Source organism: Chlamydotis macqueenii, chromosome 3, assembly GCF_036417535.1.
Source record: "Chlamydotis macqueenii isolate bChlMac1 chromosome 3, bChlMac1.mat, whole genome shotgun sequence".
Lineage (NCBI taxonomy): Eukaryota > Metazoa > Chordata > Aves > Otidiformes > Otididae > Chlamydotis > Chlamydotis macqueenii.
Genome location: NC_141558.1, coordinates 104415915 through 104488003, shown reverse-complemented (window position 1 = coordinate 104488003; position 72089 = coordinate 104415915). Strand labels below are relative to the sequence as shown.

The 72089-nt window shown below is 41.3% G+C and overlaps 2 protein-coding genes across 2 annotated transcripts; both read right to left on the bottom strand.

Moving 5' to 3' along the window:
- Positions 1-23223: 23223 nt before the first annotated feature.
- SOD2 (superoxide dismutase 2) lies at positions 23224-32906 on the bottom strand. The gene is made up of 5 exons (XM_086745020.1): positions 32749-32906; positions 31407-31609; positions 27031-27147; positions 25103-25282; positions 23224-23736 (listed from the first exon to the last, which is right to left on the bottom strand). The coding sequence occupies exons 1-5, from the start codon at positions 32775-32777 to the stop codon at positions 23591-23593; spliced, it is 675 nt and encodes a 224-aa protein (XP_086601146.1). The 5' UTR covers positions 32778-32906; the 3' UTR covers positions 23224-23590.
- A 3022-nt stretch (positions 32907-35928) lies between these two features.
- WTAP (WT1 associated protein) lies at positions 35929-63654 on the bottom strand. Its single transcript, XM_086743729.1, has 8 exons — positions 63262-63654; positions 59329-59366; positions 59186-59241; positions 51731-51789; positions 49891-50018; positions 43983-44161; positions 39023-39177; positions 35929-37151 (listed from the first exon to the last, which is right to left on the bottom strand). The coding sequence occupies exons 2-8, from the start codon at positions 59356-59358 to the stop codon at positions 36568-36570; spliced, it is 1191 nt and encodes a 396-aa protein (XP_086599855.1). The 5' UTR covers positions 59359-59366; positions 63262-63654; the 3' UTR covers positions 35929-36567.
- Between the last annotated feature and the right edge of the window lie 8435 nt (positions 63655-72089).

Genomic DNA, 72089 nt, shown 5'->3' with positions numbered 1-72089 from the left:
CAGTCCACCTGTCTTTTCCTCCTTTTCCACCTTTTTTGTGAACATCTTCACCGGTTTTGCACCCTCTTCCTCTTCCTCTTTCCTTCCCCTTGTGGTTTTCCATCCTCCAGAAGCCCAGGAGAGGTGCTCTTTCCTAACAGAACAGGAAAGTAGCTATAGACAAGACATTTTCAGAGGGCTAATTGCTCTTTACAGTTCTTAGGGGGGTCCAATATCGAACATGTTCTCCCTTTACATCTCTGATGATGGTGCTTACGCCTCTTTGAGCAGGCAAATCCCTGTGCTCATGATTTGAACATGGTTCTTCCACCAAAGCTGGTGTCCGGCAGATGCAACAAGCCATCCAAACAGCAGCCATGTGTTTTGCACCAGGAGGTGCTGGTCCATTATGATCCCGGTACGAACAGCACTCACACTCTGTAAAGTATCATTTAAAATGCTGTTTATTACAGTTGATGCTGTAAGAATAGTACAGATAGCCTTATGTCCCTTGTAGATGCTGGGAGCTGCAAGCAGTGTATCATTGAGCAAGACTGGGACCCATGCAGTGTGCCATATGCAGATTCCATCCACAGCAGAGATTCTCCCCTTTCAGTAATTTGAGCTATTATAGAATTTTCTTACAATGAAACAGCTCTGCAGTGGTCTGTAAAATGGTCTTCCGGTCAGGATCACACCATCACGTCAAGCAGAGTGCCATATGGGAGGCGTAAGGGAGAAGAAAAACAAGAACCACCAGTCTGGCTAAAAGGAGTGCTTAGTATGGTAGAGACTTAAAACCAATACGCCAAATGGCAACAAGAGTTGCATAGATAGGATTCAAACTATTTATATAGCTGCCAAAAACTTTTGTATCCCCAGAAGGCGTGTTAAAGATGGGGGAAGTTTGATATTGGCTGGAAATATTGTGATAATAGAAGGAAATGCAAGTTCTGTAAAAGAAAATTATCGTGTGCTACACAAATTTAATAAAAAGCTATTTGAAAGACAAATACAATAGTGTATCATGGGTAGAGTAGAAGCCACTTTGAAAGAAGTGATAGTTAAGAAAACCTAGCACTTGCTTTCACTTCCTAAGACACTGATTCAAAAAAAAAAAAAAAAAAAGTATACAAGCTGGAAAACCAGTATGTTTTTCTATTTAAGAGGTAGCTAAACATGGAAGTTCCCAAAATATGTTACTGGAGCACTGGGAAGCGCCATGGGAGGAAGTGGAGCAACATAGTCATTTCACAGTTTGAAGCCCAAAAGTCTGTCTACATGAGGAATGTTTCTCCAGATACCCAAAAATCTATCCCACAACCCATGCTGGTGGGCAATGTGAAGATTTCTGCTTCATGTAAACCCTAGATGCTCAAAATACTGCATTTAAAGGAAAAAAAAAACAAAGAAAAATGTCACCAGAATGCGGGTAGCAGATGGCTATCTGGACACCAGAACTGGAAAGCGAACCAAAGTCTCTTTGGGCTAGAAAAGCAGCTGTGCTGGTTTTGGAGTGGAGCACATGAAACACCATTAAGCATCTGTTGCAGAAAGGATGCAACGCTAAGAGTAAGAAAGATAATTTTTTTTAAGTTAAAAATCGTTAGGAAGGAAAAAAAAAATCCAATCAATTTTACTAAATCAACCAGCTTTCCTCAGAAGCAAGAACTTTGTCTTTAGGACCCCACTGAGCCATGGCGTAGCAGAAGGGCCAAGTGCAGCTGAGAGGATGCTTTGCCGTAAGGAGTGCCCAGTGCACACCTTGCTCAGCAGCTGCCTCCCATGCTGCCGCACCTCGCTGTCTGGACAGGCTCTTCGGTGAGACAGGACCCCAGCTCACCCACACCCTGCACCGAGGTGTGGGGCCCAACAGCTCTCTGATGGGAGCAGGAAGCCTTGAGAAGGGTTGAAAGGGCAAAGGCAAGAAGGAACAAGGCTGTGGCAGAGCTGAGGCAGGGTTATGGCACACCATCTTTCTTGGCCGTGGGGATAAAGTCCCACCACCCATCCACAAACTAGGCTTCACTTTGGACTCAGGCTTTTCTCTAAGTCTCCCCACCCAGGCCATCTGCGTCTTGCACCTGCAGCGTGCTGACCTGTCCATTTGGACAACTACCTGCAAAAGCAGTTTCTCACATCTTAATTAACGCATCACCTGGACAAAAGCTGTCCTGACCCATCATTTCACACAATGGTCCTTCTCTCAGCGTGTCATTGTGTGGTCTCAACTCTCCCTTGGCATGTCCACTGCAGCATTCCCTCATCTTGGCTGCTTTGGTTGTAGAAGGGCAGAGGCGGGAACATGCTCCTGAGGGCACATGCAGACACACAAGGTACATTAAGGTGTGCCTGCATTGTAGCCAGCTGCAAACAACCTCTGTCTATCTAAATTTGCTTTCAGTCGCTGTGTGTCCAGCACGTGCTCCCCTGGGGAATCAGCACAGCTAAGGGCAGAACATGCAGGAACATATATAAGGGAAGAAACATCAAGAACCAGTGCAAAATTCAGCTATTTTTCACAAAACTGAGGTTGTAAATGCTAAAGTCCAACAGCCCAGTCTTAGCTGGGGTAGCAGGGTCTTGGTGGGACATTATGACTCTGAAGGACAACTGTACAACTGAGCAAGTTTCTCCTGGCACCCAGCTACTGGACCTTAACTTAAAATGTCTGGCACAATGCTAGGCCGTGCTACCCTGCACAGCTAGGCTTGTTCTTGTGGGGAAAGGTTAGGGACCAAAACGACGGCAGAACTTCCGCACTGCCAGCTTTGATCACTGCTCATAGCTGTGTTCTTTACACATGGCTAATTACATGAATTGAACAAAGCAGAGAATGGCACAGGGCAAACTTTCTCCGGGCCGTGGAGGGCAAGATGGTGCCCAGGTGGACGGCTGGGTGGGAAATGAGTTTAACCCTTCATTCCTGCAGGCACTGCACTGACATTTGCTCAGGGAATATTGCCATGGAGATGTAAAAGCCCTTCTGTAGTTCTGACGTTCAGTTGGGACCTGAGACCAAGAAAGAGCAACGGTACCCTTCGTCAGCTGCAAAGGAGAGAGCTGCTCTGGCTTTAGGGGGGCCATTTCCTCCTCCTCAGAGGGAGGGGGCAGAGAGGCCCTCACGATACCCACATGGGCCTTTCGGTGGGGAGCGGGGAGGAGGACAAGCCACTGCTGGACAACGAGCAAAGTGAAGAATGCTTTGAAGGGTATCTTTCTAATGTTTTTTACATTACTTTGCTGGCTGGACATCAGTGCAGAGCATCTGTTTCCAGCTACAGAACTGCTCATGGAAAACACTCTGGCGGCTGCAGAGGCTCCCTTCCCCCTCCCTGAGGCCTCCCCCCAAAACCGCACCAGCACTGGATTGCAGGCTCCGTCGCTCGCGGCGTTTTGCCTGTAATCACTGGCAATAGATTTGTATATGGAGTCCAATTATGTCCTCAAATTTAGGATTATAACAGAATGATTTATACTGCAAACAAAAGAGCTAACGGGTCACAAGACTTGTCTTCCTGAGCTGTAGTTTGTTTCCCTGATGCTTTTTTCCTTCTTTCACTTTTGGGGAGTTGGGGTTTGGATTTTTGTTGGGTTTTTTCTGCCAGAGAAGCTCCTTCCTCATCGCTTGACTGTGAAAGGCAAGAGGTAAGGAGCAGGCCAGTAGGAAACAGTGACTTGCCACGCCTTGTGCATTTAATCGTTTTTAATTTATGAGCTGTAGGCAGACAGTGCCTGCAGCATATGGAAGTTTCCTTTAGGAAATAACACAAAAGTTTTGCCCTCCAGTGTCTGAAAATTTTGCATCCTGAATAAAAATTGTGAGAGAATCCAGCCCAGCATCGGCACTGGCATACAACTGAAGAACCTTTGGCTCCGTTGTTCCTCAGAGCTTTTGTTGCATGAAGGCAGCTAAGGGAAAGTACAAGAGCTCCAATGAAATCAGAAAAGCCAATGATGACAGATGCTTGCTCTGAAGGTGCACACTTCCTCTCACCCGGTACAATACCATCTCCCTTTCCACTTATCTTCACTGAACTGGTGAGGAACCTCAAAGGAAAAAGAACAAAGTAAGAAGAAACAGGATCTTGGAAGAGAAGAAGAGCTGCTGCTATGACTAAAGGATGCCAGATGGGAAAATCACTGCACAGAAATGCAGTGTGAGTCACTACAACGGGAATTATGGCTTTTTTGGTATACCTGGACCTCAGAAGGCAGACAAAGCTGCAGACATTGTGTGTCAGAAGACTGGCATATACTATTACTATTACTAAATATTTATTCTCAGGTCATTTGGAACATCTGGTTCTAAAAAATCTCTGCAAGAAGACTGAGTCTGACTGACTCTAGATCTCTCTGCTGACAATGGTGAAAAGGCAGATAAAACCTTTAATTCTGTTTATGACATGAGGAATCCACCATCAATATCTTTCCACCCCAAATATGCCTGGCACAGGATGCTGCAGGTATTAAAGTCTACGTGGGTTCAAGAGACAACTTTTCAAGTTCATGAACCAGAAATACATCAAGGGCTATTACATACACAGGCATTCCCTTCTGGGTCAGACACAAGTTGCTGGAGGGTGGGGAAGCATCCTTTCACGTTTGCCCCAGTCCTATACCATCCTCTGGCTTCCAGTGTTAGCAATGGTAGGGCACAGCTTGCTGGGTGAGGTGAACCTCTGTCCTGACCCATTCGGTTGGTCTTACGTTCCTGCAGATGCATTTTATAGCAAGTCTGGTGAATTATTGGTAGATCATTCTCCCACACCTCCTCTAAGATCTTCCTTCCACAAAAGAGCATCTCAGGTCTTACCCACACAGTGGTTTGCACTCATGTAGCTATTAAGTGTTTTAATGAGTCTGAGCCAATGAGAGCTTGTTCACAGGCACTCAGTACTGTGATACCATATTTTGGTTTTGCTTAAGCCATTTTTTTTTTGTTTTCAGTAGAATAAAATAAATTAGAATAAGCCACTCAACCCCATTAGCCTACATCTACACTGTCCTATCTAGCCACACCAACTGAAATACAGAATGTTAATTAATCCTTGGTATTTTGCCTGCAGAACAGGCCTCTCTTGCAGCTCTTTGGGGACGCTTTGCTCAGCACCATGAAAGTGCTACTGCTGTAGACAGCAATTACTTTTTGAGAGAAGACAGAGAAGTGATGCAATGCTAGGGTCTAGCATGTCACTCTGCATGCGGCCAAGGTGACAGCAAGCCCCTCTCTGGTCATTGTGGGGTGAAATACCACAGTGTTGACACTCAGCACTCCTGCCTCAGATCTGAGCCTTCGAGGAGGTGGAGAGCCATCTTTTCCCTGGAAAGGCTGCTTGGAGTAATAGGACGCCTTTGAGGCACCCAGGCCCAGTATGGGATGAGCGGTTTGTTCCACCTCACTAAAAGCAAACTTAAACTTGGATTTGGGGCTGTTTTGGAATACAAGTTATACCCAGCACATACTTCGCACCTTGCAGTGACAGAATGTGCTCAAAGTTTTTTTTTCCATTTGTCTGTCCCTGTTTCCAACAAAATGACTCAACCTTGCACACCATTCAGAGTTTGAACATTGCGGGGATTATTTTACATCCACATACTTGCAGAGATGAGAAAGTCTTTTGGCCATAAGGCCATACTCAATGTTTAAAACAAAATCATATGGAAAATATATTGCAAAGAACCATATTGCAAATCTTGAACCTTCAAAAAGACAGTATTTAAGGCAGCTGGCTTCTATTAAAGGAGAGTGCAGAAGAAGTTGGTAAAGACTCATTGCATCCAAACTGAAGACAATCCCTTTCATAATCCCAGTTTGATGGTAACCCTAACACTACAAGCAATATATACCCCAAGGTCAAGGCAACCGGCTTTCCCAGGTCAATCGTCTGTTCACTCCACCCTTGTGCTCAAGAAAGAAATGCATTGAAAGGCTCCTGGGCTGATCCCAAAGAGCAGGGCTGTGCCAGTCCACACCATTAAAAAAGTGGAGCAGCAGCACGGTTTTTATTGGCATCGCTTTATGTAACTCGCTTCTCGGTATTTGCCACTCCAGAGAAAGAGCACAGACATTGCGGGCAGGCTACTGGGGAGCCATCACGTGAGCTCACACCAAATGCACCAACAAGGGGTGGTGCTTCCGCTCATCCGTGGCGTACCTCCATCCATGCCCTTGTTACCTGCAGGTGGGACGACTGCCTTGCCCTCCCCTGAGGTCCCAGCTCTGGTGCAACAGGGTCAGAAGCCAGTGGAGGTTGAGCCGCGTCCCTGCCCCAGGCACAGGGAGAGAGGAGCAAAGCCTGGGGGTCCCCTTCCCATGGGCTGGGTTTCTGGGAGCAGCATGGTCCCTGTCCAATGGCTCCCGCCAGCACCGCTGTTTTCTCTCTGGGCTGCTCTTGGCTTCCTCCTGTGCAGCTGTGCTCTCCACATCAGAAGAGGCTTTTCAGAGAAAAGTGAAATTAGTAAAAATTAAGATAATTGAACACATTTTCTTTTACCAGAGAGACTGTTTGTGGTTAGTAAATAGACATGAAATGTTATAAAATATTTTCTAACAGTACCCTATAGAGATGACTTGTCTGTAAAACATGAATAAAACTGGCAGGAAACCACCACATTGACTTAATAAAACATAACATTAACTGACACCAAAAAGCAACCTAGTTAAGAAGCAGAAAACTTTACAAGCTCAGTTATTTGAAAAATACAGAGGTAGCCCAGCTATTAAATTGAAAGGGATCATTAGGGTAACTGGCACTATTTGGTTCACTGCTATTAAGAGTGATGCCATGAATGCATCGGGTTGGAATTTCTTTCATGCTAATATTGTCTGACTATTCCGGCTCAAAAAATAGTGAAAGACTAACTGCCATTTTAAAACCATACAATATTTTGCAACATTCATTTAGAAATATTTCTAGCTGAGCCAATCAATGCTTCAGAGTTTATGGAGCATTTATCTTCCCAGTCCATAGTGGTACATACATTCTTGACGTACTCCATGGCTCAAACCAGATAACCAGAGGTACTGCCTGGGTCTAGCCGAGGCCCTGGAAGCAGGCAGTGTTAATACTATCTGTCTTTTAAGAGATTTAGGAAGAACATCTGTGCACAGAAAAGATGAAAACAACAGTAGGATGCTAACCTAGAAGAGAGTTATTTGTTCACACCTGTATTTTTGTACCAATGTAGTCCATAGGACCCCTGTGAACGAGCCAGGACCCCAGCACGGTTGGTGCTACACAGGTGTGAGACAAACGTGGAGCCTGGGAAGGGTCTCCTCGGCATGCTGCGCTGAGCACCTGCATCAGATGCACGAAAAAGAAAGGAAAAACCGCTGAAGAGGTTCCTAGCAATTTTTTAACTACTGTAGCCTTCTGGGCAATAGTTTTTAAAAGGCAGCCCTAAAGCACTTCTCAACACAAACAGCAAAAATACTCATGTTCACCCTAGTCCTGACTTAACCCCTTGTGCCATGGGGCCGAGAAGAGTATCACAGTCTCTGCCATAATGCCTGTCACAAGTAGCCTTCTGGAAAATAACGTTCAAACAACTGGTGGGAATCAATGTGAAATCACAGAGAGAGGTGAACATCACTGCTCGTGCTGCAAGCAAGCCTTTCTGATGCTGCAGCTGTTATACTTGCAATACCACAGTCCCAACTCTTGAGTCTTTGGGTTGGGAATCTAGAGTACCAGATCATCTTGATATGACCATCAGCAAAAGACTCAGTACAACCTTACCTGAGACGGTGCATGATCATAGAACCATAGAATCTTTAAGGTTGGAAAAGACCTCCAAGATCATCAAGTCCAACCATCAACCTAACACCACCATGTCTACTAAACCATGTCCTGAAGTGCCATGTCTACACGTTCTTTGAACACCTCCAGGGATGTTGACTCGACCACTTCCCTGAGCAGCCTGTTCCAGTGCTTGACCAAAGCCTGGCTGAAAAGGCCTATCCCATAACTGGATGGATCCTGATCCTATTCCTCTCTCTCTGAAGCATTTCCATTTTGTCACATCTCCTCTAACAGCACCGTTGGTCATCTGTTCACTTTTAGATATACAACTCCCCTGGGAGGGTCTCCCATCTCTTTCTAAAGACAAGCACAGCACACATCAGGGTGTCAGGGATGCTTCCAGCCTCTTCACCAGGCAGGCACCACATTTGAAAGACACCTCATGTGCAACACGATTCAGCCATTCCCCTCAAAGCCTGAAGTGGTGCGCCATTGTTCTAAAAAGAGAAGACTCTGAACGCCAACATGCAAAGATTTAATATGCTTTTTCCCTTAGGCCAAACTAAAGAAAAATTGGCTGCACTTTCCTGGAGTTAACAGCAAACAGGTCACATTTATCACCCTGTCATTTATGTTTAAGAACCAGCAATTTAACTGCTCCTAAATGGGTTGGTTTGGCCCTTCTGAAACTGCAGATGGGCTGCGGTTCATATGCAATCTTATCTGCTAGAAGTGACTAATATTGGCATAACACAGCACTGCACTCTTGGCATTCTGGAAAGCTGGTGAGATCCTAGCCCCATATTCTCCCGTTTAAATGCTGCTGGTAATTTCAGCAGTGTTTGCGTTATTACTATGATTTAGGTGTATAGGTCCCAGATAAGTTACCCACAAAGGAAAAATAATTGACAAATCCTCCACTAGCCTTCTGAGTTGTTTTTTCCTCTCCCGGCATAAAAATTTCTTTAGAAAAAAAAAAAGATGATTATTCTCTCCACACAGCTATAAATTCCTCAGCCAGCTCCTCTGTTACCATGCAGTCTGCTGGGCATATTCCAGAATTATTTCTGAAGTTTTCTCAGACTTCCATATAAGTCCAAAAATTCCACAGCCCTGCTCCGTGCCAACGTGACAGCAGACCCTAACCGCTTGGTATAAATTCTTGAAACACCCAGTTCCGCTGATGTTGAGCAGCCAGTTCCACCGATCGGTAAATTGAGGACACAAAATCCGCATAGGATTTTGGGCGAGCGCTGCCACAGTAGTCACGCCCGTCTCTCCAGCAGCTGCAGTGCTTTGCAGCAAACCAGCCTGCCCCAGAAATTGTGGGGCTAGGAAGCGTTCAGCCATCCTCACGCAGTCTAGCATCCATCGCCTCCAGAGAAAGCCATATATAAGCAGTTATAAAAGAGAGGAGTGGGGGGAAACCCCAATATCTGTGCAAAAACACATGAATGGTACAAAAGAAAACAATCCTCCTTCATTGGAGGCAAATAAATTACCCCCAGGCTCCAAGTCAAGCACGGCTCAAAGCACGTTGTGAAAATAGATGCAGCATCCTCAGCGCAGTGGTGTTGGCAGTGAGGGGTCCCCACCAGGACCTGGTGTCCCAGGGGTGGCGTGGCTCCCACGCCTGCCGTGGGCTTGAGGTGCAAGGCAAGCGGCTGCTCGTGGCCTGTGCATCCCTGTTCTCTGCTAAAAGAGCGAATTAGCCAACAATAACAGTGTTTATTTTGTTGCCATCTCAGTAGACGCTCTAACAGAGCTAATAGAAAAAAGAAGCCTCACCAGAGAAGGGAAAGGTCAGAAGGCTAATAAAATAAATGCAGCTATTGTGCGTTCACTTGGCAATCCACAAGGGAGTGAGATTTTCTTCTCTTTTCTGGTTTTTTTTTTTTTTTTCAGTAGTAAAAGAGTCTACTGACAAAACGAAATTTCAGGTTTTGCACAAGGTTTGTTACTGACAGCCACACCATTGCAGAGTCAGGAATTTTAGAGATTTAGGTTCACACTTGCTAGATTCCCCTCTCATGTTATTTCTTTGGGCTTTGAGTTTTTCTTCTGATCAGTTCTGGCTATCAAAGAGAAGCAGTGTCATCCGTTGGCCAAAAAGGTAATTTTACGCCAAGAGCCCTTATTGTTCTTGAAGGGGACAGCTGGCCAGCTGCTGCCTCTTTTTTAGTGTTGCCCGGCGAGGTAACTTATGGTGGTTTTGTCCTCAAGCTTGTGAGTGTTCCTCTGCTTATACTCAAACACCTGCTGAAGAGTTTGGCTGGACTGGGGCTTTGAGTTGACAAAACACAGTTTGATAAATGATTTACTTCCAAGCGTGGTCCTCTCCAGTGCTGCATCGACACCGTGGTGCTGCTGGGTTCAGGGACCTCCAATCCTCTCTGTCCAAGAGTTCACAGGCACTTGTACACATACACACATGTCCCATGTCTCTGAGAGTCACCAGGTACACACAGGGCTGGAATTTGATCCTCTTAACAGCAGCAAAATCACCAGAGTGCTGGAAAAGATGTTCCCATCTTTATTTAAATGCAGCTGACACCCCTTTCTGGGAAGGATGGACTCGTGCTCCCCTGCCTTCCAGCAAGGGTTCAGCAACAGCAGCCTGGGGCTATGAACATGTGGGCACCTTGGGAGGATTTAACTGGTATCCCAGTGCCAGCCCTGCACGCTGGCTGGACACATGACCAAGGCACGGTACTAGAAACAGCTGATCACCAGCATAGCAGAAACTGGGGGAGAAAGTAGCCTGAAAGGCTGCAGAGTAATTTGCATGGCCACACTTAAGAGGACTGGTTTGTTCCCAGGAACCATATATTATCTAGTATATATGTTCCATAGGTGACAATACATCCTGCCTCAACTTCTCTTAGCTTCATTTCTCTAAAAAAACAACAGCCTGAGCTTCCCCACAAAGTTAATGGGATGCTGTGGTAAGTAAACAGAGGATTAAGCATCACTCGCAAGCACTTTTACTCTCTGCACGCAGTACGGATGAAGCCAGAAGAAGGAGAGCTGTAAGTACCAGGCTGAGAACTGTGCATACAATGAAGCAGGTTCCTAGATCAGCTACAAGAACAATCTCATCGTTGGTTGTTGTCCATATTCATGCAACTGCTGACAGACCATATAGGAGATGCTTTTTGGCAGCTCACTTAAATAAAGCAAAGCATGTGAACACAAAATTGGCTTGTGAACACCTTAATTAAGTTGTTACCCTACAGAAAAATCCATTGCTTGCCAAGTATAACCCATCTTCTTGGCAACCTGACAACATCAGTACTACAGCTCCTTAGTTTTCCCATAAGAGTTTCCTATCCAAACTCCTTATTCTACTGGGAAAAAAAATAAATTATATTACATTAGCGTGATTCAGATGGGGATCAGTTATTGCTGTCTCTAAAACAGAGATCACCTTTTTTTTTTTTTTTTTTTTGGAGGCTCTCTTCTATCATATGGGACTGGTTGGCCTTGGAAAACCCAGTTGTTCCAGACACTTGAGTGCAGAGGCTCAGACCAGCCACAGACATTCTACTGATCTACAGGGTTCCACACGTGTGTAAGAGGGAGGCAAGGATTGGATCCTTGCTTTCAACTTCTGGAGGGAGGGAGAACTCAACTTCTCATCAGGGAGAAAGACAGGAAGAGTAAAGCAAATGATACAGGAATTAAGAAAGGAAAGAAAAATATATTAAATTTACTGGAACACAAAGAAACACTGTGATCACCCATTTCATATAAATTCCTGCATAAGTCAGGCCAAAACATGATTGATTGAACAAATACATAGCTAGTTCCTCTACAGCTGCAATTATAGGCAGCTCCAGGAAAAAAAAAAAAAAAAACCACATTTACTTGTGTGCCAATATAGCAGTATTTTACCAGCATCACCCATTCACCTTTTGGGAATACCCATTTCCAGATGCTGGATGTGAGTTCTTGTGCAAAGATACCTCAAGATATGGCCAATACATTCACTAGGGGACCTCAGAAGAATACAGGATGTCCCAGACCTCTTTACTGGAGAACACATACTGCTATTCAAACTTCTTTAAGTCAACGTCCCTCAGAGGAAGAACTGTCTCAGATTTTTCTACAAGCTCTCATTACCACAGTGATATTTATGGCTGTGCCTTAGGAGGAGCAAGCAGACAGCCTAGTCCATCCCATGCACAGCCAATGGTCCCTGGGCCCTAATTATACAAGAGTGTTATTTTAATACAAATTTCGTCTCAGGCCAAGAGTGCAGGCAATGACCTTCTAGACACCATCACAACCCCAGCAGTAATTGCCTAGACAGAATTTATGCCACATTAAATTTCTTAACCTTAATCTGTTAAACGGTACTGAAAGAAGAGCACACAGCCCATTTCCTCATAGCTGTTCTGATCCAGCGTTATCGATCAGACTTTCACAGGCCGTCATCATGCTGGATGGGGCCCCCAAGGGCTGTTTCAGTTCCCAGTGAAAAAATACAAAACACTTCTTGAGATATTCAAGCTTTCTCCAAATACGTGCAAATCTAATGTGTTTTCACAAAGCAGCAGAAGCAGCGACATTTTTCATTGCTCGTGCGCCTTCTGAAGTATATCAATATCCTATCTTTTAAGGAAATTGCAATTGAAATTTCCCAGAGGATTTGTGAAGAAAGAAAGTTTTACATGCTGGGGACACAGGACAAGACCAGCAGTCAGGACCTCATGGACATCTGCAACTTTAGAGAAGTGTTGAGACTTGCCTGATACAGAGATCACTGAAATGCAGCCAACTTCTTACTCCACAACACTCCTGGCTATTAATACCACATGTGAACAATTTAACATAAACTGTAGATAAAGGTACTTGTTCAGAATTTAGACCTCTACATACTGACATTCCAAATTCACCTGTTTCCTGAACTCATTTTTTATCAAAAGTTTCTCTAGCTTCAGGAAATTTTCAGCTGAATCCGGGCCAGTTTAAGTTTTTACTTGCAATGTCTTGTTTGGATTAGTTTCAAACCAAATTAAGTTTACTAATCATTCATTGTAAAGGGGATCCACATAAAGCCTGAAACTCAAAACCAAGTTCAGAGAATAAAGGTGGCATGCTAAATTTGAAGAAAAAAAAAATCACCTGGCTCTAATCAAAAAAGAATATTTTGCAAAGGAAAGATAACATACAAATCAATCATTTTAAATGCAGAATATATATTTTCAGGGCAATTTTCTCATTGTTTTCTATATAATACCATTTTCCCAAAAGTACCACATGATTAATTGCCAGCTGTATCAAGCACTAGTTCCATTCTTTACTATCTTGCGATACTTCATCCTACTAGAAAGAACACAAGAAACTTTTACAATCAATTTTATTTGCATTTTTGGCCACCTTGAATGATGGACGAAGCTCAGTATTGTGAAATGAAATGCCTGAATGTTCTAATAAGCAAGAGCATCCCTTTGGTTAATGGAAAAGTTGAATTTGATTTTTATTTTGTCCCACTAAAAAGCGCAATCCCAGCTAAAGGCATACGACAAAGAGCAGGAAACAGTCCACAGAAAGGTTCTAGGAAAGCAGTAGGTCTCCCTAAGTTCCTACCAGACCAACCTAAGGCTGGACTCTGACAAAAACGAAATGAAAGCAGGTCACTTCAGAGTGACAGCTCTTGCTTTTTCCATGTATTTGAGTTGATAGTGTACCATGAACAATAGCGGGGAGTTCCTGGGGAAAAAGATTAAAAAGAATTTTTGTTCAAAAATTGATCCAATTTGCGTGGACTAGATGACCTTTAAAGGTCCCTTCCAACCCAAACTATTCTATGACTGTATAATTCTATCTGCACAGTTTCAGAGAGCACAAGAAGCCACGAGTTACCCTTGTCTGTACCCTTCTCTCTTTTGCCACATGCCACATAAAATGGATTATTTTGTTCCTGTGGAAATAAATACTATCTTCCACTGAAGTGCTCTTCCCTGCCTATGTAGATCCTGTCTTGACAGACAGCTGTCTGCCGGAGTCATCCAGCTGCCTGCTCCACCTGAGTCACAGCGATCTGGGCTGTGCAACTGCTGTCAATCAGGAAAGGGGGATGTTTGGATTGGGACTGTCTATAGTGGAAATAAATGCCACAAGCAGCTACAAGCTCTTCTGGGAGCATTTTCTTTGGTGAGAAGGAGCAACTACCTCTAGAAGAGCAGAGGGTCTGCACATTCGTTAATGTTGCTTGGTTCAATGTTAGCTCAAGCTCAGCGTGAAGGTCATTGCGGCAATAGGATATTGTTTGGTCTAGGTGGGGCCTGTCTTTTATTTGATATATTTTTCATAAAGATTTACGTTAGCAAGGCTGGGGCACGCTTGATATTCCTTGACTGCAAGCTGAGAACTTGACAGATGAAGTCAATGGAGATGACGGGTTGTTTTGGGTGGATGGTGGTGATACTAACTCCTGTGGGCAGATTTAATCTTCATCAAAAAAAAATACTGTAACAGATAACCAAATAACTGGCTTTCTACAAGCACAGGTTTTTTCATTTTCTTGTTTTCCAGTTATATCCTTTTTTCTATTCCTTTGTTTTTTCAGAAAATTTTTAGAAGTTTCTCACCATTGTCAAGAACATCATGCAAGTTAGTACAAAAGATAAAACAGAGACTCTCTCCTCTCTCTGCCTCTTCCACTGCATTTGTTTTTCTGGTCAAGGTGAAGGATAAAACTTGATCATTTCTCCAAGAGAACTTGAGGTTGTGTTGCTTTAAAAACGAACATGATTAACCCAGTTTTCAGCCTCTAGTACTTTTTTTGCTTTTCCCTGAAAAAATAACATAAAAAAAAAACCGGTGCTGTGACCTTCCAATAATTCTCTCCTTTTGATCTGCAGTCTTACAGGTGGTTTCTTCTTCTTTTTCACGTTGCTGATTCCTACTTGGTGCTATATTTAATTTTGGGCTCATTAACATAACCCAAATGTCACTGCCAACTGCCACCAAGACAGTCATTCTGACTTAAGATGAACAAATTAATTATTAATTCCTTTGGGAAAAAAAAAAAAACGCTCCACAGCCTAAATATCTGTAGAAGATGAAGTCTAAATTTGATCACAACAAAAATAAGTAAATCAGAGTTCTTGTTTAGCTGCCGTTACATGTTCTCTGACTCAGTCAACAAATTTATTTTATTCCTATTTCCCTTTCAAGCCAGCAGAAAATAGTTTAACAGAGCTGGAAAATGCTTTGGGCAAGACTGGGGGAAGCAAATAACTTATTTACTGAATAGAGGGTGTTGACTGATTCAAAATGTCTTGCCAATTCATCCGAAGCCACCAAAAGCTTGGAGCCAGAAAGAGGATGTGGGGCTCAATTAGTGGAACAAGACCGTGATGAGGGCAGATGGCTCCCCTCAAGCAGCCAGAATGCCACCCACAGCATTTTTTTTTAAATCCAGAGTCTCCCTTCTAGGTGAGCATCTCAGGCACTGGGCTGGAGAAGGTCACCTCTGCCTGACCGCCCCAGGTAATGAGCATTTCAGTAATTTTGGCTGCAGGAACTCAAAATTCATCACCTTCAAAATGCTCCTGGCACAGCAGGCAGGGCACTCTGGTGAGAAGTATACGTCCTGGTCCACTTCAGCAGAGGAAGAATTCAATGCTGCTCTCCTGCATTTTGGAGGAATGTCCTAACTGCCTGCCCAGACAGCAGAGGCAAAGCTGCAGCACCCGCCTCCTCCCTCCTTGCATAAACGGTGCTGCCATCCCACCCTCTTTCATTCATCCAGAAATAAATCAAGAGGGGAAGGCCAAATGTCTAATTTCTTTGGCGGGGATAAGGGGGAGATAGGAAGATTGGACACCAAAATGTATTTTTCCTGAATATCAGTTCAGAGGCTAATAGGAAGCCTTCATCTTTTATGACATTCATAGTGCAGGACTAGCACGTCACCTCTATGATACGTCTGGGTAGTTGCAAGAGTAGTTCCAGCCCAAGCAATAGCTTTTTAAGACCAAGGCTTCAGTGACGAAGCAATATGAGAACCACACACATATACTGCCACTTGGATTAACCTGGCAACACTTACATGTAAACGAGGTCCAATGGTGGACGTCTTACATCTTTCCAATGCAACGTCAGCTCGCGCTCTGCCACGAGGGGTGAGTTCCTCTCCAAGGCTCACTCGTAGTCAGTAATCCAAGCCTGGAAGCCACATGAGCAGAGATTACAGCCCCTCGAGTCTGGCAGCCAGATGTTGGATTGCAAGAGTGAGCAGAACCAGATGGTTTTCCTGCCATTTTTTTTTCTCCAAACACCCAGAAGAGGTTAACAGAATGACACACACAGCGATAAGCTCACGCTCACATTTGCATGTTCAGACACATACACATACTAGCCCCTTCAAAACTGTATTCCCTGAGGATCCATAATTGGACAGCACAGCCAGGATTTTTCGATGTCAGGTCCAGCTTAGACTCTGCAAGAAGCTCCAAGTGAGCAACAGCTGGACTAGGACTTCTCCATATCGCTGCCTCGACAGCAGGACCAGCCTGGGTCTGTGGCCCCAATGTGCTTCTGGGTGCAGCACACGGGGACAGATTCTCAGCTGCCATGGACAGCTTTGCTCTTCTCCAACCATGCAAAGCTGCCCTGCAGTGACCTCTTTGGGATTTGCAATAACAAATACAGCAGGAAGATCGTTGGACTCTCGTGACACACCAGCAGCCGACGCAAAGGAAAGAGGGCTTTGAGGGGATAGTCCTACATCACAACACGAGCTAGCTCCTCAGGTACTTCTCCAAGGCCACAGAAACACACTTCTTTCTAATGAAGCTGACATCAGAGCTCACTGGAGGGAAATCTGGGCAGGTCAGCCCAGAAACCAGCAGATGCAGATGTTACTTCCAAGGACCAGTTTCAGGGCTGAACCCTCATCACCAGCCCACACCTGTATCTACCCCACAGTGACTATGCCAGACAGCCACACTTAGAACAAAAACGTTTCGTTCCATCCAGTATCCTGTGCTTTCTCCTATACAAAACAGGCATTTGATGCTCACACACAGTGTGTGTTGCACAGTCCCACACCAGCTGGAGACAATGCATTTAGGACAGCAATGAACAAGCAGATGGACAAGAACAACCACTTGACTGCTACAACTTACATTTAAGATAAAACAAAATCCAGGAACAACTCCAATTCCCAGCTAGATAGTACAGAAAAACAGCAGTCCTGGCCCTGAACCGCTTTTAACTGACCTGGATGCCATGAAGGCAAGGGGAAAACTCACTGGAGCTTTCGACTCTCAGACATTTTATTGTTCCCATCGTATGCAAAAAAAGCACCAAACTCTACACTTAGGTCTCAGAAATAATATTTCTCCATGTCCAAAAAATCCAGATGAGAGTTTTAGTTTTGCGATCCTTATTCTTTCGCAAGAAAAACAAATAAGCAGAAATACATGAGCATTTATTCCTTGTAAACATCAGCCCAGCTTATTCAAATCAAACCCAAGATCTTTTGAAATGGCTTGAAATCTAAAGTAGAGGTGGGGGAGCCCAGATGGAAGAAAAAGGTAAATGGATTCTGACACAAGTTTCTCTTGTGGGAAAAGGGAAATGAACTCAAACACTCAGAGGACCCAAGAGCTGAGCTCTTCTCTGCCAGAGGGGCAGGCTGGCCTGCTTTGTGTGCATCTTTTGTGGGAGGAAGAAGTTGAAGAAAGTCCAACGAAGCACCCTTTGGAAGACTGCTCTTCCCTTCCTCTCTACAGGCTCCTACTCAACACAATTCCACTTGAGGGCTAAGAGTGACCTTTGGAGGCTTGAAGCCCACAGCAGCTGCCCCAACAGACAAGAACATCAGACTTCCCCAGCAGCTGTAGGGCCTGGGGAGCTTCTGGATTCCTGGAAATACTGACAGGTTTTCAATTCTGGCCAGTTTTGACCACAGCCAAATTTCAAAATTCCTGCAAACTAGAAGTCCTTGCTTTTAGCTTCCTCAGGTCTGAATTTCTAGAGGCATAACAGAGGTTGCAATATTACCCGTTCATGTCAAGGCCAAATACTGAAATAGTATGAGTCAGTCCTTCAAGGGGGCTTCAAGCATTACCTTCAAATAATTACAATTAAATTAACACATGTTCTTTCTCATTACCTCCTAGTTTGCAGACCTCTGAGATGCCAGTAATAATCTTTGCGATAACAGTGTGAAAACTTTTAACCTTCTCTTAAAAACATAAGGAAAAACTGAAATTCCTGTGCAGTAGTCTTCTGATACTGCCCATGCCACAAAACTCATTGGTAACAATAGCTGAATTACCATCCTACGTGCTTCTAGATCTGACTTCTTAGAGCTACAGCTCTACTGGCAGTAGCATAAAGGACAAGTCCTTAAGATGCAAGCATCATGGAGAAGTAGGGAGAAGCCAGGGAAGCAGAGACTTGGTTCCTCCCCAGAAAAAAAAAAAAGGTGGCAAAACCAGGAAAGGACTAGAGAGTTGTAGTCCAACTGAAGACAGAGCTGGACTTTTCAAAGTCTTTCCCTTCTCTAGCTGGGCAAAACTCTCCCAGAGGAAGACAGGATCTAGAAGTCTCCAACTTGTCTGCAAATACTTAGTGTAGTAACCATCAATTTTTGCATGTTTCTCCAGAGTTTTGGAGAAATGAATACCTTCAGAAAACTCCCATTTATTCTGCAACTCTATATGCAACAGGAGCCCACAACTATGGGGCCAGCAGTCATTTCACAGACTCCCCATGAGCTGCGCTGTAGGGAGTTCTCTGCATTCCAGGGATTTGCCATCAACCCAGAGGGATGCTTAAAAATTCCACAGTGGGACACATCTGTCAGAGCTGCTACAAGGCTACATGGGCAGCTCTGGTAGGTTTGCTGATTTGCCTCTGTGCTAATCTGTCCATTCATCTCTTCAGGTGAGAAGATCCAGTGAAAAGCTGGAGTTTCACTGGAGCACCAACAGCCCTGGGAGGCAGTGCAATTGTAGCTGTAAACCTCTGTGCCACCTCAGGTAGCTGCTGCCTGCTCTGCAGTCATGGCTTAATTACAGCAGTGTAACAGGCTGGGTGCCGTGCGGTTAAATCTCCGCTCTCTGGGCTTGAAAGACCATTCAGAACATCACGAGCATCATAAATCCCTACACAGACATAGAGCCTGATGAAGCAGCCAGACGGGAATCCTAGAAGCATCTTAATTTTAATTAGGAATGAGCATCTTCATTTTAAAAAATTAATTAGGAATTCATTTTTAATTCCTCTAGCCTCTGCCTGCCTGGCTTCGACCTGCCTCGCAAACAGCTTAACCTGCCTCTTGGAAATTGAGGAGCCCTACGGACAAGCCAGTAAAGCAGATACACACCCCCACCTAGTGGGAAGCACACAGCCCTGGCTCCCCGGGACAGGAGCAGCTTCAGCTCTGCAGCCAAACACGCACAGCACACCCACCATGGACCCCCTGCGCCACTCGGCTTTTAGAATCAAAGAGGTAAAACTTGTGATGATGAAATCTGAGGGCATTACTTTTAATCATTAAGCGGAACGCACTTTAAGGAAAAGGCAGTTAAGCCTTTGAAGTTACCAGCATTTCATCCGCGTGATGCTGGACACAACTGCAAACGCAACCCTTTGGCTCTACACCACCGCAATGATTAACTTCTGCAAGGTCAACGCAACGGGCACGTAAAACATTAGCAGAATGGCGCAGCAGCATTTTAAATCTATTTTGCTACGCCAGAGAGAACTGCACTCTTGAATGCAAAACAAAGACAAGCAAGCCACCTGTGAATAAAGAGGTTTTAATGTGTCTGTAAGAGCCTACCAGCTCACAAGCTGAATCCCTGACAATATTTTCTGGATACAGTTTGGGGTCTACTACTTTTTTTTTAAATACATGCTCTAGATAAAGGCAAAATAAATAATCATGAGGTGGAAAGTAGAAGCCAGAGGAAAAAAAAAAAAAGCATCTTTTATCTATTTTCACTCCTGACTGCTCAGTGAAGAGCCCACAGACCCCTCCTGCCCATCCCGAGCAGCATGAAGGGTTTGCTGGGACCAGCCACAGCACTGGCCCCACTACCCACCACCGAGAGGCTGCGAGAGCTCCGTCTGGCTGGCCTGAAATCACTTCTGTCTTGTCTAGTACAGAATGAGACACACGTGCTTTGCCATTCACGTCAACCTTCAAATGCCGGTAGCAGGTCAACAAAAAAATCACAGATCCGCACCTGCATTTTGCAGCAGCGTATTGCCCGTTGAGACCAGATTGCATCTGTTTCTGAAAAGAAGTTCAGCCACTGAAATCCGTTTGTAGTCTTCAAACCAAAGTCTCTAAGCACAGCAGCTTTGCCACCCGTATTTCTCATGGGATCACCCCGACGCACTTTGCTCTTCAGACTCACAATACATAATCATTCCCAAGAGGATTAGGGTTAGATACTGCACTTTTTTCCCCTTTTGAAAATAATTCCAAACCCTTGTTTTAACATATTGTGGCCCACACACAAATTAACTGTGTATACACACACTATCTCTTAATAAGAAACACAGTTAAGCAAGGACTGACAAATGCTAGGCTCAGGGGGACTGTCAGGATGCAATTCTTCTGCAACTCTTCTGTTTGGCCCAGGTCAAAGACCGATTCAGCACTGAAGTTAGAAAACTCCTTGTTCCTGTCACGCAGATTAAGTTTGCAAGTAATCTCACGCTCATTGATGAGAGATACCCTGCACAGTTCAGGCTGGAGACAACTTTACACATACAACTACTACTTTTACCTTTAGGGTCAGGAAGCTCCAGGTAGAGCAAACTGCGTTGGTAGTTTAGCTTCCGAGTAACGGGGTCTTGGACTTGTCTGCTCAGAGGGGGCACATGAGATGGGCTGTTGTTATTGACCTTCCCCTTTCGCAGGTCACGTAGGGAGCGACACACCTGCCCACCTTCACAGCAACTTCCGTCATGCAAAGCGCTAGCTCTGAACAGCTACAGCAGTTCCAAACTTACCGTCTAACACAGATTCGCACTTCCACCGCCGAGACAGTTGACAGCCTTGCTAGCAGACTTGCTAAATTACAGGCAGGTACTTGAGTTCCTATTGTCATAAGAACCACTAGGACTTTTTCCAAATTTCACAGAAGTTTGGAGTTAAAACCATTTAACCAAGCCCTCCCTTCAAACAAACCACACAAACAACCTTTATTTGTCCTTTATAATTGTCCACCAGAACATTAAATCATTTTAATTGCTTCTGTGTTCCTATTATTTGCCTTCAGTATTTAGTAAATTTTCATCTTCCTATTCCACAAACATTCCTGTTTGTGTACAGCTTTGGATTTCCTACATTCAGACTTAAAAGACAGGATAAAAGGCATCAATCAGGAGAGGCTCACCAGCTAGCTATGAGCAGGAGATGAGCGGTGCTTCTTCTTAACCTGGTGCACAGCAGAAACTGAGCCTTGCGGGCACGCGTGGCAAGGCTCTCTGTTCTTTAAGAGCATGTGGTACCAAGGAGATGCCCGACATATGCACTATGGCACTCACTAACATATCCCCTGCTCAGCATTTGCTCACTGAGGAGAAACACTCCATAGGGTTTTGTGATCTCTGCTATCTCATATTTCACGGTATCATGCAGTCTTGAATAGGAAAAAAAGGACTCCATAGCTTCCTTCATCTTCAGGCAGGCTCCATGGTAAACACAACATGCCTCCTCTGTACTTCGAAAGTACTTTCTGGAAAGTAAGAAGCAAAGGATTCTCCTCATATCTGAAGTGCCTGTTCCTCCTCTAAAAAAAATGCCACTGCTTCATCCCCACTCAATCCACTTTCTTTGCAGGACTTCAATAAACTGACGCCTGACAAGTAAAACCTAAGCATTGGCCTTTACTAATCCAGATACCAACCCAACTTGCTTAAATTCAGCTTTGTATCTACAGATAGCTACAGGTGATTTACAAGTTATGGTAAACATTGTTCTTTTCTCCAGTAATTATCAACAATATTAATCAACTCCGCATCAGTATTAAGTCCTTAAAAGTTATTTGCCTCAACAGTCTTGCAACAGGAATATTGTGGGCTACATGACGTACCTTGCACTAATTTAAGCATGCTGAAGTGCCTAGAAGGAAACACACGAGGATAAGTAACTACAGCAAGATTTAGTTTTGAATTGCCACCTAGAAAGTGTAATTCTTTCTGCCAGAAGCTTCTGTCAGGTAAAAATCTGATTCTAGTGTTTACTCATGGAGACCCAAGCTGCTTCTCCAAGAAGAAAAGTTGAACAAAGTTTCTGACAGAGACTTCATGCACCAGCTCTCCAGACTTACAGAGGATTTCACAGACAGCAAGAACACAAACACTTCAGTAGGCCTTTTTTTTTAATTAAAGTCACAAGCTGCCAGACTTACATTTCTTCATCACTGCTCTCACATCCTCAGAGGCAAACCAATGATGTGAGGCATGATAAGTTTTAAACAAGGTTATGAAGCAACCCAGACTTAAGCAGAAGCTCAAGCTGTGTACCTGAGATACGAACTAGGCTTAGAGAGAAAATATCCCCCAGCAAGAAAAAACAACCCCACACTTAAATGTGAAGTAAGCCATGTTTGCACAACTCGCTTTCATTCGCAAGAGTGGTATCTCACCAGTTGCAGCTTTGGTTAGTGACTAAAGTCTGCTCCTACGGTGGTGGCAGTTTCTCTCCCTGCAACTGCTAATGAAAGGCATTTCCTTCTTTATAAACACTTCTCCCCTTAATCTTACTTGATACTTCAAAATAGCAGCCTAGCAGTACAGTAATGTAAGCCTGTTCCTTGTTTCCCTGAGAACCTATCCTGAAATTAAAGGAGCATACTAAGAAAGCTCAAAGAAAACTTACGCACAAGGTACTGTGTATGTCCACTAGCATCCACGCTGAAATACTTGCAACAGAATTAGCAAAATAAGCAAAACACACCAACCACTACTTGTAGTTTTCAAGACCTTTGGGGCATGCTCCTTTACACCAGACAGTACTTCATTCCCATTTCAAGTATTACACTTTTTAACTTGTTACACCTGTTTCAGGAACACAGCTACACAGAGACAATTTACACTTGATGTACACACAAAATCAGTCTCTAGTGTTAAAGGATGTTTTAGGATATACTTGAACAGCTAGTATGGATGAGTATCACATGCTGCCATTCAGTTCCTATATGAAGAATTTAGCCTGACCCACTACTGTAATCTCTTGCCCAAGGTAACACTTCAAAAGCCAGTACATCAGTGCAATACAGGAAGATCTCACTTAAAAGATCCCGGAAAAGGCAGGAATGACTGAAGACAGTCAAGTCAGGCAGGCACAGCAACGCCTATGTCTCCTTTCACCTGTCTTTTTAATCCGTAAGAAAACTCCACACCCTGTAATACAACAAATTACAATAGCCACTTCTCTTCTCCAACCATTTTCAATTCAAGTAAGCAACTGGACCAGTTATTCCTAAAAATGAGTCTCATACACAGTTGTAGAAGATTCTTTTTTAAAGTTTTATTTGTTTATAGCATCATGAAGTACATGTTTCCACTTAGGTATTTTAGTGCAACAAGGAAATCCATTACCTCAACAAGCTTCAGCAAGGTGACCTATGTTTCTATACGCAATGGAAAAGACTCAAGTGTCTCTCTCTGTTGCACAACAGTTTAAAGCTTCAAAAATCTAAGTAAATACCTCTCACTGAATTAAACAAGCAAACACTTTGCTTGATTATGAAGTGTTTTTGTTGGATGAGCTAAGTGTTTTCTGCAGTAGAGCAATTCATTTGTAAGCCACAGGCACAACTACAAGAGTGGTATCAGAGTAGAAGTGGTGACATTTCAGTAGTCTCTGCAAGAATTCCACTCTACTTTTTGCAAGCTGCGTATCTTGAAGATACATTCTCCCAGTTGATCACATTCCAGATGGCTTTCAAATAATCGGGTCGAACATTTTTATACTGAAGATAATAAGCATGTTCCCATACATCAATTCCTAGCAAAGGAATGAGACCTGTAAAAAAAAAAAAAAAAAAGGGGGAGGATAAATATTGTAAATCTATGAAAAGATGCTTTACATGTAAGTCCTACATTGCATCTCAAAGTTGTACCCAATATCTGAGTCTTTATCTGCAGGGAGACAAAGAATTCTCCAGCACACAGGTGCGTATTGCAACATTTTACAGAACTGTTTGCTCTCCACACACACACATATTGCATAAACTGAAAGAGCTGATAAAGATAAATGCCTATGAATACACTAGAAACATTTTGAAGACATAATGAAAATGAGATAAAGTCATTTTTTAAAGATTTACATCTTCTGTACAGTTCTGCAAGTATTTTAACGAAAAGTTACACCATTAAGGAGTCTCTTCTCATGACATTTTGCTTTCAACATTTTAATCACAAGTTATTAATTGTCTAATTACTTTCTTTGCTTTTGTGCTAAAATATCCTTCTTACTGAATTTTTAATGGCAAGTTTTCACAGGAGGAAGGGGTGAAATTTACCCACATTATGCTGTATGTCCCTGTAAGAAAATTATTCTTTTTTTTTTTTCCTACTGATAAGCAATACATAGACTGCAGACAATACACGAAACACCTCACCTTTCTCTATGAATTCTATAGAACATGTTTCAAAGATACCTGCCAATAGGATTTGGACAGACATCCACTGCAGGCAGGATTCTCACTGGCCATGAGCTCGTCCCTCTGTGGCGGGGGTCCAGCCTGCCACCATCACTGCCATGTCACTCTAAGCAGGTAAAAATATCTTCAAAAGTGATCATGGCCAGTATTACACTGCTTGCCTAGCTGTTAGATTCATCCCCATCCAAGGCTTACTTAATTGACACTCATTACTCTTTACCAATACTAAGGAAGTAGATTGTAAGCCTTCCAACTCAGCCTACGTAGTAACAAGAAGTACTATGTACACCTTCCCCTCTCTTGTTGTCTGGCCTACACTGATGGTTCTGTGAACAGCCCCTTTGCCAGAGAAAACAATCTGAAGCCAAGAGGCTTAATCCTCCTCGATATAGGCAAGCTACTCCAGTTACTCAAAAATAACCCAAAGGAGCCTAAACCAAAACTATCATCTAAGAGTTTTACAATATGGCCCATCTATTTTCCCTTTGACTAGAGAGATTTTGAACCCTACTGCTCTTCACAGTTCTTAAGTCTGGCTTTACAAATGCTGTTTTAAAAACTGCAACTGATTTTCACTTCTGCTAGTGGTAACATTCAGTTTTCCAGCCCTATTTATCCAGCAATTTCTTCTCAGCATTTGTCCACAAACCCCTTTTCAGATCTCATACACTTCCCTATGAAATCTACAAAGAGAGAAGCAGAGGGAAAGAAGGAAAGAAACCTGACCTGTTGTTCCTTGCAGAGGGTCTTGATTTGCACAAGCTGCTATTTGCAGGCGCCCCTGCTCTTTGTTATAGCCAAGCCACCCCCAGCCCGATCCTTGAACACCAACTGATACGGCTGTCAGCTTCTCCTTGAAGTTTGCGAAAGAACCAAAGTCACGCTTGATGGCTTCCATCAATTCTCCTTTAAGAAAAAAGCACAAAGATCACAGAAGGTCAGGTACTTAACATCTTTCAATTTCCAGATATCACCTGGAAACAGATGGGAAGAGGAGCAGAAGCATTTGGGCTCTGTGGGAAGGAAACATCTAGACAAACACAGTAGCTGCATCATTAATTAACAGTTCTGTCCTAACCTGCTTAAGAGGGCAAGCAGACGGGAAAGAAGTGTAGCAGTCAAACATGCCATCCTCAAAGACACAGTCAGGCTACTATCAAAAGGACACTCAGGTGTTTACATTTTTGTCTGAAAGGAAAGGGAAAGCCACAGTGCACTAGGAAAGAGGGTAAAGAGACAGTTTGCATACCTCAAGGACAACGCTAAGTGGCGATGATTTCTTCGTCTTAATACAAAGAAATATTTGGACATCTTGGATACCAATATAATGAACGTACACATAGTATGATATTTAACCACTTCCCTCAAGATTTTAGATTTACATCTGCTTCTACAGTGAAGCAGTCTATTTGATACGGATAAGTAGGCTCCGTGATCAGATCCCTTCTTTATTATAGTTAAGCTAACCCAAACTGGAGCAAAAGGAACGTAAACTTGAATTGTTTAGTGTAACAATGCATTGCCTTTCCCATACACCCTAACACATTTGCAGTTTTCACATATTTAAGTGTTTGCCCAAAACCTGAAGGTGTCTATCTTCCTTTCTAATTGGCATGTTTAAGAATACCTCATACACTGCACTGCTAGAGAATTCTTCGCTCCTTCCACCTTCAGACAGATGGTCTTAAAAACCTCTTGGTGATAGCTGGAAGTGCTTCTTACGACAGGCTTTAGCAGGCTTCCTAGAAAAGCCTTGAACCATTCAGCTGAAGTCAAAAAGACATTTGAGGCTTCCTGACTTTCACAGAAACTTAATAGAAATTGGGAAACAAAAACAAAGGCTTTAAAGCATCTTTTCTGAGAATGTCTTCTGAAAACAAGCTCTATCAGAAACTGGCTGATATCAGAATTGCTTGTTGAAATTTCAGCTTCAAAGCATCAATGTTTATGCTCTAGTCTTAACTAGATCATCTTCAGAGCATCTTTGTACTTCCACGGTAGAGCTAAAAGTCACAAGCAGGTGTCACCTGTGAGTACTGAACCAGAGTACAAAGTACCCGAAGCCCACCAATTTACAGACAGGAATACAACCCTCATTCAAAAAAGCCTCAAGTTTATCACAACAGCTTTTGTGAGATCTGTATTATAAGGCCTTTACCTTTAATTGCAGGTCACTTGTAGATAATCACTACTCTATCCTCCCAAAGGATACTTCTTCCTATTGGCTTTAACTGCTAAACTATCTCTATTCAAACTGGAGCATAGATCTAGCCTCTGGGTTGGGTCATCTGCAGCACATTTCTTCCCTTTCTGTGAACCAAGTACATACATGGCAACTTAATTAGCCCAGCTTTATACAACTATTTTCTCACATGAAGATGGAAAGGACAATATAAAGCAATAGCAAGGAATTTTGCAGTGTACACATAATCAGCTTTAGAAATTAAAAATACATAGCACAAGGCTAGCTTTTCATATTCTTGGCTTGTATCCAAAAAACCCTGAACTCCTCAGAATTGTGGTAACTGTCATATAGAAAGGCAAATTATTTCTGAAAAATAAAGATCCTTCAGACTCTGTCAAAGAGAAAAAAGATCATCAGTTCTACTGGTCAGCTAAAACTGTTGCAATAAACCCTTGTAACAAGCACCAACCTTTAGGCTCTCCTCCTCCATCAGGAGAAAGGTTTGTCCAGAAGATGGTGTGGTTGATATGACCCCCACCATTGAACCTCAGTGCAGGCTGAAGTGACACCTGAGTTGTAACATCACCTAAGAATGTAGAAGGTAAAAATACACAGATAAATAAAAACATCATCATCACCACACTAGTCACTAAGTTGCCACTAGGCCTCCATTGATCTCAAAAATCTTTCAGGTCTTACTAGCCTATAACACATCTATAGCTAAGGTTTGTGACTGTTTTCTGTATTTTAGACAGTCACTGACAAATTACGTTCAAGATTTCTTTATCTTTGACCTTTTCTTGTCCTGTGATGATATGTGATCTGCCAATATTACACCAATATCAGGCGACCCATAATACACATCTAAGATCTACATCCATTCTACAGCAGAATAAAGCAACAAGTACTGCCAAAATATTTTAAGGACCCAGGACTTGCAAATTGTTCAGTATTACCACTGCAAGACAAGAAGACTGTTCACCCACTAGCTCACTCATTTGCAAACTAAGAATTTTTAAGCTTCTTAAACAATTTACAGGACAAACAGTTTGCGCTTCAGAGAAAGTTGATGAGTACAGCAAACATGTATACAAACAAAACATTCTTCTCCCTCCTGTTTTTTGTTTCATTTTAGTTTTTTTGGAAGGAGGTACTTGGAGGAAAAGGTAGCGACCCAGATCATTTTACTCCACGACAGAACCTTGCACCTGAAATCAAGATCAGACAGCCTCGTACTTCCTCCCTCTCCACATGCCATATTCCTTAAAGAATTCACTGGTGCCTTGTGCCTCTAAATGATGCTGCAACACTTCAACATAAGTGTTCGGAATGCTACTTTGGCTTTTTAAAGAACTGAAACATTTCAAATGTTTTTGAAGCTTTTTCCACCACTCCAATACATTCTCTAACAGGGAATCATTGGGGGCAGCCGCTTCCTCCACTCTTTCAGAATGAGTGGTAGAAGTTTTCCTATAGCAAAAAAAAATTAGTCCTCTTAACACAGAGGTGAAGGGAAGCCACAAAGCAGTAGCACACCTGTTACTAATGTTTTAATACAAGATTCCGGATTGTCAGCATCTCATCCTAATAGAATCATGGAATCATTCAGTTGGAAAAGATCTTTAAAATCATTGAGTCCAACCATAAACCTAACTCTGACAAGTTCACCACTAATCTGTGTCCCTAAGTATCACATCGACATGTTTTTTAAATACCTCCAGGGATGGTGACTGTCTCCTCATAGCCCTCAGAAACTACAACAGCCTTGGTAAGCTTCACACAAACAAAATACCTGGCTGAAGCTCTTCCAACATGACTCACAAGTCCCTCCAAAATACAGAATTAAATGCTTTGCTAAAATGAATTACAGTAGTGCTCAATCACACACCTATAGCTTTTAGGATTTGCTGGAAATTATAACTGTTAGAGTTTCCTTAAGATGCAGAAACTAAACAGTTTTCTATAATTTTTTCTTAAGAATAATGTCATCCCCACACAAATTCACTTTCACATGCAACACAGTTTAATTTTTTTTCCCATTCAGAAAAATATCTGTAAGTTGAAAACCAGTCTGTGACTAACATGTGATCTCTCCATCTCCAGTCCTAATGCTACCCACAGCAAGAAAACCAGATGGGTACAGGACTGGAACAAAGCATCCGATGCAGTTAGTACCAACATTATTTGCTGAACTTAGATATTTAGTTAAGGATGAGACACCTCTCTTACCCCCTTGAATGCCATCTTTGGGACATTTTCCATGAATTTTGCATGCCTCAATGATATATTTAAGTTCATCCAGATTATACAACATATCAGAAGCCAGAAATCCAAAAACAACACAGGGTGTCTTTAATGTCTTCATTACTGTTTATTCCACCATTCCTTAGAGGAACCTATTCCCCAGGACCACCAGGAACCAGAGATGGCATTTGACCATTGTCCTTAAAACACACTATCAGTGGTGCTGTCAAATCAGTCCTGCTGAACTTTACACTGGAAAAGACAATGGGAAATAAGTAACTTGCCCTTAAGTTACAGCTTAAGGGAATTTATTATCTTGGAATTTATTTGTATACACAGTCCCTGGCCTTGCTCCACCTTACCACTCTCCTCAACACAGCCACAGAGTACAAGTCAGTAAACCAAGACAGGCAGCTTAGAGATGCCCAAGAGACTAGCCAGCTCAGTTTCTCAGTCTATGGAGAGTGATTTGCTTCCTTGTTAGAGCAGTTAAGTAAAGGACCACGGGTCACATGACAGTCAGAAAAGAGCAGGAAAAATTGCGGCAGGCACAAGTTTTCACCAAAAATAAGTTTCAAGTCTATATCCTTCAACTAGCAAATCTTGCACATTTGATGGACCAGTAATCAGAACCAGCTTATGTTGAAACAAAGTCCTGTGCTGCACCCTATCACAGAAGTGCACAATCGTTTTCAAACAAGCTGACAGCATAAGCCAATAGGACTCAGCTCAAGACAGCTTTTATCTGAGTTTTCTTCACCTATATAGACAGATGAAGAACATGGTAAAGATGGTCTGAAGAGAATACAAAAGCCATTGACAAGGTTCTGTTATCCAGCAGAGATGTCAGACAGTGGCTAGATGTGCTCTGTAACGCAACACTGAAATGCAGCGCAGAACAATGTTTCATCATGCTCAGCTTTTACGTATGGAAAAAGAATGACAGTACGAGGTCATGAGGTGGCAGCTCAGACTTTGCCCTGTCCTAAAGTCTGGTCTTAGAAGTCTTTCTAATGAGGGTCAAAATACTACACAAAGTATACTGGTCTATCAGTTGGGGGGGGGGGAAGTCAAACCAGAACACACACACACAAATATCGCAAGCAAATATTTGTCTGCTTTGATGCGCACGACCACCACCACCAGCACATTATCCATTTGCAAAATAACGCCTGCAAAATCCTTAGGAAAAGATTAACCTCTACCTCTAGATACACCACTTCCAACAGCAAGTAATGAAAGCCTAAAGGATAGTATTAAAAAAAAAATACCTCAAAGGATCCACAACAATGTGGATGTTCCTGCTTCTACTAGTGGCTGAAGTCTTGGTCATTAAACAGCATAAATAACATCAGCAGCAGATATTCTTGTAGCTCAGCTTCCCTCCTCAATTCTGTTTCAACTAATTAAATCTCTGAAATACAACTTTTCTGGATCCACCACTGGCAGGACAAAGCAGCAGCCAGTCTTGATTGCCTGATTTTTAACTGGATTTCATCAGTTCATTAATTTAGATGGCGCAAGTTATTTTTAGGCTTACTTAGGCACCTAAACTTTCACAGGTAATCAACATGCTCTGTTCAAGCACACTGGCAATTCTCAAGGGCTATGGGGTTCAAGTTTACTCAGATATTGACAAGTCTCACTTTCATCCAAGCTCAAGCAGTTAAATTGCACTGTGAAGCTATGTGGCAACCACACAGAAGAAGTCTGTAAAGTAATCACTTCTTAGAGATAAACTGGTACTCTTTAGAAAGACCATCATGACAGAAAAAAAAAAAAACTCAGAAAATATTTAAAAGATATACACATTATTTCACACATTTTCATCAGTCCAACTGAAAGACTGAATAGAGATTTGAAAAAAGCATTTCACATGTTTCAGTGTAGCCCTGCTAGAACAACCATTAAGTTTTTATGGAAGTCTGCATATCTCAAAATTCAATTTGAGATCTTCACAAAAAAAAAATCCATAATGGCTTGATGTATATTTTGTGTCTCACACTGGCATGTGACCTACATGATCCCTTAATCTGATGCAGTGGCACAACTGAGAGTCAAATTCAGATCTCTTCACTGGGTGTCATATACATTAACTACGCATTTGTCTTACCTTTGTAGGCAACTAAGATTATTTCCCAAGAATCAGCAGAGCATCTGATGTGAAAATCATCAAGGTGCACAAATTTTACTTTATGTAACTTTGTGGCTAACTTTTCATTATAAAGCACTTGTTTAGTAAAACAACTACAGGTTTAAGTTACTAATGTAAATATAGACTACATTCACAACAATCAACCCATTTTCTTCTAGTTTTACAGTACTACAGAGAACAGAATTAATCCTTTTCAGTTACATCTAGTTTCCAATTATCAGCACCAGAGAAGCTTACAATGAAAGTCTGTTCCTAATACCATTTTGCTTTATTTAAAAAAAGAAAGAAAAGAAAAGAAAGAAAGAAAAAAGAAAGCTTCAATTAGATAGTTCAAAACTTTTAAAAGAAACTATTCCCCCTGAAATGAAGGGCTATCCTTTTTTTCTCTCCTATATCATCTACGTCAATTAGCTTCTGTCTCATCTGTTGACTGTAGATATACAGACCTTTTGCCAGTGCCTCTTTGTATTTCTCCTCTGTAACATTCAGGTTGTTCACGTAGGTGGCATGATGTTTGCTGTGGTGCAGCTGCATGATCTCTGCATTAATATGCGGTTCCAGAGCACCATAGTCATATGGCAAGTCAGGAAGAGTGTGCTTTTGCCTAGAGACCAAGCATCCCAATGGTGCTACGAACTTGGCACTGCTTCTGGAAAAGAAAAGAACAGAAGTAATCTTATTCAGTACATGAGCTTTATTACTGGGGCAGACTGAAACCATGACTGTTATGATGAGCTGCTTTAAGTACACGGGGTGCTATCTTAGGTAAAGAAGTCAAATTTCTGTTTTTCAAGAGCTCAAAGCAAGCGCATTCTGCAGCTTAATTGCAAAGATGAATTCACATAAAGGTCAACAGATCCAGTGCTTTGCAATGTAAAGCTGCCACTTCTCAAATCGAGCCCCGCAAGCCACTGCAAGGAGTCAAACGCCCTCCCACGTGTGCAGGCAAGGCAAAAGGGAGGGGTAGGAACCGAAAGCCAGCAGTAACGTGCTGACACTCAAAGCATCGCCTAATCTTTATCAACAAAAAACAGACGCCAAGCTGTTCCTGAAGCGTCCTTTTCTCACTATGCACAAGGTCCTTGTAGGGGGAAATAAAAAGTGTTAAAAACCCGCGCAGTCACCAGGCTCCCAGGACTGAACCTCTGCAGCATGAACGCCAACACACATGCTTCCCTGTCCCCACGGTTGGTACCGGAAAACCACATGCTGCGTGGTGACAGGGCAGGTATGATGTCCACCCAGCACAGAAAACAACACAGGTTCTGGTTACCCTTCTCCATTTTAACACCTCGCACTTGTCACGAGACACGACCACAACCATGATGAAAGGAGAACCGCTGGGCAGGGAGGAAGGTCATTTCCTGAGGCCCTGTTATGTTTTGCTGGTGACCTTGGCAGAAACCAGAGGCAAACCAAAAGCAAAATCTTCGGAGCCCTGAAAAGCGGCCGAGTCCGGCGACCCTGACCAGCAAAGACGAGAGGAGCCGGCAGCACCGCGTCAGGCGACCACAGCCCCGCGGCAGAAAGCGAGGGCTGAACCCGGGAGGGTGAAACGACAACCGCCAGCAGCCCCCGGGCCGACACCGAGCCCTGCGGAGCAGCCGGCAGCAGCGCGACCCTCCTCCTCCCGAAATGGCGGGGAACCGCTGAAGGGCGAGGAAGAGGCGACCTCACCACCGCCTCCTTCTCCTCCTTTCCCGCCCACCGCTCGACCGGCCTCCGCCTCAGGCTGCAGGGCTCTGACCGACATTACGCTTCCCGCCCCCTTCGCGGCGCGGCTCTCACCTGCCTGCCCAGGCGAGGCGGCACAACATGGCGGCTATCTCGCACCCGGGCACCACACCGACGGCGCAACGGCGTCTTCGCCCGCCCTCGGCGGCGGGGCGGGCGGCGCCGAGGGCGGGCAGCTGAGGAGGAGTAGCCGCCTAAAAGGAGCCTCTACCAAACAGAAAATTGCCTGCTACGAGCTTCTGCTTGGGAGGCGGCAGCACTTTGCAAATACCTTCTCCGCTATTTTGTCTACGACTTACTTTTAAAAAATTTTCAGGGGTTCATTCCTGTTCTTCTCCTCATTTTTGTGCTTGCTTCTTTTGTGTTTTCTTTTCCTCGTCGTGTTTCTCAGCATCTGTTTTCCTCCGGGTTGCAGTTCAGCGGCCTTTAGTGCTGATGAGAATCCTTCACTTGGGTACCTTAACCCCATCAGCTAAAATAATCAGTATAGTTAGTGAAAAATTAGTTCAAAGAGCCATTAAAAATCGGTTCTCCGGAAAGGTCAGTGAGGAGAACTCTTCCCCTAAAGTTAGGAGGCACTCTGCAGACAAGACAAGCATTAGGTAAAATTTGAATTGTAGGGAAATCATCTCTGCTAAACATATCTATTCTAAGATCTTACAGAACTCACATTTAGCAGACTATAAAAACCATAAGCTACAAATTCAGTGAGGGTTAGGTCTGAACAACCTTCTTGAAAATAAAGTTACCTTATCATGGAAATTGCCATGGAAACCCACCTGGAGACCCCCACACAGGGAATTTCAGCCTACCATGGGGCACAGGTGGTGCCATGTGTGCCTGTCCCCCTGCTTCTTGGACCCTAGAAAAAACACATTAATTTCACCTGTCAGCCAGCTATGAAATAATTGCTTTATCAATAAATCCGATAAAATGTCAATTGTCTGAAGTCAACAGACAAGATTTTTCCCCTGAATGCTGAAAATATATACAGCAAGATTTAGACAGCATCTAATTTTAAAGACTAATATGTTGTATTTATTGGTGATCAATAAAATGTCATCTTTTGTTAAAAAAACCCGAACAACTACATTCAGGATTATTAAATGTCATAATATTGGCATTGACAGCCAGGCAAGAACATTAATATTACTGGCTTTAGCATTTCTCTCTGTATTATTATACTGCAAGTCACTAATGCTTTGCAGTAAATGTTCCGAGAAAGTAAGTCAATTATATGATGCATTTTGTTATTAACTGGTGTAGTTGCTGGGTTGCATTCATTGGGGAGGGGGGAAGGAACAAAAAAAAAAAGCCCACCAAAAAAAAAAAACCCACCAAACCACAAAAAAAACCCCACCCAAGCCTGCCTATTTAGAAAATACCTACCCTTTAAGCAGAGAAAGACCTTGCCTTACAATTATGTTCCTTCAACAAGATAACTTCTAGTCTGAGGGTATAATTTGTATTTCCAATTTTTTTTTAGCTCTTTAGGTAAACTTTACTTTTCTAACCATTTAAAAATTAAGTACTACACATTCTTGAGAAAATTAAAACCTCAAAGATGATTTTAAGACATGAATGTCCTATAGTAGCTGACAAATTTAAGTAGCAAGCTGTCACTGCCTGAGTGCTATGCATTTTAACCTTAGCACAATTAACAGCAATTATTCTAACTCTAAAAGATGTCTTACAGCCTTCTAATTCCTTATACTAGGTGAAACAATGTCTACCATTTTCTTGGTGTGAGTTGCTTTCCTATTTCAGACAGATGTTGAGTATGACCATAGATTCCCCACACACAGCTTTCTACCATCTATATTATCAGATAAAGCCATAGTTATAATTTATTATCAGCATTTTAAAGCTTCTTACAAATATGATCTACGATGTACAGGATCCAGAATGCACATATACACATGCTACGCACAATCAAGTAATTCAATACTAAGACCAAATATAGTATCATCACAGCAACTACAGATCTAGATCACCATCAGGGATTTTTGCAAACTAGAAATTACTTTGGGTGCCAGACGCTGGTACTGTTTGGTATAGACACTTGTCACTTCCCTTTCAACGCATTAAACTGATAACCAGTTTTTCAGGCAATAAGGACAAGAAGCAACCAGGTATCCCCAATGGAATTTACACTTCCAGTGAAAACTACTAAGTGGTTTTAACATATTTAAATGAACGCTATGAAATTAAAATAGCAATGGTACATGGACTGGCATATCTCAGCATAGATATGCTGAGACATAGATGCTGTCATAGATGACAGCAGCTGGTAGTATTTTACTTACATCTATTTGTCTTGGACACTACTATTGCAGATACTAATTCTCATATAACACACCACTTAAAAATGGTACCACAGAAACCCTTCTATAGTCTAGGAATTTATTTTAACTGTGTAAATTTGAAACAAATTCAAGCATGTGTCCTACAACTTTGAAGAAATACTGCTTTCAAACAAGAGTGTTTCCACAGTGAATTGCAAAGCTATAAGCTATTTACTAATTTTTAGTGGCTACGTATCAGAATTTTATTGATCCAATTACTTGGTTCACAATTAGAAAAATGTCAAAACTGGATTTAAGTCTACCCAAAAGTATACTAAGTACATTTCCCTTTGAACAGTGCTTAAAAGCCAGTGCTTTTTCATCTCCTTATGTGCTACCATCACTCAACTAGTAAACAGAAAATCACCACCAGAAATTCAGGTTTTGAGAAATCTGTAACTCATTGCTACTGAACAATAAAAGTATGCTTAAAGGTCTTTTTTTTTTTTTTTTCATTCTCTGCACCTGCTAAGTCAGTCCCTCAAGCACGTACTGAAAAACAATAAGCATTATATCCCGTTTAAGAGGTTGAATTATTAACTGCTCAAATTTTTGTAGTTAAATTTATATATTTACCTGTTGGATACTTCTAGCTTTTGGGGGACATTTTTCATCTTTGTAACTAGATTCTAACTCCAAGGTTTATTTCTATTAACTTTCTCTTTTTTCCTTTTTTATTCCTTATCTGCCAATAAGGACAAAACCTGTAGAATAAGCACTATCAGGGTGGCCAGAAATCAGTATGACAGTACACGCATGTAACTTCAGGTACTTAGCATAAGCCCTATCAGATAGGACTGACACAGGAACAAATAAATTAAAAAAGCAAGTACTGCAAACACACTGCATACAAATAAACCATGTAAGCCAATGCAGAACAATGAGGAAATTACATTATTAAAAGTCTTTATTTAGGTTTGGTCAGTACAGGTAAGATAATATCGGAGTCACAGAGCAATATGCATAAACAGGATACAACAGTTCTTAAAAACTGAGTAACTATGCACACAATTCATAAACATTCGGTCACCTAAGGAGAAAATGCACAGATGTATGGTGGAAAAAACTGTAATTAACACTGAAACTACTAAGGACTCCTTCAGTAAGTCCATCTTTTAGTGATAAAACTACTGTACTGGGCAAACTTGGCAGTCATAAACCCACAGCTATTATGACAAATCTTGAAGGTGGTGTAAGTATAACAGTATGAGTAAGAATGCCCTTACACAGCACAGGTTCTAGATATACACAGATTTGTACAGACATTGTTTATGTTATACTTTATGGAAATAATTTCCATTTCAACTTCACATTAACTCATATAAAAATAACTTGAGCTACACAAACGTCCTTTTAGCAACATTCAACATAATTAACTGTTAAAATTTCCAAAGTGGCAGAGGTATTGAAGCAAAAAGAAACCCACAAAAAGGCAAAATTGTGACAAGTATGCACTAATTTAAACGGCTTCTGGACAGTATCCTCTCCCAATTTAAATGACACTGTATAAAAATGCTGCAGAAAAATGTTACAAAACTGAACCCTGCACATTTACACTGGAGTCCAAACCATTCTGGACATGACGAGAACCCACAGTTCTGTTACCTTTCATGCTCACTGTTTTCTCCTCTTGAGGATCATGATTGGAGTCTGTGTCATTTGAGTGGTGAGTGAGAGAGTTTTCACTGCCAGTGGGAGAGTCTACACTTTCATACCCAGTACTGAGTTGGTTTATGTAGCTACCACCTCCTCTACCAGTTCTATCTTCAGAGTGGTTGGACAGCTTATTACCATTCCCTGGAGAAGCCGGGAAGTCATCTTCCGTTCCGCTACCCTCCCTATAAAATCCAGGCCCAGACGTCCGCTGATGGGAGGAGCTACCATTGCTTGGTCCGTTTGCCAGGCGGCTGCAGTCTTTCCCCACAGCCTCTCCCTGGTCTGTAGGCTCAGAAGATGGAGTCCTGCTGGTACCTGGGTTGGAGGCCTGGGACTGCTGCTGCTGGTACTGCGCCAACTGCTGGCGAGTCTCCTTCAACTGCTGCTGAAGAACTAGAATGGTACTCTGCATACCCTCTACCTCCTCATCAAGCTGGATGATGAAGTCATTCAGTTCTATATAAAGAAAACACATTTATTGCAAATACTTAATAGCCCATATATAGCTTGAATCTCAGACAAAAAATATTAAAATTCTGTAACTGAACATTTTACGCTGAAATTTTTCAGCCATCAAGTATGCACTGGTTTTGATACTCTGCCTCTGAAGGAGGAAATGCTTAACTACAACACATACTTTTTATACTGCTACTCCGAATATATGAGAAGAAATTCATTTCTGGGCAAGAAAGGAGGGTATCTGGAAAAGAGCTCAATTCCAACAACTAGTATTTTGCCAGTAGATCCTCCTGTATCTACTTTGACTCAAGTTCAAAACCTTAGCAGAAATACTGCAAAAGTGACCATGAACCACATCTGTATATAATAGATCTGAATAACTACAAAAGCCTGTGTTCAGTGACAAAAAAAGATTTTAGTCACATTTCAAGGAAGTTTCAGCTCTTACTGTTTTTAACTCTTTAAATCCTGTTTAACAGGACACTAAAAGAAAGACTTTCTTGCCAACAAAACTGTTACCTAATTCCACAGGGTGTTTTAGTACTTATGTACCAAGAAAAAGGATTTTACAATTAAGACTGCATTTTGGACCAAAACAAATTTGACCTGAAAACAGTAAAAGAAACACTAACTCCTTTAGTCTTCAGTTCAACTGCACCACTGATATGACAAAGCAAATAAAATGTAAACTGCTTATTATTGTAAAATTTCATGAAGTGTTCTTGCTGCTATAGAAAAAAAATAATTAGGAAAACTGCTATTGCAAGCTTATTATCATCTTCATGCATACGGGTAAGAAGCAATAGGGGCTACAAACATCTCCACTCTGGAGCTTACTTTAGTATACTGCACTTGAGCAGAAATCTTTAAAGAATGCCCACGTTTGCTTCAATTACGAACTCGATAAATTTAGATGAAGTGCACTATCCAAATAGTAGTTAAGAAGCAAAACGGTAACTATTCCAACAACATGTGATTACAGAAATAATAATTTACCTTAAGAATTCTAGTTATTATTTATTACTTTATACTGCTGCTTTCTCAAAAAGGGGAGGGGGAATCTATCCTTAAAAATACAGGATATGTCAGCCTTGGGTAACACCAAATCAAGTCTATGCTACCTTAGAGACTTCAGCTGTAAATGAAAAACACATCCAGGTTATGTGACGTCTAAATAGCTCACATCCCAAGACTTACTGTAATAATCAGATAAAGCTACTATGTAACATTCTACGAAAAACTTACTGATTCTATGCAGAACTCTCAACTGAAGATTTTGCAAATTTGCATTTTCCCCTCCATTTAAATTACATGAGGTCAGAGTTTATATGTAGTTTGAATTTATGTTTACAATGCTGTAAAATTTGGACCATGAACACAATCATGAAATATTTTAGTTTCTCTGAGTTACTTAAGCAAAGAAAAATATATTTTCTTATTCTTAGGCATTGTTAAAAAGTTGATTTTAAAAAAATTAAAATGAGTCAGTTAAAAAGAAGCATTCCGTTCTCAGTGCACGCTTAGCTTCATGCAACGTTAACAGCTTTCATCTTACCAATTCACCAACGTGTGCAGTCTAAACATTCCCTATACAGACCTACAGTACAAAATCTGGCAATTTCACATTCAAATACTGCATTACTGGAGCTGCAAATCCCACCAGTCCCCCAAAGTTAAGTTTGCTTTTATATATATATATATATATCTTTTTTTAAATAAATTAAGGCTACCAGTGAAGACTTACAATTGCCATATTTTACTCAGTATTGCCCTTTCATTCTGGCATAGGTGGTTTCACAGTGTGCGTATCGGAAATTAAACTAGCAGAAGTGCAAGGCAACTTCTATTTTCTTAAAAAAATCCCTTACCATCCTGACTGCTTTTAAGTTCCTCACTATATTTCTTCTGTAAAGCCAACTCTGCCTCAAGCTGTGCAATACGTCCTTGGGACAGCTGCCTTCCAAGCTCTTGATTCTCCTGGATAAGCATTCGACACTTCGCCATTAACTTTTTGCCTGTTTGGCTGCAAAGGAAAGAGCCATCTATCACAAAATGAATACAAAACCTTCAGTAATCTTCCTCAATGACAATTACAGACAAAAAGGAGATGCAATTTCTGCATGTCACAATTCATAGAATATTATGCCTCAACATAATTGTCATAGCAGAAAGTCTCCCTATAGTTACCACATGCCGTTCCAATGCCAGTTGATCTTCTGTCGCTGTCCCATAAAGTGGAAGACAAGTTTTATTACTGCAAATATGAATAAACACATTGTTCTTTTTTTGATACCAACATCTGGATTATCAGTATGCACAAACTTGCATGTGCTAATTCTCAATGTAGTTAAATATTTGATTAAAGATGTGCCTTGTAATTCAAAAGATGAAGTGCTGCATAAAAATTACACATATAAACCAAATTACAAACAAAAACCTTCTTCATTTATTGTACTCATAAAATTTAATAATTAAATCTGGGTGAAGAGAAGAAAGTTGCTTGGGGGGAAATATTAAATCCCATGTTCATTTTTCAAAGTGACATCAAATTTTCTTTAAGAAGCTTAGCTATTCTTTTAAATGCTGTGTAGGTACTCTTTTTTAAAAAATTAGATGTCCATTTTTCAACTCAATTCATGTATTTAACAGTAACGTACACAGCCTGTTTCATTATTTCTATAGTCAGCTTTCCCTAAGCACATCTTGCATTGTGAGGGGAAAGTAAAACATAGTTAAACACTAGCAAGAAATTAAGAAAGGAGTATATTATTAATCTACTTTTAGAACAACAGGATTCAGATCATGAGTAATGATCATTAGGATGTATAGTTTCTGAAAGAAATGGGAAACAGGCAGGAAAAAATTTTGAACTGACCAGATTTTCTTTACTAAATGGGTAACATCACATCTTTAATCGTCATGATAAAAATTGCACTGTAAAGCATTATAGGAAGTAGTATGCAAATTAATATATAGGCAATACAGCTAACTCCATAAAAGAAAAATTAAAGTCCTTTAAGACTCTTGGTCTGCCAAAGTCAAGATAAGTGACTCAAGACTGAGACGTCATTCCAGAAGTAAGAATGGTTCTCCTTTTAATAGGCTCAGCAACATAATGAAGCTGTCCTCTTTTCTACAGAAGTGTAAGCTCTGCCAAAAAAACCCACCCCAAACTTGAACAGGTTTATTGTGAATTCAATGGCAGGACTTGCATTACTTTTCAAGACCAAGAAGGTCATATAATTTTTTCCCTGTTTGCTTTTAAACAAGTGATGAAGAGCCAAAGAAATTTTGAGGATTAAAAAAGTAGAACAGGAAATTTCTGCTACAATTCACAGCCATGGTTCTCTCCTGCAACCAAAATACCCAACCGAAAGAATTGAAAATAATTAATTTCCTTATCAACTACCTTTTAAGCATTCAAGCCTTAGACAACTTTTAAGTTCTGTCAACTCTGCCCCATTTAATATTTTCCGACTGACTCTCCCAAATCTTTCAGATGGGCTGCTCCAGAAGGAATCTGGCTGTGTAAAGTCCTGGAAGCCTGAAAGTCTGCTAAAGGCAGCAACCTGTTTTCTTTCTTGACGTGATGTCCAATGCCAGGTCCTTGAAGTTTAAATTGTGCTGACCTAACACAGTCCAAGTCGCACATTTAAGATGCAAGCTTCCTTAGAGATGTTCATTCTGTGTAAAGCAGGACCACTTTGGAGATAACCAATATGACATATCCCAAAAGTTATTAGGCAGACATGCAATGATTCTTAGCCATTTGCAAATTCTTGTTACTGTTTTCATCATCACTACAAGTTGAAGAAGTTCACAGTGCTTAAGTCATTTAATGCTTTTCTCTTCACAAAACAATGTCAACTGTAGAATTAGCAAGTACCAGTTACCTTGGACTTGGGACAATTTTAGAATCCCATTAATTTCTTCATGTTAACTTCTGCCAAAATGTAAAAATATTTATTACCTGTATAGAAATTTGCATAATTACCTATAATGCCATTTCTTCCCATCATTTTTTTTTCCAGATGTTCTGAACTAGTACAGCACCAAGTAACCTCCTCTTGCAATTTACAAAAAAGACAACACATGCAAGAATTTAAAATCCAGTAACTATTAAAATAATTCATATTAGCTGTAAAACTAAGTTTGGCATTGTTTTCACAAATCCTCTTGAACATACATGTAACAAAACCTGTAAGAATATAAGTGGTTAAATTTCAGAAGACTAGTGTTTGTTGTACTAGGCTTACTGCAAATCATGTATCTACTGATTTTTAATCCAGGTGTATACTCTATGTTTAATGATGGCTGAAGTGGCTTAGCAAAGCCATTCCTTTGATTATATGACCTTTTATTTCTCCCTCCAGACATCAGCGATGATTATGCTGTACACCCTTATCTATGGTTAAGGCCCAGAACTAATACCACTTAGGGTTGCAGTTAGCATGTTACCCTAAGAACACCAGTTACGGATTTGAGTAGGAGCATCATGTCTTTCGAAAATGAGGTCAGATGCCATGAAATAAGAGTAGTTGCATACAAGGATAGACAATTAAAGCAATTAAAAGGGGGGAGGGGAAGCAGAATGTAAAGAGAACGAAAAATCCTATAGATATTTTACATGAGTCAATTTCTTTACCTTTCCAGAAGTAAAAATCAATAAAATCTTAACCCAGTTAATGAAGACAGCCTCAATTATTTACCAGGCAATAACTCAAATTTTCTGTATTTCAGCTACTGCATATATGAATCACACACATTCACATCACTGACTTAAAATTTTATGGTGCATATTAGGGTATGTTTTAGCTACAGAAAGAACATTTTCTTTTGATACTTTTGCTTGAAAGAAAGTGGCAAGTTATTGTCTCTCCTCAGTTGTAAACAAGAAAACCACCAACCTGTATCTAAATGCATTGAGTATTTTTTTTAACTCCAAGTTAAACAAGCAAACTGCACAGCATGCCTCTATCTGCACATTATAGTGAGCTTTACAAAGGGCTTGGTAACACATTAACAATTTATCAATGCAAGTCTTACCTCTGTTTTGATGCTAGATCACTAAAACCTTAGACACCGCTATAGCAAAATCATTCCAGATGTATCGCTTTTTAAAATGTAAAGTTTTTCTGTAGGTTTATCTTTTGCTGTTAAGTCATTACTCATGCAAAAAAAAAATAAATCTGCATAAGTACACTACTCTTCAATCCCATATTAATAATCTGAAGCACGAACAGTTAAGATACTTCCGACTTAAAAATATGTGATGCCATCTTAATAAAAGTCATCAACAGTTAGAATACATCACCTTTTGTGACAGCTGGATGTCTTTTTTTTTTTTTAATTTGAAATTGAATTTTCTAGGATCAGACTGAGTCATAAAATGTTGCCCAACTGTTTTGAAAATCAAAACCTCAGATTACTAAATAGAACTCAAATTGCTAAGGAAAAAATAAACACACAAATGCTATACCAAATCTGCATTTCGCTTTATACACCTCAGACATGCCAGTCCCAACTGTCCCAGATTGCTACTCTTACAAGTAACTTGGGACAATAGAACAGAGGCATCAATAGAGTAGCAGAGGCTCCTTCACTGATTCCACCACGGAAAATGCATGCATTTAAGTTTTTCTGGTTTGTTAAAATACTTTGTTTTCAGTGAACGAGACAATGCAGAAATAACAACCTGTTCAATTCTCGTTCATCCCAGAAGTTTCACAATACAATAGTATAACCAGTATTGTTCCTTGAACTATATATTACAGCTATTTCAAGGCACATTTTATATAGAAGTGCAATACAAAAAAAACCAGGTGTACAAAGAATAAAAACACCCCACCAACACTGAAGACAGTTGCCATTGTGTGCCTTCTGTATTGAGCATTTGAGATCAGTTCTTAGTATAGAAGATCAAGAAATTCTCATTTCTGCATGAAAACATGCAGTGAAATACTTATCACAACCAGTTTTTCTTATACATGCTAGTTGTGATCATATATTGCTTCCAACAGTTTTAAACCTGCAATTAGATAGAATGTACATTTTTGTACAGTCCTACTTTTGAGGCGTCCACAGTATTACCAACCATCCAGGAAACAGTTCATTATTTAGCAACACTGACTTAAGACTCCGTCAAGTGCTAGAGAGCCCAAAGGCTAAACAGTCAAATGTGTATACTACCGCTGTTGTGATATCAAATAGCGCTCTCATGGCTATTCAAAACTGGTTAGCAAGAAAACTCTTTAACGCAAAATTCACCTCATTGAGTTTTGACCCAGCGGTTCAGTGAACAAGCAGGAAGTCCACAGTCTTATTGGCAAAACTGACTTACAGCGTCTCTAAGTCACTAGGCTCAAGGTTAAGAGCGAAGCATATTCCACTTCTACATTTTACGGGAATTTTACATGTTCAATTCATGATTTATAATCTCTAGGTTCTCTCTCCTCCAAACTGTCTGTAGACACAGTGTGCCACAGACTTAAGACTTCTGTTTCTCCCTCTATTTTCTTCAAATAGAACAATTTTGCAAATGTCTACATGTTCTAGAAAAGATTTTTTTTTTTTCGAAGATGGCCATTTCTTCAGAATAGTCCGACGCTGTCAGGCCTCTGAAGCAAAGGGGGAGAAAAAAGCTGAAACACAAGGTTCATCTGGTAAGTTTTACATTAAGCATTACAAGCTGGACAGTATAAGAATGTGGCTTTTGCCTCAAAACGTCTGAGTCTTGGTGTGGAAACGAGTACTTGGCTGTCCCACCATAGCATTCTCGTAGTGGGACTGTCAGGGAAGTCTTGACTGGGGAGTATTTGTTTTGTTTACCTATCAGGCGTAAATTTCCAGGCACTCAGTTCATTTTGGGCTTGTTCCAGTTTGTCTTTAGTCTGTTCCAGTTCACCTTTCATTTTTAGGAAAAACAAGTTGATGGCGGGGTCCACCATTGTTGATCGCAGTTGGGCAACACTAGGCTGCTGGACTTGCTTGAGGTACTGAATCTGATTCTGCATAAAATAAGAAAAAAGACTGTTATTCATACAGCATTAAAAAATTTTAGTCATTTAGATGCAAAAACATAGTTATTCCAAAGACAACATCAAGGAAGCTTGCCTTCTTTCAACACTAACCTGAAAAACGCAGGATAAATCTCACTTTTGCCCACCTGCAAACAATCCCCTTTACCACCACCTGTCAAGCTTAAGCTTTCAAGGCTGACTTTCCCCCACCCCCACCATCTCTGCTTCAAATAGTTTTCTACATGTCAGTTTACTTTGCAAAAGCAATAACTGGAGCATTAGATGCTCCCTCTCTTTTCTATCTGCCTGCCCTCTTTTGGAGGAAGAAAAAGTATGTACAAAGAGTTCTGCTTATAACAGATACCTGATTTCCATGTAACTTCCATGAAAACTATCGTGGAACATTACAGCTAATATTGATGAACAGTATTTTTAAGCTGCTATTAAAAAGTTTTTTACAAACTTCTAAGGTTTTTTGCAAATGCGATAGTAATTTATGATGCAAGTGTGCCTATTTATTATTTAAAAAATAATATAGAAATATTAACATAAGTTAAACAGATTTTGGTTGAATTTGATTGTTTTGCAATAACCACAATGTAAAAAATTCACGATTTTATAATTTATAATCCAGAAGACTTAAAACAGTCAAAATTTCAGAAGGAGTAACTGTGAGGGATTTCTTTTAAATACAGCATTTGTCAAAACTTGTATGTGTTTAAATAGGACTCGGGTTTTTTTTAAAGTTTCCTATACTTTAATCCCATCACAACAGACAATCTTAAAATGTACGTGTTTAGAATCCAGCTAATCACTAAAATCACATCAACCAGAGTGTTTATTCTTAAATTCAATTTATTATACTCCCTGTATTACACACTTCCTCATCAGCAAGAGGTAAATAAAATTACATGAGATGAAAAAAAGAAGCATTAATTGAAAGTCAAGGGGTTTGCCACCTGTTGCACTCACAATCTCGCAACCAGACTTGATAGCAAGAGTTGCAATGACAAACTGTACAAGGCATCACCAGCAAAATGGAGGGAAAGAGTCTCCCTCCACACTATGCTTTACTTGAGACAAGCAGCACAGTCAAAAAGCACTGTCAGTTCAACCATTTTCCTGTACATACAGTTACTCTGTTACGGGGTCTTTACAGAGCAGTGGTGAAGAGAAAGTGTAAGTATAAATATTCTATTTACCTTAAAAATGTGCCATAGTGACCTCAATCACTTCTTGATTCAGGACAACATGTTTTAATTTACATATTGTTAATTAGAAACAATTCTTGGATTTTATTTCAAATAAGATATTTCAAATATTTCCACTGACTCCACATTAATTTGATACTATAAAAATAAAAATATTTAGCTATTTTAAAAAATGGAAATAAACATACTTTAAGTTTTAAATAGATAAACTTTTATGTGCACAGAATAATAAACATAAAGGGAACAAAGCACTGCATAAAAATATTTTAAAGAAATAAAGCACTCAAGAACCCACCTACAAACACTACTCAAAAAAAGGAAGTCCAAATTAAGATTACTGTAACATTTCTTGGATGGCATTTTACCCCCATGGGTCCTTTAATGAATGCACAAAATGTTGCTCACTGAACAAAGATCTATTTAATTTCTTTTTATTGATGTATCTTTTCTATCCACTCAACTTTGATGCTTGTACTACTGGAAGTATTTCAACAACCTGCAATTCTTTGTGAGGGCTAGCACTAGCAGAGTGTGAAACAGCTAGTTTAACAGATGTCTGCACACATACAGACGCTCCAGCTGGCAACATATTCCAGGAACGTAATTATGCTACAGTAACGCGGTTCCCACTCTACTTTTAGACAGGCATCCTTGAGGGGAAAAAAAAAAAGATTATGTTCCTTGTCCTACCTAGGCCCTCCCTCTTCTACTGCCAGCCTCAGAACTGTAACAGATTCCTTAGATCAGCTATGCAGATCAGAACTGCTGCCACCTGCTCCTCACTAATGCCAGAAATGCACTAAAACACTCAAGAGGACCCAGCTGATTCTGTCCAATGTCAGTTATTTAACAGTCTCCTTCAGGTATCTCTAGCTCATGCCCCTAGGCCAAGCAGAGAGCACTTGCATAGGCTCCACATAACACCTCAACTGTCATTCTTAAAACTGTAGTGTAGAAACAATCTACTCAAGCTGAACAATCCTTGCTCATTCCTTCCCCAAACTTAAAGACCATTTATTCCTCCAGTTTTTCCAACTCAAATTTTCTCCATCCCTCCACAAGTGCTTTCTCCAATTTTAACTCCAGAGCTTTCACTTGTCAGGGTTTTTATCCACCCAGACCTAGCAATCTCACCCCAAAATGACCCATTCCCAAAGCAAACCCATACCTTTTAATCCTTCTGCCTACATCCTTATTCCATCCATCTTCCTACTTAACCAGTCCAAGCCTCCCATTCTTGCTCCCTCTAACCACTCTGGTACGTGTCTCTTCCCATTGATACTCCAGGTGGTAAGCGGTGAGGAGCAGAAGTGTTTGCCTGCAGTCAGGACCAACTTCAGGCTAGAGCTGAATATACAGGAATAGTCATGTCCAATGCCAGACCCAGGACATGCCCACTCTAACACCTGAAAAGCCTACTGGCTGCTCACGTTCGCAAACACGAAAGCACATGCTAGCTGGTACTGACAAATAGGGATGAATTTTCAGAGTAAAAGCCTGGTATCAGCTTTCCCTCTGCTCATATCCAAGGCAGAAGAACACTGAAAGTAGTCTATTTAAAGGACATCAGACTGTGTGGGGTTTTGTTTCAGTGGATTTTTTTTTTAAGACAGATAATAAAATTTTCAATCCCTTTGCTTCTCACATATTCTTGGAAAGATATCCAAAAAGTACAAACCCTCTGACACAAAGAATTTAAAAAAACAGTACAGAGGTGCTTAACAGAAAATGTAAGCTAAATAAGTACAACTATATATTCTTCTTACAAGGTAGGAGTAGAAGGAGGGAAGAAACTGCATAATGAAGAAAAAAAAAACACAACACAGATGTCATCTAAACCACAAGTAGGTTATTAAGAGTAATCATTATCTAGGTACTATAGTCCAACTGCACCCACAGGAAGCTTCCACCCATAAACATCTGTTCCATGGAAAACCTATTTGAGTAGCACATATTTCCAAATGCCTGTTCACTTACTGACCTACAGCAGCCATGCACTAGCTTGGGAGGGAGCAAAGGCGTTTCCCTGAAGTAACAATAACTTCATCAGCACCTTTGCCAGAAATAAACCTTTGTGTAGAAACAGTAGTCAATACCTTACCTGCACTTCCTTAGCAGCAGCAGCAACCTCTTTTAGGGAGTTATTCCTGACAGGAGAAAGGTAGCTCAAGGCTGCTGCTGACAGTAAGGCACATGAGGTATTAAACATCTAAACTTCAATCTAACCCTTTAGTTAGCCACCCTAAACTATGCAGGGTAAGTCTGGAACACCAGTCAGACTCTCAGTAAGCTCCTAGCTCAAAAGAAACCCATGTATTCTGCTGTTAGACTCAGCACTGAGCACGAGAGAATGGAGCTATGCACTCAACTACAACCAGTACTGAAACAGAATTGGGACAACGATTCCGCTACTGCTACTCTGACACGCGCACCTACACCTGCAAGATGACTTGTATAAGCTGAGGTAGGTTTTGTTGTGTTTTATAAGAAGAGTACCAATTAAAACAGTAACTTAGACAAAATCTATCATACGTTATTTTAAAACAGAGCTAGTACATTTTACCCAACAGGGTGTTTTACACATCACTAATCAGAAAACTCATTAATGACTTTGTCAACTACCAACCATTTGAATATGGTCTGGTATTTTTAAGTTTTTATCCATTTAAATTTGAACGTGACCTGAATGTGGTAAGTATAAAACATGATTTTTTTTTTTTAGTATTTATTGTTTCAGCTATATGCTCAGAAGTTCAAAAGAAAAAAAAACTTATTACTGCTGTTCCTCTTAGCAGAATTTATCAGTAAAACTAACAAGAGAAGTAGGACCAATAGAGTAGTCTTACTACTAGGGAAGTGTGGTGGTATAGCACCAGAACAAATCTTTATTAGCATCCTGGCCTGCATTAGGAGGAGTGCTGCCAGCAGGTCGAGGGAAGTGATCCTTCCTCTCCCCCAGGCACTGTTGAGACATCCGGAGTACTGGGTCCAGTTCTGGGCTCCCCAGTACAAGAGAGACATGGACATATCAGGGTGAGGCAAATGACGGGTCACAAAAACGGTTATGGGGCTGACACACAAGCAGAGGCTGAGAGTGCTAGGGCTGTTCAGCCTGGAGAAGAGAAAGCTCGGGGGATCTTATCAATGTGCATAAACATCTGATGGGCAGAGTAAAGAAGGTGGAGACAGGCTCTTCTCAGTTGTGCCCACTGAAAGCACAGAAGGCAATGAGCACAAATTGAAACACAGGAAATTCCACTTAAACAGAAGGAAATGCTTTTTGCTGTGATGGTGGTTGAACACTGGCACAGGTCACCTAGAGAGGTTCTAGAGTCTCCACTCTAGGAAATGCTCAAAACCCAGCTGCACACAGTCCTTAGTAACCTGGTCCAGATGACCCTGCTCTGAGCAGGCAGGCTGGACTAGACAAACTGCAAGTCCCTTCCAACCTCAACAATTCTGTGATTTGTTTTTTTTGCAATAGCAAAGTAAGCTTCATCTCCTCTTTTTTTTTTTTTTGTCTTCATACCAGTGCTTACTACTAAACTGAAGTCATCTCATGGTCTTAAGAGCAGTGAAAATAATGTGTATAGAGTTAAGTGTCACACTACTATACCTGATAGCTCTGAAAATCTATAGGACAAAAGAAAGGAAGACTAGAAGAAAATAACAGAGGAAAGCTACAACGGTAGTGATTAGTTCTGCACCGAGCTTGTATGTTTGGTAAGAGAAGTTCTCAGGAGCATATTACAGAAACTAGCAGTAAGAGCCTCTTTACAATCTTCTCTCAGTAACTGCCAAACTAAAGCAGCAGGCAAAAATTAAGTTAAGCAGGTAATCAAAAAAAAAAAAAAACCAGAAGTCGTAGAACATAGTTTCAAGAAGCCAAAACTAAACACAGAATAAAAAGTCACAGAAAACCCAGAGATAAAGGAGAGAAACAAAAAGACCAGCAAAAAAGGTATTCAAGACAAAGAACATTAGAAACCCCAAGTAGATCTGCAAAATATCAAAAGAATTCCCTCTGAAGAAGTCAGTAGCTCTCTCCCCTACCCAGCCAAACAGACACAGAAGCTTACAAATATCTTGTTATCCAAATCCAACATAAGTATCAGCCCAAAACCTCCTAAATGAAACCCAGTAAACTTATCCTTACGTTTCAATTTGTTTCTGCATCCAATCATAGTCAGAAGTAATATTTTTTTCTAAATACGCATAGTTGACAAATGCTAGAAGAAAGTAAGCATGGCTCATGCAAGAATTAGCTTCGTTCTGAAGTAGAGATCCTTCCAAGCACAACTACTGCTGAAAATCAATTGAAATAATATTGAAAGAGCAAGCTTCAAGAAATGATCTAATTCAGTGAAAGTTTAAGTGCCTTGCCATTTCTTTACGCACAGAAAATGTGATGTTATAGATATATTAAAAACATAGCACATGGGTACTGGCTCAAAAGCTAATATTCCTGCAACAGTCTGAACACACTTATCCTCTCTAAATACTTACAGTACACTCTTGCATCTCCTGTTCCTTAGTTGCCAGCCTCATCACCAGAATATTTTCTCTTCGGGCAGACTCTTGCTGTTGCTGTTTCAACTTCTCTTCAGATTCTCTCAGTCCCGTCACATCATTAGCTAATAGAAGTAATAACACACAAAAGTGCATTTTATAGCACCCTCTCATGAACAGTTTTTAAAGACAGCTAAAAGAATCTAAAAACCAAATTCATGAACAGCAAAAGAGTAACAAAAAAGCACTACTATAATAAACCTATAATAAGCATAAATAAGGCAAATGAAAATATCAGTAAGTATTAGAAAAGCTCGACAACAGTCAGCTTTAAATATATCTTTCTGATCCTTCCTTCCTTCAGATTTACTAAACTTCTGAAAATGTTTCCATGTTTATATAGAAAATAACTTTTAAACTGCTTGCTTAATCGACTACTATTACTGCTTGCAGTCTGAAACTCAGGAAGTTGGAACTATCCTGGTATCTATTAGAAATATTGAGGATGGGGTGGAGGAGAGAAGTCAACACTCTGGCAAAAAACGATCTGCAGTTTGTAAAACAATGCCATTTGTGGTCAATCTTCAAACTGGTCTCAACACTCTGAGTTAAACAGTAAGACATTTGAGAACTTCAGAAATGGCAGTTCAGTCACAACTAGAATTCTTCTGATTCCTGAACATTTACAAAAGTGTATATATGAAACATGAGAGGGCAACATATGCAAGCAGCCTGATACAAACAGTATACATTCACTCTGCTACTTGTCACGTATAAAATGATGGAAAGTTGGAATAATTAAGATTTTTATTTTTTCTAATTACTTGAGAATGATCAGCTGTAGATGTAAACTAAGAACATCACAAATTGCTTCAGGACAATTATTTCTAAATAATTCCTTGCAGATAACTCAGTAATACTGATTACTACAGCCCATATTAGAGTATTTATCTATATTAGGACAGTGAGATTAGAATGAGATCAACTGCTTATATTTGCTACATTTCAGTCTCTCCAAAACTCAAACATTATGGGATGGCAGCAGAAGAGGGACTTAACAGAGAAAAGCGAGAGGACAGCCATTTGGACTGACAGAAGAATACTCTTCAAACTCAGGGGTACTAAGTTTCCAAGAATTTAGACTGAAAAGGTGAGGGGAAAACAGGAAAGAGCCCATCTCCAGCTGCCAATGCAATTTTTAAGTGACTTAGGACTGGCGATTTAATCACTCCCAGAATGTATCCAGCTTTTCCCATTTGACAGTAGGATGTTTTTCCCATATTCTCTTTTGAAAGACTGAAGTACAGATCAAGTTTTGAAGACCACATAAGACTGACAATCATACAGTTAACTTGTCTAATCAGATCAAACATTACTTGGGGACTCACTGTAGGCCTTTACCTCTACCAACTATTGCCCATCCCATGTGGTTTACAACCCTGTGAAACTACTGACGGTACAAACATTCACGGAGTATTTTGGTGGAGGACAGAATTTCCTTTCAAACGGAAAGCTCCTGAAAATAAACCTATTTGTGGGGTTATGTTTTGAGCCTTTTTCCCCCCAGCAGTCTGAGTGCAGATGGTCCTACAGATGCAAAAAAACACTTTTTAGATGCTGTGTAACATCTGCAACGGAAAGTAAGTGGCCAAGAAAGTTGTGAAAGGCTGAAAGTTTATACCAGAAAAAAACAGGATTTTTTTCCTGACAAATAACTGACTTGGAGATTATTATCTCTTACTTGTACCCACACTAGAAAGCACAGACATTACTTGAACACTCTGCTTAACACAAACATTCAGGTAACTCGTACCATTTTGAAACTTGGCTAACTTACAATTAAGGTCTGTGTACTTGCCCTCCAGAGCTTGCACGTATGCTTCATACTGTTTCCACCTATTGCAGAGACAAAGAGAAAAAAAAGAATTTTCTGAAGCTCAGTTTACTAAATCAAGGCATCTCATTGCTAAAGTTTCAGAGCATACATTCATATCATAGACAGAAAGCATAAAGAGGGAATTACACAATTGCATAAAAGACAATTCCACTTTTAAAAACGAGGCTTTTAATCATGAAAATAGTTAAATCCACTTTGCATCTCAAAAGGATAAAACCGTAATACAAAGACAACATTAAGTCTGTGACCAACTGAACAGCAAGAAAAGCACCAGCGTATTACAATACACTAGAACTGGCAGTCTAGGTTAAGTAGTAATACCAGCACAAAGTAAGACCACACTCTGATTATATTCATCAACCAGAAGTCAAACAGTTTAATAACTCCTTGAAGGCATGTTATTTAAACAATTCATCCACAGTCAGAAAAACTCGCACTTAAAAACAGCACTGCATTTGATACAAACCATCAAACCAGTAGCAAATAAAGTCTGCAGCAAAGCTCAGCACGACATGCATTACCAAGAAAGTTCTCAGGATGGTGTTTTGGGGGGTTTCTGTTTGTTTTTAAAGAAGTACTTTGCTCCTATGTGTCTCCCTCATGATGACATAATTCCACATTACAAAACAAATTCATCTAATAGCTTACCACTACAGAAGGGAAAGGTTTCTGTTCCATCCTCCCAACTACCCTTTCCCATCGTAACTCATCATAATTGCTCTATTTTAACTCCCTAACCTACAACACCACTATCTCAATCAAAACTGTAAAATCTAACTCCAGATCATTTTTGACTGTTTAGTGAATTCAAACAGCTTGTTAAAGGGTCTAAAAAGCATCAGATCTATAACAGCAAGTAAGATCACATCACTGGGCAAAGTAAAAGTAAGCCCAAGATCTCCTTCTATCAGCAACAAAATTCTGCATTCTCTTCAGCTGAACATGAAATTAACACTAACTCTGTAGAAAAGAGCAGTTGTATTTCCACTTAAGCCTTAAACCTATCTCTCTGCTCTAAAAAGAACATTGTTAGAAATAAAAGTTTCACCATTTGACCACTAAAACTTCTACACTAGTTCAGGAGATTTCAATCCCCCAAAAGTATAGAATCATAGAATGGTTTGGGTTGGAAGGGACCTTCAAAGGCCATCTAGTCCAACCCCCCTGCAAGGAGCATGGACATCTCCAACCTGATCAGGTTGCTAAGAGCCTCATCCAACCTGGCCTTGAACGTTTCCAGGGATGGGGCATCAACCACCTCTCTGAGCAACCTGTTCCAGTGTTCTACCACTCTCACCGTAAAAATCTTTTTCCTAACATCCAATCTAAATCTACCTCCCTCTACTTTAAAACCATTACCCCTAGTCCTGTCACAACAGGCCCTACTGAAGAGTCTCTCCCCATCTTTCCTGTAGGCCCCCTTGAGGTACTGGAAGACCACTATAAGGTCTCCCCAGAGCCTCCTCTTCTCCAGGCTGAACAGCCCCAACTCTCTCAGCCTGTCCTCATAGGAGAGGTGCTCCAGCCCTCTTATCAGTAAAACTGAAACAGTCTACTAAATAGCAAACCTGGAAATAAATAGTCTAATTTTTACATGAAAGAATTACATGAAATAAAAAATTGGTTTTCAAGTACAGCTGCAGAATTACTTGACTTCTAAATTACATCTCACAGCCTGAAAACAGTTAAGTCTACCAAAATCATGACGCCCATCCCAGTAATAGGAGCTCTAGAAAGAGGAAGTGAACTGAAGACCTGAAACACAAGTTAAGTAGACATGATAGACCACCACTATGGGAAGGGAAAAAAAAAAAAACACCAAATGCAAACACCACCACAAACCAAACCAACCAACCATATAGCCCATGGTCACAAAGAATATCAGAGATAATACTTCCAAAGTCACCTCTCAACAACTGCTAGTATTTAAGAACTGAATTACCGGAAAAGAAAACAGAGCGCGCTAGGCCATGCCATGGATTTTTCAAGTCATGTGCCTGCCACTTGTTCTAGAAACATGACTCTTCAGATACAATGTTTTGTCAAAAACCTGCTGAACACTGTTGCAGTTCATCTTCAAGCAAGTTTACCAAATTGTACAGAATAAACTTGTGATCACCACACTGACACAGTCAAGAGAGAACTCTTCAATAATTAGCCATCAGTTTTAAAACTTGAACTTTTTCTACCACAGTAGCTTTACTTTCGCACACATGCACTGTCTCAATTTTGCTACAACTACAGAAGATTTTGGAAGCAATCTCCTCTTCTAGTAATTGAGCTAGTTTTCACCTCACTTCAAGTAAACCAGAAAACTAGCAACCACAGAGACAAAAATCAGAAGCAGGTTTATTTCATGCAATTAGATTTAAAAGAAAAAAAAAAATCATTAAAATAGACAATCGAATAGACTAAAAGCATCAAAACAAAAAGTGAAACAATGAAAGTTTTAAAACATTCACATGAATAAAGTAGACCATTCTTACAGATAACTTCAGCTCAGGAAAATAAGAAAATATATTGGTAGGCCCTTACTGAATGGGGACTGATTCTTTTTATATCAAATTTGCAGTTGTGATTCTTCATCTGATGTGTACACTTTTTTGCAGTGATCTCACTAATTGAGGACTAACATGTCAAAATATTTACCAAATATATCAACAATACAGTTTCTCAAGAACATTAACGAAATCAACTTAAAAGGAAGAAAAACAAAGATTTCTTAAATATATATATTTTTTTTTTACTATTTTCAGGTATTTTAAAAACAGTCTTGTGATGTCCCTGATAATTTAGTTTTCACTTAACTGTCTATTAACTGACTTAAGACTTTACTATATTTTATAGTTTCTAAGTCTTCTTTTCTAGTAACATTTCTTGCTTGGTGCCTTTAATAATCTATTTTCCTAAATACTGTCTTTCCAGCTTATTTCACTCTGATTGTTCTCCCCTGTTTACAGCAGTAACACAGATCATTAACAGAGGGACTTGAAGTGGAATTCTGATCTTTGAAAATCTGAAGTTACAAAGTTGTAGCTTCTGAAGTCACTTGAAAGAAAAATAAGGAACTATGACAGAATAAAGCGTTTTAAAAAAAAAAAACAAAGGTGCTGAAGATCATTGACAATATTTTCAGTGCTCCAACTCTGAGCATTCTTAATGCTTATCTGTTTAGTCCTCCTCAATTTATTATGTCTACACTTGTAGAGAAGACAGATGATACGACAATCAAACAGGACAAATGTAAAGCTTGTTATTTCTAGGTCTCAAATGAATGGTGTTTGAGTCTGTAACACTATTCTCTAAATGAACAGTTCTCACAGAAAATCTGTTTTTACCTGAACAATGAAAGGGCAGTATTTCCAGATGCACAACTTCGGTCTTATGTTGCACAACTGAATCTCCATGCACAACAGTTTTGCTTCTATACTTTTTCCAGTAATATGGACTCCCAGCTGCTGACATGCAAAGCTGAGGTGAGTCTGCATTCCCATTACATGAATCTCACATGCTAAGTTTTCAGAGCTTGCAAGAGGTGACAAGGACAGCAAATTCGTGGAATGTTGTAACGATGCTTTTGCTCAGTGATGGAATCTCAGCCATGCCATGTTGAAACTAGACAGCGGAAGCTGAGGTGAATCTAACAGTGGATGTAGTATCACCTAGAAATCCCAGCTACCAAGCACAAGTCCAGCACACTTCAAAGGTTTACAGCTGCAAGTTAACAAAAAAAAAAAAAAAAGAGCCACAAAAAAAAAAAAGCAAAAAAGCAAGTATGGTCTGAAGTCTCCATTAGGCCCTACTGCAATCAGGAAACAGAAAACATGAACTCACAGATGTCACCATATTGCCACCATGGTCTTTATTTCAGATCCAGTTAGGAATTTTAACGCAAACTGTATCCAGAAATATTGTAATCCTCTGCATAAAAACATGCAACTACCCCATAAGAGAGCAGAACTCATTAAAGACCTTAGATAAATTATGAAAGTTTCCATATAAACAGCATTCCTAAAAATTACACACTTCAAACATTTTCCAGCTTTCCTCACTTTACAGACTCTTCGGGGAAAAGATTTTTATCCCTAAATACATTCTGAAGTTCAGTAAAAGAGATATGTTGAAAAAAAAAAAAAACAGTAGTGAGACAAAATTTTTTTCCCTCCTCAAATTGTTAGAATTAAAAATTGAAGGGTGCTACTAGCATATCTTCAACTACAGGAGGAAAGCATTCCCCTCTGGCAAGTTTTTTGCCCTACCTGAAGACGATACATCACTTCTACCATGTTTCATCTACATGTAATATCTGCACTAGTTTAAACTTTTTAATAGACATAGGTACAGTCATGTAAAAAAACAGCTTTTGGTTAAACTGTTTAGAATTTGCACATTCTTGCAAAAGATTCTTCAAATAAATCAGTGATTTGTAGGACTTGCTGTGCAGACCTAAAGCCTTTCTTCCCAATATCCAAGAGCTCTCTTCTTCACACATGTAATCTAAGAGATGCTTTGGTTTAGACAAACACGAGAGTTGCCTCAACCTCCTTGCCCCATACAGCACCTTCCATACAGGTACAGCTGTAGGGGACTCAGGTTGCTCATCAATGAACTTGAGTAGGGGGGAAAAAAGACAAAGACTAAAAGCCATTTTTTTCCTCCTATCAGTCTGGCTTCCACTCAATATTGGCTTCTTGATCTGGTAATCTGATGGCTAAATAGGGACAATCTGAAGAGCTTCACTACAGTGCTACTTGGAAAGGCACTGAAGAACAGAGATGGAGCTGTACACAGAACTAGGAAGACAGTGCTGAATCCGATTTACATGTGAGGGGTCGCTTCCAGTCTCAAGATCTGGAAGGTAACTAACCTACATAATGCTGCTCAGTTAATCTCCTTCATTATCTAAAAATATTACGCAGACTTTAAGACTCCACAGCCTCAAAATACCTTCACAAATACCACTATTCTTCTCAGAGCATCCATTTTTTTTATACTGAGCTTTAGGGTTCATTTTTTCCAAAAATAAATGCTAAGTACTTAGGGGATAGAGCACACACAGCATCACACCTAAGCCATTTAAAAAGTGACTCGCTGTAACTCCATGCTGATTGAAGTTTAACAAGAGCACTGTATTTCCTCAGACCTGCTTGCATAAATCAGGGTGCTTCAGTGTTTTACAGACGAATGTCTAAGCTAAGCAATCAGGGCAATACTGATCAGAATTTTAGCTGTGATCCACAGAGTGCTTTGTTATTGTATTCCTGGCTCTCCTTTCTTCAGAAGCTCTTAGACAAACAAAGTAGCTACTGCATTAAAGACAGAAGGGGAAAGATGAAGGAGATCAGACCACAGCAACAAGACAAGTAGAAGCTCCCAAGAGGCTAGACCAAAAGGCTTCTTGTTGATCCTGTTCACTGTAGTCAACAGAAGTTAAAACGGGCAAATCTAAATTATGTACTTCATGGAAAAGAACAGTGAAATTGGGATTCACAGCACAGGAACTAAAAAAAAGAATTAATATTTCCTACATACGTATTTTACCAGTGCAATTGTACAATGATGATGATGCATTATCTAAAAGATCAAAAGCAGATGACACGTGTCTGTATCTTAGACAGCATTTGCCTCACCAAAGCATGGACCAAAAAAATGCACTCTAAAACTTAATGCAATAGCAGTCAACACGTGGTTTTCTATGCCTGAAAGTATTAGAGACGCCTTTGATTAAAATGAGATATATGTAAGTGTTATATTTTATTCCAATCTACAAAGCCAGCAGTTAGTGTAGTAATTGCTAGTTTTATGTGAAATCGTAATTAAAGGTGAACTTACTATAAATCCATTAAATATGCACCCCATTCAAAGAAAAAACAACAGCATTCATAGGACTGCTTAACGCAAACAAATAAAATGGACGTGGCTAAAACGGCACTTAAGTTTCCACTTCTGGGTATAACGGACAGTTATTCTCCTTAAATAAATGCAGTGATCATTTTGAGAGCAGAAGTTGCTTTGTCTATACACTAGGAAGATTCAACAGCAATACAGCTGTCATTAGCAAATTCCCTCCTGTCTCTGCATTAACACAGTTCAGCTGCTGACATACTTTACCTCATGGGCATATTCCATCACATTCTCACTTAAATGTCTACAGGAAAAGATCTCTTCTATGGTGGCAACTAATCACTGCAAGTTACAGAAACTGATTACAGCTGGAAGCCTTTTTTTTTGTTTTCACACTACCAATCAGAAACCAAGTGGCACAGAATCTATGTTTTGATACTTCGAAAGGAATTTCATAGCTGGCAGAAAGGGCACAGCTTTATGGACTTTGGAATTCACTATTTCCAAGGCTAATATTGAATACAGAAACTTTTAATAAAAGGTTCACAAGGCCTAAACTACGTAACAAAGAAATATTTTCAGCTACTGTTTGAATACATTATCATTTATTACCCCAAAAGAAGAGATACTCAGAGGAAGCCAGAAGCAAGTTTTAAACATATGGAGCCAGACCATGTTAACTTCCCTGGAAAGAACTGTCATCCCAGAAGTGGCTGGCAGGATAGCCTGCCCAGAAGAGGGAGTAGTTGATCATAAAGTGTTGCACTTGTGTCTTCATATTTCTACACAGTTTAGTCTTTGTTCTATGAAATAGCAATATTTAACTTGAAAGACCCTAACAACACCAATAACTTAACAGTCTACAAAAAGTCAAGACCTGAAGTTTACCAAAAATGCACAGAGAAATTACTCCAGCAGATAAACAGATGACCCACAGATGCCTAGTTTAGTTAGCTCCTTGTTTATAAATCAGGAAATTCAGGTATACAGATACAAGTAGGCTAGGTCAGTTTCTTTAACCAGGTGGTCTGCATAACAGGATTGCCTAGTATTTTTTCCACAGTGACACTTAGCTTTCTAAAAGGTGAAAAAGATGGACAGGCTGCTCTTCATGCAAGTTCTAGGCAATGAAAAATTCCTTTTAACATTTTACTGTTAATATCTGAACATGCTAAGACGACGACTGTGCAGACTAAGAAAACTTAAAACTTACTGTAGGAGTAAGGAATTGACATTTTTCTTATGTTTAAAAATAACTTGCTATCTAACAAGAAATGTAAGCAACCGTATCTCCTAAAGTTACAAGCACAGAAAAAAAACTCCTACCAAATATTGTTCAGGATTTTATCTCTTTAAAAAAAAAGTGTTTGCTCCCAAACTATATACAAATATTTGAGACAAGATGAGAACTTTACAGGAGAGATATATTATGAAAAGGATAAAACAGGTTTTGAGAACAAAGATGTTAAAACCAGTGGAAGAGGGAGGTCATACATCTTCCAGTAAAAATTCGTTAAAATGTTGAGATGGAAAAACTGCTTTTTACTTTACCTTAGGATGAGCTCGTCTCTAGGTAAAACCTTAAAATCTGCTTCACTAAGGCGAACCTATGGAGCAAAAGGAGAAGTACAAATTATCAAGCTGTCATGATTATGAGCAGGCAAGGGGGGCGTCACAAGTATTTTTAAACATACCTTCTTTGGGAGAGGTTCTTCATTCGTCATTGTGAACTCTAAAGGGGAAGGGGAAAAAAAGGTATTTTATTTAGTTTAGTTACCAGTGTGCACGAAATACTACACAAGCCTGAAACTTGTATTTCTAGTCTTAATTTTTTTTTTTTTATTTGTAATACAGACTACTACCGGTTCCACACAATGCAGAGCCAGAGTACCAAATAACACTATGACAACTTTGCTGCTGTAATTTAGATACAAAGTCAACAGATGCACTTTTTCTAAAAGTTAACCAAAACATTCTTTATGTGTTTGAAAAACCTATCAGTAATCAATTATTCCTACATAATCAAGTAAAACCACCCAACTTTGTCCATATTTGTTTAGACCAAACCGAAATTTCACCTGTGTCTATTATCTATTTAACATTGTATTTTACTAGGTAGAGAATAGTCAGGATCTGAGGAAAGCATTTTACACTACTACTTCAGTACCTCTTTGGAATAAAAGTAAATAATTTGTGAACATTACCACTAACATCTGAGTTATGTCAAAATAACATGTTCTTCCAAGTACTTATTCTCTTCCTTTGAAGATTCTGATAAACAGGAAGTATTAAGCAGTTGTTTTAAGACTCTTGTGAATATGTTTAGGAAAAGTAAGATGTCAAATAAATGCCTTGGATACAATCTCAAATTCAATTCCTCTCATGTGTATGTAGCATAATAGGATTGCATTGTGCTAGGTTAAATATTCATATTTTCTTGAGTTACAGGAGATGCTTCCCTACCTCAAAAGGGTAACAGGGCAGTATTTTCTACAACTATGACTACATCAAAAAAAATTGAGCCCACAAAGATTACAAGCACACAAGTAACAATGAATGCAAGGTTGACTAGCAGCATGCATCTTTGCAATATGCTTTCCAATAGAAAAGTTGCATCTAATATTAAAATTCTGCTAGCTTGTAAAGTTGTGATGTATGTATTCCAGGGACAGGATGTGTCAGCTCCTTGGTTGTTAAAACTTAGCGTCACAAAAACAATGCTCTTAAGTAGTTAAAAGACTATCCTCTCAAAAAAACCTTTTACAGACTTAAGTATTTTCACAACACCACTCAATTAACTAATTTAACTTTTCCAAATCCTAAGACAGACAAATCCTAAAATTGTTTGTGAATAAGATAAATACACGCCAAATGAACTAGAGCCTCTTCAGTCTATACTAACCATTGACAAACACAAAGCACTCCACCAAACAAGGCCCTGGTTTAAAAAAAAAAAAAAAAATTAAGAACACCACAATCCCCCTCCCAGGAAGAAAAAAAAAAAACCACACCACATAAAACCCCCTACCAAGTACAGCACACAACACAGCAAAACAACTTCTAAGCCTCTCATAAAATAAAAATTGATGTTAGAACCCAGGTAAAGATTTACAAAAGCATTCAGCAGAAGCATCTCACTGATGAATGGCAGTTTCCTGTTCCTAGTCTTAGTAACACACAGGCACTTAAGTGCTTCCCTCGACTAAGAAGTCCTCCTACCTCCTTCCCTCTTGCAAACAAGAAGCTACTCAAAGCATTTTGTTTTAACTTCTGGATGTAGCTCTTTATTGTGAGACCAAAACCACCCCTTAAATATATCCAGGCATAAAAGGCTATAGGTACAAACTGCTAGGGCCCAACTCAGTCATCCAAAATACCACAGAATAACTTAGATCACAGGGGGAATGCTCATGACACCTGCATTTAGATTGCCTACATCTCCCACTGCAATTTTACTGAAGATTTTTAGAATCTTTTAACTCCTTCAGTGTTTCAAAGTAGTTTTGAAGATCTCAGTAAAATTTAAGTCCTTAACAGAGAAACATGCTTTTCAGCTGTCCCACAGAACGACAACTAACACTGATTAAATTGTGCACAAATTATGTCGTCACTATTTGCATGTTCCTCAGAAAAGTACGAGAAGCGTACAAATATCAAAACAGGTGAGTTTCTCTGAAGACTTGGCTTGTGAACCCTGCAGCAGCACACAACGATTATAAACACTTGACTGCTGCCACAATCACGACTGAAAGAAATCAAAGGCTGATGCTCCACCTATAGGTTGTCTACCTTGGATCTCCTGACCTCACGCAAGGTTCCAGCACTCAGTTATCTGCAACAGCACCAGATGTGGCTACTCTAACCTCGATGCCCAGCACACCACCGTTTACAAAGTCATCTCTTGCTTTCAGCCAAGAGCAGGAAAGTGCTGAAGACTGAGGTTACAAGCCACTGCATTACAGAAGTTACTGTCTTACTGTTACCTATCACCACTTGTAGTGACAGAACCATACACTAAAAAAAACCCGCACACTAGCTAAAAATACTCTCCAGGTTATTTTGGAAAAGCTACATTGATCACATACACAGATAAAACACTAGCACTCTTTCTGTATCTGTGAACTTCCCCTCACTACTCCCATGCTACAGCTTTTTTAGCACCTACAGTAACTTACCAAAAGCTTACTAATTTATTACCGCTATCTATTTTTACCATTTTGCTCAGGGTTTTTCAGAACTTCAAGAGCATCTGACTACATCAGTTGTCACCACGTGCCTTAGCTTTCCGTTCGTTAACAGGTAAATTTGTATGCTACAGCCAATAACGTTGCAACCGAAATGTTCATTCTTTTAATTTAACACAGTAACTTTTCAAGAAAGGTGCAGTAAGAGGTGCTTCTCATCACTTAGCTCTCCTTTAAAAAAGACGGTATCTCCTATACATTAGAAATATTTTGCAAGAGCACAATGAAGTGCTATTTTCTATGACAAAAAGAATCAACAAAACCAACATCCCTGTACAACTGACTGGAATTACTATAATTGTATTTTGCAATTTATATATGAACAGCTTAACTGTACTATGAAACTAAGCAGTTTCATGATTTGGGGGAAACAACAGCTTCTACATGCCACTTCTTCTGCATATCTGCTCCTGGCAACAAGCAATATAATACCGTACTCCGTACTTAAAATAACATTGTCACAGGCACTGATGGAATTTTTATGTAATCTCATCAAGCTTTAGGCTTTTATGGCAATTTAAACATGAAGAGAATTGAAACGGGGAAAGTGCATTTTAATTTTGGGAACTCCAGTAGAACTCTAGCCTGTACACCTTTTACTACCATCTCTAGAAAGCATAGGATTTAAGGATTTTAAGAAAAACCTAAGAAACAAAGCAATTAAATAACATCAAGTATGTTGCTTTACGAGTTACACCTGAAGCAAATGCCAGTTATTTTAACGATATGAAAAAAAGTTCTGTGGGGAAAACCCCAGCAGAGGCTCCGGGCTTCCCAATACATGCAAAAAAGCTTCAGAATAACAGTCTGACTGGGCAGACATCGCACTCGCCTCAGCAACCGCGGTTTGAAGCGCCGTCCCGCACCCCTCCCCGCCACTCGACGGCGAGGCCCCGCCTTCTGCGCGGAAACCCCGCCGGCTGCGGGCCGCTGACCGGCCGGCTCGCCGCAGACCTTTGACAGACCCCGCCACCGCCACCCCCCTCCAAGCCCAGGCACTGCCCGCCCCGCCGGGCCGCCCCCGTTCGTCGGAAGAGAACAACGCGTCTCCCGCGCCCGGGAGGGCGGGGGGGGGGGAGCCGACGGCGGTGTCCGCCGTGCCCGGGCGTGGCGGTTGCCGAAGGCTGGGGGAGGAGGATCCCAGCGGAGCAGCCAGGCCGGGCTCGGGGCCTCGCACAAAATGGCTCTAAGTGCTTCCGCTCCTCCCCCCGCTGGAGATGAGGGATGGAGCCGGAGCCGCCGCCGCCGCCGGGGGGGGGGGGTTGGCGCCCCGGGACCGCGAGGTGCGCGGTCCCGCCCGCGGGCCCCGCCACCTCCCGCAACGGAAGAAGACGCCGGTAGCAGGGAGGGGGTGCAGGGAGGCGCGCTCGCACGGCCACTCACCTCCCGCCCGCGGTGCGGAGGCCTCGCTCTCCCAGCACACCAGTTGCCTGGGCCGCACCCGTCACATCGAGGGCGAAACGCCGCCACCACTCCCGCCTGCCGCCACCTCTGCGCTCGCCACTGGCTCTACCGGGACCGCCGCTCCGGAACCGGGGGTCGCCGTCGTCGCTGCCGAGTCCTTTTCTCCCCCACCCCCAGGCCGGGCTCCCTTGCGCGCGCGCCACTCCCGCCCGCTCTTTATTTGCGGATTCTCTGCGCTACAAAATGGCGCCCAAGGAGGAAATGAGCGCCCGGCCGCCCCACCCACGGGCCGCCCCCCATGTTAGAGGGAGGGGGGGGGGGGAAGCTGCGTGCGCAGCCAACGCGGGGCGGCGGGAAGCGCCGCAGTATGGTAGAGCCGTACGGTGTGGGAGGTTACGGCCCCAGCCCGCCCGCGGGGCTGCCGCTGGGGAACTCGCCTCTCGCCCGCAGAAAGGCGGTGCCGGGGCACCCCCGCCTTGCCGGTGCGACGGTTCCCTGGGCTTTTTTGAAAACTGACGTAAAGCCCGTTGGTTAAACAGGCGGCGGGGGGGCGCGCAGCCACCCGCGAGGCCTCCTGGGGCGGGCGGAAGGATACGGGGCCCTGCGCGGAAACCTGCCGTGGGGGCGGGAGTGGGGCGCCCTCTGCCGGAGCCTTCAGCCTGCGCCTCCGCCACGGCCTCGCCCGGGAAAGCGGCGGGAGGGGGAGCGGCGGCGGGGTGGGGGCTCCGGGGGAAGCTGCTTGGCGCCTTGTCAGAAGGCTGAGGGTGGAAGATGGCATGGCTGGAAGGGAAGGCCGCGCGGAGCAGTTAATAACGTGCAAAGTGGGCGCCGGAGCTTCCCAGCGTGACTTCTGCGGCTTTCCGCCCGTCCGCCGGGTCGGGGAGCGATCGTTTGCCGCCGGTTAGAGCGAGCTCAGCCGTGTCGGTGCAAGTCGGTGTCCTCAGTCAGCAATGAAATAAAAGGTAGTTACATTCCGGCAGCTTCCAAAAAAATTAAACTTCAGCACCTAGGAAAAATAAAGAATAAAGCATACAATTTGCCCATAATTGCAGTCTACAATTAAAGTCTGCTATGTTAAAATCAATTTTTTCTTTCTTATTACCATGGTTTTTCAAGCAGTGCTATGAGGACAAGTAAATACGTTCCCCTCTTGCCAGCAAAGCCATAAAAGCTGCAGGCTAAATGAGCGTGCCGGCTGGGTCGTGCAGGTGTACCCCATTGTCGCTCGCTACACGGCTGTTGAAGATGCTCCAGAAATCGGCTTTCTTGGCTCTGTAACTGGTACCAGAAAGAATGTATTTGCTACAGAGTAGATTCCAACATCCCTGTCCCCACATCTCTCTCTGTGGGTGTATATATATATATACATAAACCCACAAATTCTCAGTGGGAACTTGAAATATTTTGAAGACTGGGCTGCGCTACAAGTGATTTGACGTGGTTACCTAAAAAAGGGTAAGGATCATGTAACAAATGACCCCAAGGAGGGCTTGAAGTAATTCCTTTGAACCTTATTTTTAAACTGAAAAAGATATGCTATGATTACTCTTCTGGATTTCCTGCTCCTGCCTCTGGTTTCCTCCAAAAATACCTTGCAGGTGTTAGTTTTAAGTGTTTGAGATGCTAATAAACAGGTGGAGCATGGCAGCATGGATGAGGTGCTGAAATACCAGAGTAGTCCTTAATACGAACAGTAATGTAGCAAATTCACTTGATTTTCTTGTGCACAAATGTAAACATTACAATACTAAAAATGCATATAAGCCAAGCAGGGCAAGGAGTTGAAACTTCTTCCATATAAAAGAGATGCAGAGATATACTCAGAGCTGCCTCTATTCTATGCATTTCTATTCTGTATATAAATTACCTAACATTTTCTGTATATCAGTGGCAATTTAAACACAGGATCTCCCAGTATTTGCCTGGAGTTTGGCTGGGTTTTGTTATGTTCAGAAACCGAGCCTCCCTGGTGTCTTTCTAACAGTACAGATAAGGGTCTAGCTCAGATACAGGACCATAAACCTTCCACTGGTGCTTGTTCTTTGTGTTCAGGAGCACGTAGAAAATATTCCTGCATTTTTTTACCCCTCATCAGTGCTTAGTTATTTAACATCTATCTTTACAAGCGTAGATTGCATGTGTGGGAAACGCGCTAGCTGAGCAAGAGGCAGGCAGCCAGAGACATCTAGAGGTAAGAGGAATCTGTCTGCAGAGGTTTATATTCTATCTGGCCTTCCTTCTGTCCCTTCAAATTAACTCGTGCATTATCAGCTTATGCTTACAATTTTTGTTTGAGAAAATAAGAGCAGCAAATTGTTAACCTCTGATACTTTGGGGAAGAGGGCATTTAACTGAAATGGTCTTGTATTCTGTTTGCACATCACCTAATGCAACGAGAACTAACCTGCAGCTTTTTGGTGCTACTGGAATAAACGTCCTGACACCTGTACTGGATTGTGTTTACAGCGTGATAATGGGAGTAAATTTGCTTTTCAAGTAATAGGTGCTGGCCTATTACTGCATAACCCCTAGCAGCAATGTTTGTCTTCAGATGAGAGGACAGGTAACGATCTGTTCAAGCACTAATTAAAAAATCAAAATTTATATATTCATTCCTCTAGAAGGATAAGGTGAAATAAGAACCAGATTATGAATGTATGGGCAGGACAGCTTGCTGTAATTAACAGAAGAAATAAATACGTTTAAGGTTAAAATACCCACTGCACTTTTATTATGTATAAGGACCTGTTGGAGTGAGTCCAGAGCAGGGCCATGAAGATGACCAGAGGGCTGGAACACCTCTGCTATGAGGACAGGCTGAGAGAGTTGGGGTTGTTCAGCCCGGAGAAGAGAAGCCTCCTGGGAGACCTTATTGCGGTCTTCCAGTACCTCAAGGGGGGCTTATAGGAAAGATGGGGATAAACATTTTAGCAGCGCCTGTTGTGATAGAACGAGGGGTAATGGTTTTAAAATAGAAGAAGGTAGATTCAGATTAAACATGAGGAATTTTTTTTTTTTACAGTGAGGGTAGTGGAACACTGGAACAGGTTGCCCAGAGAGGTGGTGGATGCCCCATCCCTGGAAGCATTCAAGGCCAGGCTGGATGAGGCTCTGAGCAACCTGATCTGGGTGGAGATGTCCCTGCTCCTTGCAGAGGGTGTTGGACTAGATGACCTTTAAAGGTCCCTTCCAACCCTAACCATTCTGTGATTCTATATTGTGTTTGTATCTCAGAGGTCATCTGAATTGTATGGTATAATTGTTGCAGATTCTCTCTCTTCTACGTTTGTTTTTGATGGAAAAGTTGATTTAAAAAGGAGGAGAAGTGCCCTGACGAGACCGCGGTTTGGCGCTGGAGTCAGCCCCTGCGTTTCCACACCTCCGCCCACGCCCCTCCTAGCACCATTTTCACGCCCCGGGCCTGCTCAGGGTGCTTCTAAGCCGAGAGGGTCGCTGCTTGTGTGTCTGCCCTCTTTTTTTTTTTTTGGCTGGTTTTTCTGTTCGCAGTCTGTCACGCCTCCGCGTGGGCTGCTCTCCTCCCCACCACTACCCCCTCCCCGCCCACTCGTGGCGGGACGGCGCCGCGGCCGCGGGAGGGCGCTGCGGGGCCCCGAGCGCGTTTGGCTTCAGGCCGCCCCCTGTTCCCCTCCCCGGCTGTCATGGCCGAACAGGGAGAGGCGGCGGGAACCGGGGTGCCTGAGGCCGGCGGGCTGCGCGGGAGCTGGTACACAGGAAAAAAAGTGACATCAGGCGTTCTTCGAAGGAAAAATAAATTGTTTGGAGTACTGTTATGTACATTCCTTAGCGTCTTACAGGACCTTAAAGTATCAGGAGCTAAAGAAAGGCTCGTCAGCTCCGGCAAAGGTTGTCCGTGGCTTGTAAGGACACGAAATGGAGGACGGCAACATCTGCTGCGGGAGGGCAGAGCGAGCTGTCGGCGGGGCACCGGGGAAGGCTGCTGCAGCCTGCGGGTGTGGGGGGAGGACAAAATGTATGGGTTGCTGCTCTGTGAGGAGAGCGATGTGGAGAGGCCCCTCACGTAGCTACTGGTAAAGATCTGGGCAGCAAAACGCCCAATTTTGACATATGTGAACTCTCCCTCTCTTACAGAAGTTTCCTGGATGCTGGGCCGCAGGCTTAATGCTTTCCTTATATCCCCTGGTAAGATGTTTCTAAGGATCTTACTGGAATTATTGCATATTTTTTTTTCCATTTTTAAAGCAAGAAGTAATTAGAACTTCTTCAGAAAGCTCTTCAGAGGACTTCTCTTTTAATTACCAGTAATTTTTAACTATTGTGTATAGATAAGACTCCATGAAAGCATATAAAATCAGCAGTATGATAATGTACAGCTCCACAGAAGCAATTAGATTTGCAACTCTTGTCTCCGAGATGGCAGCACTTGTGGTGCTGCCGCACACCTGTGAATTAGTGCGTGTGACACAGCGGTCAGGAATTTTTTTTTCCTGTTAGGGGCTGACCGCAGCGGTGAGGGAACTCCAGAGCCTCTCGTGAAGACATCCCCTGACTGACAACCATTCGAGATAAATTACAGCCAAATGGTGGCTTGTTTTGAATTTTGGAATGCTTGATAAATACTGCAAGCTTGCATTTGAAGTACAGGTGTGCATGTTGTTGCTAAGGATATAAAACCAAATATTTACTATAGTCATTTTTTAAGCCATAGAAAGGCCATGATGGTTTTATAATGCAAAGGTTTTTCTGTCTGAGGGGAAGACAGCATTTTTTATTAAACACTGATTAGATTATGAGCTTTCCCTGACAAAAATAGATTCAAGGAAAACACAGATTGCTCATAACACAGCCAAGAACATTTTTTGCGTATCAGGAATGTGATTTCCAAGGACCCAGTCAGTCACGTTGGAGTTTGAGGTCAAAGAATTTTAGAAAATGTAAATCTCATCCTCACTGGGAAAACAATTTTTTCTTTGAGGCATACCTTACATGCTGAACCTACCCACAGACAACCGAGTGTCAGTCCACTGGTAAGAAAACCTGGAACAAGATAGAATTGTCTTTCTAGACCTGAGAAAGGGCCCTATATATCCTGAGTGCCCTGTATATCCTGACACAATGTCACAATATGAAGAGAAAGGGAAAGGCTTCCTCAGATCTTTCCCAAGTGAAAAAGGCTCTGGTTTTCATGAAATTATGCTCGTTGTCGAACTTACATGTTTTGGTAGCTCATTTAACTTTTTTTTTTTTTAAGGGGAAATAAAGCATGACTTTGCCGTCCCTTTGTCAAGCTGGCTTTTTGCTTAGACCAACCAAACAACAATTCCTGTTCCCTATCAAGAATAAAAGTAATTTCAAACACAGACAAAGCACAGAAAGCCTGTATCTAAAGGGTGAATGCCTCTTAAATGCTTTCAGATGAAAACTGTGGACCCCAAAAGTATCAAGGATTATGAGGTGTCTTATGTAATTATTGTGGCAAGGTTTGACTCCTGTCTTTGAAGATGCTGGTTTTAATGTGCACTGCTGCGAAAGTAGTCAAGTGTGTTCCATATTATTGCAGGCAAATAATAAAAACAAAAGAGAAATAAGGAAAAGCAGGATGCTTTTGTCACTATTAGTAAATGAAGTCACAAATGTTGGCCAATTATTTGACATTAAATTTAAGTATCATAGGTATCATATCCTACAGCAAGGGGCCAGTTCCATAAAATACAAAGATGGATCACTTCTGCGTCAAACTTACATCTTGATCACGGCAACACATTGGCATTTGCTTATTTCATTGCCGTGAGTGTTCCCACACAGCTGCAGATGAGCTGAACACCAATGAGGACGTGAATAATGTTATATCTCCGTGAGTGACCAGAGAAGCACACCAGTTTCTTGTGGCTGTCCTGTATGGAATGATGCAAAGGCAACATCAGCAGGAAAGGAGAAGAGCCACATCTCCTTCCCCGAGGAATCCCGTGTGCATATTTTTCTTTAAGGATCACAACAAAGCAGTTATTAGTGCTATTATTTGTGTATAAGATTTTAAAGACTAGAGAATTTCCTTTTACAGGAAAGTTATAAAATTAAGTGTTTTGAAAATTATAGTATCTCCTATTAAGATGTATTAATTTAAAGTAATAGTTCATTGCAATTTTTTTTTTTTGCCTATAAAAAGTGCAGCTTAGATTTTATCAAACTCACATCCCCAACAAAAGCACTTTTGTAAATATTCACCAACCAAGTGTCAGATTTATGGTAAAAAAGCAAGGGTTTCACATTTTACAGAAGAGTAAATTAGTGAACACTGAAATGCTCTAAATTTTTCCCTATTTCTAAAAACACTGAACCACCATTACCAAATGAAAATGTCAAAATCTTTGCACTTTGAGTATTTCACATAAGGCACAAGTCCATTTCATTGGGTTCATAGAAAGGTAATAAATATGCACAACATAGCCTTACTCTTTTACTGATAGCAAGTAAGATCTTTGTTCTGAATTTATGTCCTAATTTCCACTGACTTAATTTCCCAGAGCTTACATTTCTAAGAAATGGCAAAATGTACCAGCACAGGGCAGTAGTTTGCTATTGACCTTGACAGGCTGGAGCGGTGGGCCCGTGCCAACCTCATGAAGTTCAACCAGGCCAAGTGCAAGGTCCTGCACCTGGGTCGTGGCAATCCCAGGCACAAATACAGGCTGGGCGGAGAATGGATCAAGAGCAGCCCTGACGAGAAGGACTTGGGAGTGCTGGTGGATGAGAAGCTCAACATGAGCAGGCAATGCACCCTTGCAGCCCAGAAGGCCAACCGCATCCTGGGCTGCATCAAGAGGAGCGTGGCCAGCAGGTCGAGGGAGGTGATTCTCCCCCTCTACTCTGCCCTGCTGAGACCCCACCTGGAGTACTGTGTCCAGTTCTGGAGCCCCCAACACAAGAAGGACATGGGTCAGTTGGAGAAGGTCCAGAGGAGGGCCACGAAGATGATAAAAGGGCTGGAGCACCTTTCCTATGAGGACAGGCTGAGAGAGTTGGGGCTGTTCAGCCTGGAGAAGAGGAGGCTCCGGGGAGACCTGATAGCGGTCTTCCAGTACCTCAAGGGGGCCTACAAGAAAGATGGGGAGAGGCTGTTCAGTAGGGCCTGTTGCAGTAGGACAAGGAGTAATGGTTTTGAAACAGAGGGGGGTAGATTTAGATTAGAAATTAGGAAAAAAATTTTTACGATGCGAGTTATAGAACACTGGAACAGGTTGCCCAGAGAGGTGGTAGATGCCCCATCCCTGGAAACATTCAAGGCCAGTTTGGATGAGGCCCTAAGCAACCTGATCTAGTTGGAGATGTCCCTCCTCCTTGCAGGGGGGTTGGACTAGATGACCTTTGAAGGTCCCTTCCAACCCTAACCATTGTATGATTCTATTGAATTTGCTACACTGAATTGGAAAGCACAGCTGCCTGGTCATGTTTAATAGGGTTCTTTTTTTTCTACATTTAAGTAGCTTAACTTTGGTCTGTACCCCACATGTTTCATAAATATTTGCCTTTGTGCAATTGCTACGTTATTTTGTTCCTTTACATGTCCCTTTTATGCATTTGTATCTCAATCCTGGACACCATCCAAGCAGAGTTAAGTAGGGTACTGCAAGTCTGATAAAGGTACCAAGATAAAACTCATTCATCTCCGTCGTTTCAGGGTGGCCCAGCACTGCAGCCTGGTCCGTCACTTGGGTTGAGCCGCAAAAGAGTTCTGCTGTTTGGGGCTGAGAGGAAAGGTGCAGCAGGTCCACTAATTGGGGTGAGCTGGCCTGAAGACCCTGGGCCTGCTTCACGTTCAAACTCTTTCCACCTGTTAGGGGATTAAAGGTTAAGTTGGGGGAGGAAAGGGGCTGAAGCCTCACTTTTTTATTTATGGTGATACTTGATTCCCTTTAAATACAAGGGAATCGTGTTTGTAAGACTTATTTTAGAGGTATTGTCATTTTTGGACTTTGCACGCCTGCTAACATTTAGTGTTAACCTGAGCTCATCTTACATTATTGGTTTTGTATTTGCATTGATGACTTAATGCTGTAATCAGTCAAATATTACGTTAAGAATGACATGCTGGTATGTGGTGCAGTTGATAAGCTAGGTTACTTGGTGCTGCCCTCACACATCTGTATTACTCGTTCTCTACTGAATTTTGAAAAGGTGCAGAGACTACCACGGTCACTCAGGAACTGAACTGTACAATATTTTTCTGAAACAATCACTCTGTATTGCTTAAAATCACATATTCCTGAGTTTTGCTTGTATGGCAGATCTACTAATGACTTGACGAGGAGTCGTTTGAAAATACACCAAACATGTTTTTCCCATCCAGATTTAATGTGAGGTCTTTGTTAGTGTTATCAGCTGCCCTGAGTGCACAGCATCATTAAAGAAAAGCTGTAGTGCATGCTTGTTGCCAATTAATGCATCCTTAGGAGACTGGTCCACCAAAGGATTTGTTTGCCCACAGGATTTTTCAGATATTTCCTTTCCTTCAGGCATTTGAGGAGATTCTTCTCTCGTCAAAAGCTGGAAAAACCCAAAGTAACTGAAGAAATCTTATCACAAACTGTTTCCTCCTTTGGCCTCATCCTTTAGTTAGACTGAAGTCTCTAAGTGGAGAACCCGAATTTGAGTGTTGTAGTTACTCTGGCCACTATGGTTTAATAGAATTATTGGTGAAATCTAGGCTAGCGGACTTGCTTTCTATAGTTGAAGTGTTTTTTTTCATGTACAGGAGTGCTGGAGCTTTTTACCTTGTAAAGCAAGAACAGTGATGGATAGGAGCCAGAGGAATCCAATTCGGGTATTGT

What these genes read in the sequence shown, in the direction of transcription:
- SOD2 (XM_086745020.1), bottom strand. Translation starts at nt 32,777, where the DNA reads ATGTTGTGCCGCCTCGCCTGGGCAGGCAG. An exon ending in CGCCTCGCCTGGGCAGGCAG is followed by an intron (nt 31,610 to 32,748) that starts GTGAGAGCCGCG and finishes TTTCTTTTCCAG; the next exon opens with AAGCAGTGCCAAGTTCGTAG. An exon ending in CAAAGAGGCACTGGCAAAAG is followed by an intron (nt 27,148 to 31,406) that starts GTCTGTATATCT and finishes CTACATTCTTAG; the next exon opens with GTGATGTTACAACTCAGGTG.
- WTAP (XM_086743729.1), bottom strand. Translation starts at nt 59,358, where the DNA reads ATGACGAATGAAGAACCTCTCCCAAAGAAG. An exon ending in AGAGACGAGCTCATCCTAAG is followed by an intron (nt 51,790 to 59,185) that starts GTAAAGTAAAAA and finishes TCTCTGCAATAG; the next exon opens with GTGGAAACAGTATGAAGCAT. An exon ending in AGGAGATGCAAGAGTGTACT is followed by an intron (nt 44,162 to 49,890) that starts GTAAGTATTTAG and finishes TATTTTATGCAG; the next exon opens with AATCAGATTCAGTACCTCAA.